This window comes from Eleutherodactylus coqui, chromosome 1 (assembly GCF_035609145.1).
Source record: "Eleutherodactylus coqui strain aEleCoq1 chromosome 1, aEleCoq1.hap1, whole genome shotgun sequence".
In the NCBI taxonomy this organism is placed as follows: Eukaryota; Metazoa; Chordata; class Amphibia; order Anura; family Eleutherodactylidae; genus Eleutherodactylus; species Eleutherodactylus coqui.
This window is the reverse complement of record NC_089837.1, coordinates 44,582,023-44,654,111: the sequence shown is the minus strand read 5'-3', so window position 1 is coordinate 44,654,111 and position 72,089 is coordinate 44,582,023. Positions and strand designations below refer to the sequence as shown.

Below are 72,089 nucleotides of genomic sequence, written 5' to 3'. Positions count from 1 at the left end.
TTAAGTTGATTAATCTCCTGACCCTGTCTATCGCTTCCGGATCGCGCACTCCTCGCCAACTCCTTCTGGCCACTATATCTGACCAAACCAAAATTCCTTCTTGGAAGCAATCCCGGAACCTTAGCAAGTCTTGCTTCATGATGACCAGTAAGTCTCTCATTTTCATCCTTCCTAGGTCATTCCCCCCGGCATGAACAACCAGTACGACTCTTCGGGGGGTCCACCTGCTGATGTCCATAACAATCCGTAACAAACTAGGCCATTGAAGCCCTCGGACTCCGTGCCAATTTACGGCAGTTCCGGTTAAATTCAGACTCCGACCTGTCGGCCGTACGGCTGCCCTCTTTTCAGCCCAGTAAATGTAGGAATGTCCTATGATCCACACCTTCCACGGCTCCGCAGCTGGAAGTAAGCACAGAAAAAACACAAGAAAAACCTCGAAATGGCTAGGAAAAAACCTAACAAGCAAAAGAAAAAAATTCACGGCCGACGAAAAATTCATATAACCATCAGATCTGGCCTCACATATGATTTATATGCCTGAGACCTCCATCTTCCCAACCTTTTTACTTCTACTTCGTTCATCCCGCCTAACTCGGCCATCGTTGCCGCACCTATTCTGAAAGAATGAGTGCCAAACTCCGAAGCCTCTAGGCCTACCTCGCGCAAAGACGCGCGTAACACCGACGAAAATTGGAAACGAGTAAGCGGTAGACCTGACGCATGAACCAAAAATTGCCCGCTTGTGACTCTTGAAGCCAAATAACGCCTAACCGTGTCCACCGGACACCAACGTGCACCCAGGCTGCCAATTGACAGCCATTCGCCTCTGCCATAGATGTCCGTTTTTGACCGACTGACGCGCACACGTAAAGTATCGTTTAAAAGTAGCACGTCGTTAAAGAGGAGGCCTCCCTCTTTTTTCTTACTTGCGGGAACTAGCTCGCTGATCCTCAATGCTGCGAAAAAAGCTAACAGGAATGCTGCTCTAAATAACAACGCTTCCTCTGCATTAACGCACGTGGTTTCCAAAACGTCCAGCAGCTTGCATAATAAATTGTATGTAATGGGCCGGCGGGCATCCACCCGCCGCTTGTCCTTTTTCCACCCGCGCAATATTTGCCGGATGGCAAAGTCCTTTGTAACGTCCTCTATCCCGTGCAACTTCAACAAAAAGGCGACACCCGCCAAATGTTTCTTGGCGACGTCAAAAGACGCTCGACGAGATCGTAGCGCGGATAACATATCCATTACTGCCCCGCGCGCAACGGAGCCCCCCGCAACGCGGCCACCTGTGAATGCCAACCATGCAGACCAGACCGTATTATAACTTCTCCATGTTCCCTTTGAAACCGACGCTTCCACCAGCTTCAACAACTCCTCTCGACTAGGCTCCATAAGAAAAGCGGGCAACGTAACCCCACGGTCTCCGCCCGCGGGTGCCGTTCCCTGAACAAGTCCATCTGAAAACGAGAGAGTGCGTCAGCTGCTCCGTTCAAAAACCCCAGCACGTGCTTCGCGCGTAAATATATATTCCGTTGCAAACAAATCAGCACGACGTGCCTCAATAAAGCCAACACCGGCTGAGACCCCGAAGACTGTTTGTTGATAATTCGTACAACTGCCGCGTTGTCTGACCAAAAACAAATCTTGCTGTCCTGGAGCTCCGCTCCCCACAGCTCCAGGGCCACCACAACCGGGAAGAATTCCAGTAACGTAATATTTTTTACCAGCTGATGCTGTATCCACGACCTTGGCCAGGACTCCCTGCACCAGTGGTCTTTAAATATCACTCCGAAACCGTCCGAACCGGCCGCATCCGCAAACAGGTTGACGGCGTCCCCCGACCATTCCTCCTTTGGCACAACACTTGCCCGTTGAAAGTTTCCAAAAAAAACCCTCCACATATGCAAATCATCTCTAATCCAGCGCGTGACCCGGATAAAATGGTGGGGCTCGCTGACCCCCGCCGTAGCTAAAGACAACCGTCTAGAAAACGCGCGGCCCATGGGGATGACCTTGCATGCAAAGTTGAGCAGCCCCATGAGAACCTGAAACTGGCGCAGCGTGGCTTTTTTACACCGTTCCACGTCCGCTACTGCTTGTCGCAGCCGCGCTATTTTTTTCGTTGGTAACCGAAAAACCATTTCAGCCGTGTCAATTTCAATACCCAAAAAGGTTAAACAAGTCACGGGGCCCATTGTCTTTTCCGCCGACAACGGGACCCCCAACCGCTGCATGAGCTCCTGGAAAGTATTCAACAAAAACCCGCAAACACCGGACGCTTCTGTACCGATAAACAGAAAATCGTCTAAATAATGCGTCACCGACGTGATACCCGTTTCATACCTAAGGATCCATTCCAGGAAGGAACTAAACAGCTCGAAAAAATAACACGAAATCGAGCAACCCATGGGTAGGCACATGTCATAAAAGAAAAAATTATCGATCATGCAACCCAAAAGGTGAAAACAATCCGGGTGAACCGGCAATAAGCGGATTCGATATCCGTTTTTGCCAATTGCGCCCGCTTGCCTGCCTTGGTAACCAAACGAACCGCGTGATCAAAAGACGTATAAACCACTGAGGCTTGCTCTTTTGAAATACCATCATTCACCGACTCCCCTTTTGGGAAGGACAAATGATGAATCAGACGGAACTTGCCCGTCTCCTTTTTTCCCAGCGGAGACACACGTAAATTGGGAAAAGGCGGTTCAGGGAAAGGGCCTGCCATGCGCCCCATTTCTACCTCTTTAAACAATTTTTCAATTACGAGCTCTCGATTTTCAACCGCGGACTTTAAATTGCGAGATAACGTGACGGCTGACTGCTCAACAAAAGGAATAACAAAACCAGTAGAAAAACCTTGCTCAAGGATTTTTGCTTCCTGCCTCCTGTGGTACTTGTCTAAGCACGGAAGCAGGCGCTTGCTTCTCACCGGTGTTCGTTGTGCCGCTGGCACCCGCCACTGCTTTCGGAAACAGCGAATCGCCGCGTGTTGCCCTCCGCAGACAGAGCACTCGTGCCTGTACCTGCAGGAGGCATGAAATCTGCAGTGGCCCTCGTTGAAGAGCCAACATGAGCCGTTAGGTCGGGTTGCGGCCGCAGCGGGCTGTTGATTTCCCCCCGCGGCTCCCCCTTGAAAAGGCGCTTTTTGCGGACGCTGTGACAAGATCAACTGGATCCACACGTCAGTCGCTTTTGACGCTCAGCTAACATGACTCACACCCGATACACGGCGCCGAAAATCCTCATCATACCGCCACCACGCTGTCCCGCCGTGTAATTTGTAAGCACTGAAAATCGTATTCAAATAAACCATTAATTCAGGGCCTTTGTTCGGCTGATGTTGACAAACAACATAAGCCAACACGGAAAAGGCCTGTAACCAATTACCGAACGTTTTAGCAACCTTTTGTTTCTTTTCCGTGTTGCGTTCGGCTAATCTTTCTTTATCAACAGTAACATGATCCGCGGATAACAACGACCAAATATCAACGTATACACCTTTGCGGATTTTCTCCAACACATCCTCAGTTAAACCGACCCCTAATGGGGCAACACCACAAAATAGCGAATCCGCATATCTCAAACCTTCCAACGGATCTGTTTCAGAAACCATCTCAACCGCAGCTGGGCCCTCGCCCCCTGCTGCGCTTGAATCAACCTTGGTCAATAATGACTTTAAAACTGTAACCAAATCTTTTTTGTCCGCTGCTCTCGCGGGATCCATCACATTAAACCAAGCTTTTTTATAGTCACACTCACCGGCTCGACCGACCTCCGGCATCGCCAAGGGCGTGGTCCCCGCCAGTCGACTCCCGGTCCTGCTGTCCTGTCTGTTTGATGGCTGCCGATCCCTCGAACGTGTAGCCCTCTGCGCCGCTCCTGCTTGTGTAGCTCCGGGATAGCCCCCATATGGCCGCTCCTGCTCGTCCTCGTGCCTCCTGCGGCGTATGTAATCCCCGCTCGGGATGGTTGATGATGCCGCCACCGGCTGACGTTGGCTCTCTTGCTGGTAAAACGCCTGACGCGCCCTACGCCTATCGCCTCTGTGCGCCTCACGCTCTCTGAAAGCTTCCCTACCGCGCTCTGGGCCTACCCTACCTAGCTCGCTCTCACCTTCCCTACCTAGCTCGCTCTCACAGTCGCGCGCGAAGCCCTCTCTACCACTCCTTTCCTTCTGCCTGCGCCTAGCATTTTGCCCCGGGCGTCTGTTACCGGTGTGGCTTGCGGGGCTATGGGAAGAGTAACCAGAAGGGTCAGCGGCCGTGAACACATACTTGGGGTTCACATAACAAAGTCTATGGGACCTACTGGAGGCGGGCTCACCTCTCGATGGCCGGAGGTCACCTTGCCTATGGCGCTGTGAAACCTCGTGGGTACGGTCGTGGGATGCTGGCCGTGGGCGGGTTTGCTGCTCATAAACGGACCCCTCAGAACTAGAGGTATACAAAGGGTTAATTACCCTATGGCCCGATGCCTGAATGGGGCTGCGGCGATACCGCGGGCTCTCACTGCACTCCCGCGGGCTGACCCCCCCCTCTACGTGCTGCTAACGCGCTGCGTGCTGTGCTGCTTGCGCTGCTAAACTCGCTATGCGATGGGCTACTTGGCTCCCTCCCCTCTGTGCCCCCCCTGGCGACTAACCCCCTACGCCTTGTCTCCCTCCAAGCTGAGGTGCCCCCTCCCCCTTGCGCTCCTACCTGCTCTACTCTACACGCGGCGCCGCCATCTTGCCTGAGCCTGCGGCCATACCGCGCGCTCCCCGACGCTTCCTCTGCTCTGCTCCGCTCCTCACCTCCTCCGGTCCGCGTCGTCCTGCGCCCGACAGCGCGCTGCTCAGTCGCTCCGGATCCCGCTGCCGCTGACAGACCCATCCTCCGCTCCATGCTCCCGACCGTTGGTGACCGCTGGCTCCTTGCACGCGCTACTTCCGGTGCGCGGTTTGAATTTGGCGCCTTCTTCCTGCCGACCGCTCCAGACTCCTTCGCTCTCTCGTCGCCCCTGCTCGTTCTGTCGCTGCGCTGTTTTGCCGCCGGGCTCAGGCTGAGCCTCGCTGGGGGATTTCTTCGCCTCTTCGGACGGCCACGCTCCTCTTCGCGCTCTTGGGCTGCGCTCCTCTCCGCTTCCTTCTCCGGTGCCTCTGACGCCGCAGGGATTCCAGACTCCGACTCGGCTCTGCAGGATCGCAGTAAGTCTTCCAGCCATGCTGTGCCGTCTTCCCGCACCACCTGCTTTATTTGTGTTCTCAGCTCCTCCATCTTCTGTTCTTCCCCCGCTGCCGCTCACGCTGTCTCCGACTCCCGATTTCTTTCCTTCTTCCACTCGACTGGACTTCTTTCCCCGGTCTCCTCTTCTGCTTGCTTGTAGAAAAACAGTCTTTTGTGCTTATGAAAAATTCCTTCTTCCTTCTTTTTCCTCAATCTGGCTGCTCGTTCCTTCTGCTTCTCTTCTTAGCTCCTTCTTCCACGCTGTTCACCGCTGCACTGAGCTCCACTTCCTTCTTCTCCCCTTTTCCCTTTCCTGTCCTAGCTCCGCCCACCTTCGCTCGCTTCTCCTTTAACCCATTCCTATCCCCCTTGTCGCTCGTCCCATGCCGTCTCATTAATTCATTTCACGGCATAAGAGGAATTGAGGAGGCTGACTCCCACTGCGCCGCCCATGTTGGAGTTGGTATTCGACTATAGCTCTACGCTGTTCATAGAGCCTGGCCAACATGTGGAGCGTAGAGTTCCACCGTGTGGGCACGTCGCACAGCAGTCGGTGCACTGGCAGCTTAAAGTGATGTTGCAGGGTGCGCAGGGTGGCAGCGTCCGTGTGGGAAATGCGGAAATGTGCGCAGAGCCGGCGCGCCTTTACGAGCAGGTCTGACAAGCGTGGGTAGCTTTTCAGAAAGCGCTGAACCACCAGATTAAAGACGTGGGCCAGGCATGGCACGTGCGTGAGGCTGCCGAGCTGCAGAGCCGCCACCAGGTTACGGCCGTTGTCACACACAACCATGCCCGGTTGGAGGCTCAGCGGCGCAAGCCAGCGGTCGGTCTGCTCTGTTAGACCCTGCAGCAGTTCGTGGGCCGTGTGCCTCTTATCGCCTAAGCTGAGTAGTTTCAGCACGGCCTGCTGACGCTTGCCCACCGCTGTGCTGCCACACCGCGCGACACCGACTGCTGGCGACATGCTGCTGCTAACACATCTTGATTGCGAGACAGAGGAGGAGGAGGGTGCTTTAGTGGAGGAAGCATACACCTCCGCAGATACCACCACCGAGCTGGGGCCCGCAATTCTGGGGGTGGGTAGGACGTGAGCGGTCCCAGGCTCTGACTCTGTCCCAGCCTCCACTAAATTCACCCAATGTGCCGTCAGGGAGATGTAGTGGCCCTGCCCGCCTGTGCTTGTCTACGTGTCCGTTGTTAAGTGGACCGTGGCAGTAACCGCGTTGGTGAGGGCGCGTACAATGTTGCGGGAGACGTGGTCGTGCAGGGCTGGGACGGCACATCGGGAAAAGTAGTGGCGACTGGGAACTGAGTAGCGCGGGGCCGCTGCCTCCATGATACTTTTGAAGGACTCCGTTTCCACAACCCTATACGGCAGCATCTCAAGGCTGATGAATTTTCCTATGCGGACGGTTAACGTTTGAGCGTGCGGGTGCGTGGCGGCGTACTTGCGCTTGCGCTCCAACAGTTGCGCAAGCGACGGCTGGACGGTGCGCTGAACTACACTGCTGGATGGGGCCGAGGACAGCGGAGATGAGGGTGTGGGTGCAGGCCATGAGGCGGTAGTGCCTGTGTCCTGAGAAGGGGGTTGCATCTCAGTGGCAGGTTGGGGCACAGGGGGAGAGGCAGGGGTGCAAACCGGAGGCGGTGAACGGCCTTCGTCCCACCTTGTGGGGTGCTTGGCCATCATATGTCTGGCTCATATGACCTGCTCACACTGCTCATTTTCTAATAACCGTCTCCCGCGTGGACCCATTAATTGGGCGATGAATGTGGGGACGCCAGAAACGTGCCTCTCTCCTAATCGCGCAGCAGTCAGCTGCGACACACCTGGATCAGGAGCTCGGCCTGTGCCCACACCCTGACTTGGCCCTCCGCGTCCTCGGCCGCGTCCACGTCCTCTAGGCCTACCCCTACCCCTCAGCATACTGTATTACCAGTGATTTGATTTCACAGGCAGGAAATAAATTGGCGCAAGACTGCAGGCCAAATATAATTTTTTCCCTTTTTTGAAAACGAAAGGCCCCACTGCCTCTAGTGAATGAATAATCTAAGTTTAATAACTGTGCTGTGGCCCTGCTAATGTGTCACAGAACGTGAGGGTAGCAGAGTTATTATAACTCTGGCAGAGCAGGTATTTTTTTCCCAATTAAGGAAAGCAAATGGCGAAGCCAGGAGTAAACCGTAGCTGGGTGCGTCTGATTTTTAAACGTTGCACATGCAGCCGACACGTGTCCACCGCCCTTAGGACGGACACAGGCAGGACAAATAGAATTTTTTTCACTTGTTTTACAAGCAAAAGGCCGCACTGCGTATATTCAATGAATAATAACTGTGTTGTGGCCCTGCCTACACAATTCTTTCCCTGCAGTATCAATGGAGGGTGCAATGCTCTGCAGAGGCGATTTTGAGAAGAAAAAAAATATGCAGCACAGCTAACAGCAGCCAGCACAGTACTGCACACGGTTAAATATGGCCCTAGAAAGGACCGTTGAGGTTCTTGAAGGCTACACTCACTCCTAACACTCTCCCTGCCTATGCAGCACTTCTGTCCCTAATGCCGGGTGCAACGCTCTGCAGAGCCGATTTTGAGAAGAAAAAAAAATTGCCACTGCTAACAGCAGCCAACACACAGCTATCAGTGGCCCTAATAAGGACCTTTGGGGGTCTTGAAGCCTACACTAACTACCAATTCTTTCCCTACAGCAGCTCCGGTACAAACAGCACTGTCCCTCATCTAACTCACAAGGCATCTGAGGCGAGCCGCGGGAGGGGCCGACTTTTATATTAGGCGAACACCTGATCTCGCCAGCCACTCACAGCAGGGGGGTGGTATAGGGCTTGAACGACGCAGGGGGAAGTTGTAATGCCTTCCCTGTCTTTCAATTGGCCAGAAAAGCGCGCTAAGGTCTCAGGGAAGGAAGTGAAAGTAACCCGAACACCGCATGGTGTTCGTTACGAATAACGAACATCCCGAACACCCTAATATCCGCACGGATATCAAGTTCGGACGAACACGTTCGCTCATCTCTAGTTATGTGTATTATGGAAAATTATGCAATTTCCAGTATAGATTCTGTTCCTCACAGATGTCGATCTCTCTGCTTGCTGCCATTCAATTGGTTCCTTCAATGATGCTTCCAGTCACGTGTCCATCACATAGTAACATAGTATGTAAGGTGGTACGGACACATCCAGCCAGTTCAGCCAATTACCCCCAACGTAGATCCAGAGGAAGGTAAAACGCCCAATGAGGTAGAAGCCAATTTTCCTCAATTTGAGGGGAACAAATTCTTTCCTGACCCCGATCTGTAGCCCCTTAGGCCACTTTCACACGGCCGTGAAAAACGCGCAAGATTTGGGTGGTGTGAGATGCACGAATATGAACCTCGTTCCTTTGAATGGGGTCATACACTTGTGCGATTTTGTTTCCTGCATCGTGCGAAAATATTGTAGCTTGTCCTATCTTTGGGCATTGCCTTGGAATGCCTCTCATCGTCCATTGCTTTTAGTGAGGCCGACACATTACCGCACGGCGTACAAGGTGCACGTGAGTGTGAGGCGATGCAAGGTTTACACGCTGCGATCCACCGCCGCGGCTAAAAGTACCACTACTTCCCTGATTTGGTGCGAACTGGTTTTAACACAAAAGCCTCTCTCATTCGTGGGGACATCGCACATTGGTGAGCGTGATGCAGGGCTGAGTTTCACGGCCCAATATCAGACTCACCTGTGTGTAATTAGCCTAATGCTGGATTTGCATTTCGGAATCTGCAGCGGGTGTCCGCCTCTGGATTCCACAGGAAATACCGCTCATAGCATGCTACGAAAAAGCTAAATATTTTTAATTTATTTATTTTTTTCCCCTGTACATGAGCAGAAATCAATTGCGATTTTCCACTCGTAGAGAAAAAAAAAAACGCAGCATGCTCTATTTTAGTGCAGATTCCACACAGACAGCTTCCATTGAACTCAATGAACGCCGCCTGACCCGCTGCCCTTACGCAATTACATTGCGGTAAGGTCTGGGGTTCCCGCATCATTGCCTAGCAACGGCGCGGGAAAAGCCGTACAGAAAAGACAGGTATGTGCGGACGCTGGCTGGGCACAGGGTCCGACTCCGCTGCGGGCTTCCGCATGCAGAGTCCGACCTGGTCATGTGCAGCTGACCTAACGCTGTGTTCATGGTTTTTGTTGCATTTTTGAATCACAATTAAAACAGCATTAAAAAAAACGCATGTGGATTCAAACAATACATGCGTGGTGTTTTTTTTTGTTTTTTTATACTGCACGTCGGTTTCTGAAGCTGTTTTTAGTTGTGTGTAAAGTATGCAATCATATATAATCATATGCAGTGTATATACTCAGCTTATACCAGCTGTACATATATAATCATATGCAGTATATACCCCACCATACATCGCCTCCCTACTGTCAGTATACCACCCAGCCCGCTCACTTGGATCGGCTAACACACTCAGACTAAACACCCCTGTAATACGAACCTCTCATGCTCGCCTACAGGACTTCACCAGAGCAGCACCCATCCTCTGGAACGCTCTACCCCAAGGCATCCGGACAATTCCCGATGCACGAAATTTCAGACGTGCCTTAAAAATGCACCTCTCCAGGGTAGCATACCAAATCTCCTGACCTAGTCCCCCTGCCCCTCCCTATGGTGCTCCACCCTGTTTGCCTTCTGATAAATGATCTGTACATAAAATTTCCTATTGCCTGTGTTCCCCACCTCCTGTACCACCCCCACCCCATTTCTGTCTAACCCAATGTATCTCACATTGTAATTGTTGTATTGTTTTGCATTTATCCATGCCTGAAAGCGCTGCGGAATAAGTTGGCGCTATACAAATAAAGATTATTATTATATTATTATTAGCTTATACCAGCTTTACATATATAATCATATGCAGTGTATATACTCAGCTTATAGCAACTGTATGTGTATATATATATATATATATATATATATATATATATATATATATATATATATATATCCAGCTTATGCCAGCTGTACATATATAATCATAGGCAGTATATAACCATCTTATACCAGCTGTACATATATAATCATATACAGTATATGCCCAGGTTATACCAGCTGTACATATATAATCATATGCAGTATATACCCAGGTTATACCAGCTGTACATATATAATCATATGCAGTGTATATAGGGAGCTTATACCAGCTGTACATATATAATCATATGCTGTATATATCCAGCTAATACCAGCTGTACATATATAATATATATCCAGATTATGCCAGCTGTACATATATAATCATATGCTGTATATATCCAGCTGTACATATATAATCATATGCAGTATATACCCAGGTTATACCAGCTGTACATATATAATCATAGGCAGTGTATATACTGAGCTTATACCAGCTGTACATATATAATCATATGCAGTATATACCCAGGTTATACCACCTGTACATATATAATCATATGCAGTATATACCCAGGTTATACCAGCTTTACATATATAATCATATGCAGTGTATATACTCAGCTTATACCAGCTTTACATATATAATCATATGCAGTGTATATACTCAGTTTATAGCAACTGTATATATATAATCATATACAGTATATATCCAGCTTATGCCAGCTGTACATATATAATCATAGGCAGTGTATATACTGAGCTTATACCAGCTGTACATATATAATCATATGCAGTATATATCCAGCTTATGCCAGCTGTACATATATAATCATATGCAGTATATACCCAGGTTATACCAGCTGTACATATATAATCATATGCAGTGTATATACTGAGCTTATACCAGCTGTACATATATAATCATATGCAGTGTATATACTGAGCTTATACCAGCTGTACATATATAATCATATGCAGTGTATATACTGAGCTTATACCAGCTGTACATATATAATCATATGCAGTGTATATACTGAGCTTATACCAGCTGTACATATATAATCATATGCAGTATATACCCAGCTTATACCAGCTGTACATATATAATCATATGCAGTGTATATACTGAGCCTATACCAGCTGTACATATATAATCATAGGCAGTATATACCCAGCTTATACCAGCTGTACATATATAATCATATGCAGTATATACCCAGGTTATACCAGCTGTACATATATAATCATATGCAGTGTATATACTCAGCTTATACCAGCTGTACATATATAATCATATGCAGTGTATATACTGAGCTTATACCAGCTGTACATATATAATCATATGCAGTATATACCCAGCTTATACCAGCTTTACATATATAATCATATGTAGTGTATATACTCAGCTTATAGCAACTGTATATATATATATATATATATATATATATATATATAATATCATATACAGTATATATCCAGCTTATACCAGCTGTACATATATAATCATATGCAGTATATATCCAGCTTATGCCAGCTGTACATATATAATCATATGCAGTAAATACCCAGGTTATACCAGCTGTACATGTATAATCATATGCAGTGTATATAGTGAGCTTATACCAGCTGTACATATATAATCATATGCTGTATATATCCAGCTAATACCAGCTGTACATATACAGTATATATCCAGCTTATGCCAGCTGTACATATATAATCATATGCAGTATATACCCAGGTTATACCAGCTGTACATATATAATCATATGCAGTATATACCCAGGTTATACCAGCTGTACATATATAATCATATGCAGTGTATATATTGAGCTTATACCAGCTGTACATATATAATCATATGCTGTATATATCCAGCTAATACCAGCTGTACATATACAGTATATATCCAGCTTATGCCAGCTGTACATATATAATCATATGCAGTATATACCCAGGTTATACCAGCTGTACATATATAATCATATGCAGTATATACCCAGCTTATACCAGCTGTACATATATAATCATATGCAGTATATACCCAGGTTATACCAGCTGTACATATATAATCATATGCAGTGTATATACTGAGCTTATACCAGCTGTACATATATAATCATATGCAGTATATACCCAGCTTATACCAGCTGTACATATATAATCATATGCAGTGTATATACTGAGCCTATACCAGCTGTACATATATAATCATAGGCAGTATATACCCAGCTTATACCAGCTGTACATATATAATCATATGCAGTATATACCCAGGTTATACCAGCTGTACATATATAATCATATGCAGTGTATATACTCAGCTTATACCAGCTGTACATATATAATCATATGCAGTGTATATACTGAGCTTATACCAGCTGTACATATATAATCATATGCAGTATATACCCAGCTTATACCAGCTTTACATATATAATCATATGCAGTGTATATACTCAGCTTATAGCAACTGTATGTATATATATATATATATATATAATATCATATGCAGTATATATCCAGCTTATACCAGCTGTACATATATAATCATATGCAGTATATACCCAGGTTATACCAGCTGTACATATATAATCATATGCAGTATATACCCAGGTTATACCAGCTGTACATATATAATCATATGCAGTATATACCCAGGTTATACCAGCTGTACATATATAATCATATGCAGTGTATATAGTGAGCTTATACCAGCTGTACATATATAATCATATGCAGTGTATATAGTGAGCTTATACCAGCTGTACATATATAATCATATGCTGTATATACCCAGGTTATACCAGCTGTACATATATAACCATATGCAGTATATACCCAGGTTATACCAGCTGTACATATATAACCATATGCAGTATATACCCAGGTTATACCAGCTGTACATGTATAATCATATGCAGTATATACCCAGGTTATACCAGCTGTACATATATAATCATAGGCAGTATATACCCAGCTTCTACCAGCTGTACATATATAATCATGGGCAGTGTATATACTCAGCTTATACCAGCTGTACATATATAATCACATGCAGTATATATCCGGCTTATGCCAGCTGTACATATTGTGACAACACGGGGGTTACATATCACGCCAAACGGTCACTTCCTTCTTTCCTTTCACTTTATTCACATAACTTTAACCAACACAAACGACTGGGTCTCCAGATAAATAATGAATGATTGCAACAACGACAAAAGTCTCTTATAGCTTTAACCCTTTACAGTCCGTGGGCAAAGCAGGTAAATCCTCAACTGAGGAGACCATATATGTCCATAGGTTCTGCACAGACCTGTGGGTATCCAGGGCGCAGCTGGTCCTCTGTCTTTGGTGCCTTCAGTCTCTTTAGACTCTAGTCCAAGGCAAGCGGTCACCAGGGATCCTGTTGGAACCATGTAGCGCCTCGTCCACAGCACCTCTCTGCTCACTCGGGAAGTCACAGATTACTGCAGCCTGAATCTCCCAGGCATACACACACCTCTCCTAGGTGTGGAGGTGAGGGCGTCTCCCTGTCCACCTCTGGGTTTCTTAGCCGCACACTGGGCCTGGCAGCCCCAGCTCCACTGAGCTGTCACACTGTCTCTGGTGTTGAGGTGAGGGGCGTCTTCCTGTCCACCTCTGGCCTTCTTAGCCACGCACAGGGCCTGGCGGCCCTGCGCACTCTTTCTGGCTCTCTCAGCCAGACACTGACTCTTACTGCAGTGGGAACAACCCTTTTTTATAGCCCTGACCACACCTGTGGGTGTTTTCCCTCTTGTTTCAGGCATCAGACTGTCTGTGTCCCGCTACAGGCCATCCTCTGTAGCGCACCCCTACAATATAGGCTGCATTCCCACGAACGTATATCGGCTTGGTTTTCACGCCGAGCCGATATACGTTGTCCTTGTGTGCAGGGGGTAGGGGATGGAAGAGCCAGGAGCAGGAACTGAGCTCCCGCCCCCTGTCTGCCTCCTCTCCACCCCTCTGCACTATTTGCATTGGGGAGAGGTGGAACAGGGGCGGGGCTAATTCTCAGAACTTAGCCCCGCCCCACCTCCTTTCATTGCATATGTTTTTTCTCCCTGCTATCATAAAAAAATTAATAAAAGTTTTACAATACAGTCTATGGACCCAAAACCGGCACCAATAAAAACTACAGTTCGCCACGCAAAAAAAAGCCCTTATACGTTTAGGTCGATGAAAAAATAAAAAAGATATAGCTTTTGAAAAATCAGGATGAAAATCCACCAATAATCGTTGCATCCTTATGCCCAAAATAGGCCGTGCCCTTAAGGGGTTAATACTATCAAATAGTTCAAGTCAATCAGTTTACAATACAATAATCTTCAATTTATCGTCATAATCATCAGTACAATTATTTATTTATAACGTGTTATCAAACACTGCAAAGCAAGTTAATTCAAATTCATAACACAATAATTTTAGATTTGTCATAATCAGTACAGTAACTTATTTATCACATCCCATTCCTAGATTTGTCAAAACACTTTTTCACAAGTACATTATTAAGCAATATATATATATATACTGGCTGATATACCCGGGCTCACCTGAGGTAATTTGATACAGGTGTTTCTGTTTTGTTTGCATGGAAAATGTTATGAAGTCAAGGTTACTTTAGAGTAACTGTGGAATAAAATATGTATACACATAGAGGAGCGTTAGATTGTCCTCAGGCTGCATGCACTGATGTCCCTCTGCAGAATGTGCCACTCTCCCACTTTCCTCATTTAGAACCTAAAGAATGCTTGCGCCACATTTCATGCTTGTATGATCAAGGTTCTGCTCTTGTATTCAAAATAGTTGTTGGCATCCCATCCCCCAAACAGTCTTGAGTTCTATTCTGTAAAACAAAACACATTAGAAAAAGGAAAAACATTTATTTTTCAAAATATTTCTCATCACATTACTTTGAAGAGAAAAAGGAAAACCAAAAACATAGTGAGACAAATAGCAGATCAACCAAAAGATTATTATGATCATTACAATCCCACATTGGATCATTTGGAGCTCTATCAGGTACTCCCCTTCCCCCCCAATTCTACCCCCAGGTCATATAATTCCCTTTTCTTATAAATTCTCCACATCTCATCTGTATTGATCCCATCTATTTTCTCCAATGGGACACCAGCTTTCAATAAAGCTACAAACACATCTGTTCTGCTTACTCCATTTTGATTCATCTTAGTTCTTCTTTTACGATTGGGATTTTGATCTTGCTGTGGTCGGTTCTCATTATGGACCCAATCCAAATTTCCCAACTGACTTACTGCTTCCAGAACCCCCGCCACTGGATGACCAGTCTGATTTATTAGTACAGGCATTATACGCTGCGGGGAGCAGTTTTGATCATTTTATTCCTATCACTTGAGGTCAACACTCTTCTCATTAACTTACTTTGCTCATTCACTCAATTAACCCTTTCCAATCCACTGTCTGACGTCTAAAGACATTCTGATTGAAGGCTGTACAGCTCCGATGTCAGAAGATGACCAGCAGGGTATTCTTACTGTAGATTACTGGCCGCTCTGTTGTCGGGGGGGGGGGGGGGGGGGGCTCTCCAGTATGTCCCATACTGCAGTACTGGCTCTACCCAGCAGATGGCACCATTGTATAAAGGCAGAAAGAGAAAGCCACCTAGGAAAACCCTGAATCCAAAATTGGATTGCAAAGGGTTAATCCTTAATTCTCTGCATATAATCAGACAAAGTATTCCAGGGCTTCTTTGTATGCGGCCAATCAGAATCAGTAGGATATTTATATCTTATACCATTCCCCACCACATCTAGTAGAGTTGATCAACCCTGCTGGACTTGTAAAGTCCTGAATGCTTCAGCTACCACTGGGTCACTTGACAAGTTAACAAATTTTGGTGCGTCTACACAAACGCCCTCGGCTCCTCCATCGAATATTCTCACTATCCAGGTTATCAATGGTTCATCTGGTTTCTGTGCAAATCTGTCATGAAGGTCATTTAATTCCTGCTGTGAAAAATCCTGCACTACATCTCTTCATCAGTCCTTGTGGAATACTCACCGTTTTTGAGTTTCCTTAGTTTTTTATAGTTGTTTTTTATAGAAGGCGGATCAATTTTTCTATGCTCAATAACTTCCTTAGCAGAATTCGAGAAATGCTCCGATTCATCCGAGATATCTCCATCCCCCTTATTAGGGTCCCAATCAACTCCTGCCTTGGTCACTACAGTATGAACCTTTTTCTTATTTACTCTCCCTCTGCATTTTTCGTTATTTGTATTGTGCGACCCTAACAACTGCCTTTTTTGCTACTGTAAGGTACTGATCTGCCTTATCTATAAGCAAGCTGTTCTGACATTGGGCCATCACCAGGGAACTACACACATCACACACCTCCTTTTCCAGTTGTTGCACTTTCTGCCCCGCACTCTGATATTTATCGTGCCTCTTCCGATACGCACTCAATATCCATCCTCTCCGGCACACAGAAGCAAGTTCTTTGCCTTTTTCCGCCTTTTACTTTCTGCAGACATCTCACAACATTCTCAGGCTCTCCACCCTCCAACATCTCATCCCAGGACTCACATAATTCGATACACTGTGACCACTCAGTGGCCAATACATTTATAGAGTGCTTCCTCCCACCCTGGGATAACTGACATTTCATCAGACACTTCTTTGCTAAATGCGTCCTGCCGTCATCGGAAGTGCGCCCACAGAGAGGGGTGGTGCAGGGCATTGTGGGATTGCAGCAAAACGGCGCCGTCTTTGAAATCAGTTTACAAAGTAAGAAAGAGACAGGACAGGTAATATGCCTGGCGGTTTGAACCCATGTATGCTATGTTTTAAGTAGTTAGTGAAAAGAACATTATTATTATTAAAAAAAATGTCACCCTGCTCGGCCGGACAACTCCTTTAACTAAAAGGTTACAGATCACATATTGCCATCATCAAAGGTGGCCCTCATGTCTAGGTATTCAACAGATGACATCCTCATTCTGTCTTGGAAGCATCCATACTACTCAGAGCTTCCAAAAACCTCTAACTTGAGACAATAGGACCTTTTATATTATTCTAATACAGCTGACCAAGTCCTCTAACAGGTGGCCATATGTCTGCATCCCAAAGCCTTCTAAACAAAAGTTACAAGCACAGTCCTGTTTGACGTGAACATCAAACAGCTGCACATGGTCATAAATGTTGACTCCTCTTTGTCTGTTTACAAACTTAATTGCACCTTCCTAGACCAAGATCTAATCTTAAATGTCCATCATGCTGACTTCACCTGTGTGTCCAAGTCTGTCGCATCTGCACATCAACAGAGGGGACATCTCTTCTGGTATACACATGGAACTGGTTTGGCCACCTATATTCCAATCAAAGATTCCAAATCGGAAGTAAATGACTGAATAAAATCTAAATAATCATACATTCATTATTTTCCTAACAATTGATTTTTCTTCCATCCCAAAGTCGGAGGGAAAACGAATGGACCCCACTATAGTCAATGGAGTCCGTCCGGCCCTGTTCAACTCTGTCCAGAGACAGATCTGTTCGGCCGCGGGGATTCCCCCTTTCCGGCTCCCCAAACGGAACAGGAAAGTGAAATCCCCCAGTGCAGGTGTGAAACCACCCAAAACTGGGAATTTTCTGTATAAAATTATGTATGTACAGCTGATATAAGCTATACATATCATTATGTAGTGATATCAACCATGCTGATATAAACTGGGCCAGATCATGGTCTATAACACTATCTAAAGGCTGTACATATATAATTATATACAGGAACTCTCAAGGTTACACGAGCATGGTCTATATTACTATATACAGTAGATGTATATTTCCCTGTATCCCTGTATATAGTGATATGAAGCATACGCGTATAACCTGGAAATCTGTATATAATTATAGATGTACAGCTAATATAATGTATACCAGCTATACATATTTAAGTACACTCCCCGCTCTACCCACCTCTGGAGCGATGTCTGGGGAGCCTGTAAATGAAAGTCCAGGACTTGGTCGGCAGAGCAATGTGGATCACATTGCAACACCCCAGAGGGATGACCCCGGATACTTGACTACTGTGCTGAGCTGGGAGGGATAAGTATTGGCTTGTCACGGTGGCACTTACCAGGCTCTGGTCCCAGAGGGATATCGCGTAGCCAAGGCCAGAGCAGGATTGCAAGCCACCTTCGATGCCTCTAGGATAGGGAATGCCAATAAACGGGTTGATGGGGGTAGTAGTACTTATCACTCGTGACGCCACCGTTCCCACACACCAGTATGCTACGCGGCGGATAAGAGAATACAGAGACTTGTGTATAGTACCTCGGGTCCCCAGGAACGGTTGAGGTCCGGTATAACTTTACTTAAAGATTCAACTTTACAAACAGGTATTCAAAGCAAGGCAGATACAATTCACTTTCAACGCCAACAGGCAACAGCTCAGAGGTCAGGGAGGATACACAGGATGGATACAGTCTTACAGTCTGCATTATCTGTACCGTACCACTCCTGGACTGGGAGCAATCCGAGGAGAAAGGGGGTAGGGGTCACTCCGCAGACTCTCTGGCAGGCAATTATTGACAGGAAGGCTTAAACAAATATCACCCTGCACGGCAGGTACGTGGGTGTGTCAGTAGAGTACCTCTGTGTGGTAATCCGGACTTTGGACGGCTGCGCAGGAAAAACCTGACATGTGAACTGGTACCTGAACAATGGGTTCCTCTATACAGAACTAGCTTTGATTGCTCTCTCTCTCTAATGGTGGGACTCAATCTATTCACATCCAGACTTCACTCGCTACGGGATATCTCTCCTCTTCCTCCATCTTCACCTACATGGAAGCTGAAGGTGCTTCCATGTGGCTCTGCGTTAGCACTCTCTTGGGTCCCTGAACAAGATGGTACTCACAGATTTAAGACAGACTTATCTTACCGCTCTCAAACACTCACATTTATAACCTCATTTGTACCATGTGACATGACAGACTGTCACATTTATATGCAGGCAATGATTTTATTAGAGTTAACCTCTGAAGCGCCGCAGCAGTGCAACACACACACTGGATATAACAGGACAAGCTTTGCACAGTGCATCTACATAAGACAAAACATGACATTTATGGAGGGGACCAGGATGGTGTTCTGGGCCACTACAACATGACCGGTACAGCTTGAAGTCAATTTGCTGACACTGTGGATGGACTGCAGATTTCACGGGAAAGCAGGAGATTTAAAATAAAAAATCTGTACTGCGCATGTCCGACGGCGAGCCGTTTGGACAATACAGATGTCCCGGATGAAGAGAGGATGCTGCCGCCTGCCCGCACAGGTATGCAGTGTTCTCGCACACGAAGTTCGACCCATCTGTGGATATGAGGCCATAGGTCACAGCATAAAATAGTACATATATCACAATGAGAGATCCATAATGTTCAAGTAAAGGTTTACATCAAATAGTTGAAATACATATACATATCAAAATGATGGTGGGCTCAGACGAAAATAATCATAAACATCACTTTACCGCATGAAACCACACTCGGTCACACGATGCACGTTTCGCGTATACCCCAGAGGAAGCTACTGCGAAACGTGCATTGGGATGCTGGTGACCGAGTGTGATATTATGTGGGAAAGTGAAGTGTATGATTATTTTTGTACTTCAGTATTAAGGGTGACCCAGACATGACCACCCTTAGTAAGGTGAAGGTAAAGTCCCATGATGCAAGCAACAAGTCATTATTGACTCCAAGGATTGCCCTCCACAGTCATCTTTACCCTCCAGCAAGCTGGGTACTCATTTTACTGACCTCGGAAGGATGGAAAGAGTCAAACTTGAACCGGCTACCTGAACCATGTGAGAATTAAACCAGCAGGGCTTCAGGGCTACACAGTGCACCCTTAGTACTTGTCCTAATATTAAGGAGACCCAGACATGGCTACAGAGTGCACCCTTAGTACTTATCCTAATATATAGGAGACCCAAACATGGCTACACAGTGCACCCTTAGTACTTGTCCTAATATATAAGGGGCACACACATGGCTACACAGTGCACCCTTAGTACTGGTCCTAATATATAGGGGACCAGACATGACTACACAGTGTAACCTTAGTACTTGTCCTAATGTATAGGGGACCCAGACATGGCTACACAGTGCACCCTAGTACTTGTCCTAATATATAGGGATCCAGACATGACTACACAGGGCACCCTTAGTACTTGTCCTAATATATAGGGATCCAGACATGGCTACACGGTGCAGCCTTAGTACTTGTCCTAATATATAGGGACCCAGACATGGCTACACAGTGCACCCTTAATACTTGTCCTAATATATAGGGATCCAGACATGACTACACAGTGCAGCCTTAGTACTTGTCCTAATATAGGGGACCAGACATGGCTACACAGTGCACTCTTAGTACTAGAGCCTACTACTGTTACTAAACATCTGAAAACATACAAAGAGCCCATTATTGTCATTTAACATCTAAGCCTCATTATAAGGTTTACTTTCTTATAAAGAAAGGGAACATACAGCAAGCTCACTCTCGTATGAGAAAGAAAGACACAAAGAACCTATCGTTATCAACAAGTATCTGAAGCTTTATTATAAGGTTCACTCCTTGACTGGGAGAAAAAATGCATGAAATAAACCTAGTAAACACCACTGATCATCCGTTTTGTATCAGAAAGCAAAATATACTAATTCCCGAATTACGTATATTGGTTTTGCGCTATCGGTATGCGAAGTAGTTCGAATCTATATACTTGCCTTCTTCAGCAACAAGATAAGCTATTGTCCATCATTTTCAAATCTGAAAGTCACTGTATTTAACTGAACTGCGGCATCAGGTGGTAAAAATCTCCACCTTCACAATCAGAGACAATATGGTCTGTGTGAATTAATTTTCTACTTGGAGCACCACCTCCGTATATTAGTGCAAACCATAGTATCTGTCTTATGTGTATAAAATGTGTGTTTGTCAGTTTTTCTAACATCACGGTGTTCACTTTAATAACTATGTCTATTTCTTGTGCCCATGAGATATTATTAATTAAAAATTAAATTAAAATGTATGATATACTTGAAAATTGACCTTAAACACAGTCCATTCAATAGCGATTATGAAGTCTATATTGCAGGCTCCTTTATTATTTATGAGTACTGTGTCAGCAGGCGCAGTGAGTTGATGACATCATTTGCACGTGACTCCTCATGTGATCAACATGTGACTCCTCATGTGATCAACATGTGACTCCGTTCATTTCCGGACATGCGCAATACGATCGTGTTGCGCATGCGCAGTGTCTGTTGGATGACGCGGTATTGCTTCACATATCGGATGTGATTTGATATACTTCTGGAAGCAAGTGACACGCATGCGCAGACTTCTCTAGGGACGCGGCACCGGACCGGATGTATGGGACGGCCATGAACAGCGGATTGGACTGGATGTATGTGAAACATGTAACACCTGATTTAAAATCTATGCATCATCTATTTTAAATGTATAATTAAATTAGAAGTGGAGATTGGTGATTGGTGCTTTTGTATGTCCATTTTCTATTTAAAGTTCCTCCTCGAACATCTCATTCCAAAGGTGCACCACCTTGAATCCAGCCACCTTACTTTTATTAGGTGACGTAGATTCAAATGGGGGAGTAAGTACAGGAGATCAGTTGTTTTACAATTCTCTGACTGACGAGCAGGAGGCATTTGACGCCGAACACCAGCATGACTGTGTGGCCCTCATGGCCCAGGAAACGGCTGGGTTCGCGCATGTCACAGACAAGCCCCTGCAGAACCCCCAGTTTGAGCTGTTTGTGGACGGATCCAGATACCTAAATGACGAGGAAAAGTTTGTAACTGGATTTGTGGTAGTCACACTGAATGAGATACTTGTACAAAAACCACTGCCGCCACACGTCAGCGCAGGAGGCTGAGCTCCGTGCTCTAACTGAGGCCTGTACGATTGCAAAGGGTGCCCCTGCCAACATCTACACTGATTCTAGGTACGCGTTCGGCATCGCACATGATTATGGACCCATCTGGCGGTCCAGGAGCTTCCTCACGGCACAAGGTAAACCTATTAAGAATGGTGTTGCGGTAGGTAGACTGATGCAGTCCATCATGTTGCCAGAACAGGTGGCCATTATAAAGGTGAAGGCACACACCCAGGGGCAGTCACTAGAGGTTAAAGGTAAGGACCAAGCAGACAGAGCCGCCAAGGCTGCTGCGCTTCTAGACCGGACACAAGACCCCGAGGGTCCCATGTGCTATAAGGTAGACTCTGGTATCCCGTCCTCCTCCGACCTGGAGCTTCTGCAAGCTACAGGAAGTGAGGTTGAACAATGGACCAAGGCAGGTGCTAAGTATGTTGATGGAATGTGGAGAATGGGAAGTAGAATGTGTTTGCCGGCAGCCGCCTTCCCGCAGGTGGCGGACTTAGCTCACGGTAAGGTCCATGCCTCCAGGAATGCTATGGTTTCGGTGGTAGACAAGGTATGGTATGCTCCAGGGTTCAACAGGTTGGCAAAGGCATATGTGAAGGCATGTGAAGTGTGCGCCCTGCACAACCCAGGTCAAGTGGTGAAGACCCCCCGGAAGTGCACCCCCAGACCACTGTATCCTTTTCAGAGATTGCAAATCGATTACATTCAACTTCCCAAATCAGGCAGGTATGAGTACGTCCTTGTGTGCACAATGCACGGCAAAGAAGCTCCTGTCAGAACTTGTATGTAGATTTGGGGTGCCAGAGACAATTGAGAGTGACAGAGGTACACATTTTACAGGTGAAGTGATGCAAGAGGTGATGTCAGCCCTTGGGGTGGAACAAGCATTTCACACTCCATACCACCCGCAGAGTTCAGGCAAGGTAGAAAGACTAAATGGTACGCTTAAGTTAAAAACCCAGAAAGCCATGGCTGAGACAAAGAAACCATGGCCAGAGTGCTTGACTGTATTCAGTCCGTACCACACCCAACAGAAAGACAGGTCTGTCCCCTTATGAAGTTTTGTTTGGCTCTGTGCTAAGATTGGGGCTGTATCATCCACAGGCCCTACAGCAGGGCTATGACACAGTATCTGGATACGTAAAGCACCTGTGTGACCAACTGAAAGTAACACACAATCTAGTGTTCTCTTCCATTTGAGATCCAGACAACCTAGAGGGATCTCACTCCCTGCAGCCTGGAGACTGGGTGGGTCATAAAGAGGCATGTCCGGAAATCCCTAGAGCCCAGATTTGAGGGGCCCTATCAAGTCCTGTTGACCACACTCACTTCGGTGAAAGTTGAAGGAAAAGGCACCTGGATCCACGCTTCACACTGCAAGAAGGTCCAGGCACCTGACAAGACAAAATGAAGGAACTGTTGCTCGTTTTGGGACTAATGGGGCTTTTCACACCCTGCTTCGCCCCCTATGAGAGGGTGCAAAATGACAATGCCCAGAACCACTTTGTTAGACACCACCAAATACTGGTAGATGGACTGAACACTTTACAGGTTAAGGACTGTTGGATTTGCACACACGCACCAGTAACTGCCACTAGTCTTCCAATCCTGGCTGTTTCTGTTCCGCCGGAAGAATTGCTTGCATGGACAAATGAAACAAAGGGCGTCTCTACCGCCAAGGAGACCAGGGATAGCTGGTAGGGTAACACATTTAGTTTTTTTTTTTGAACCCTGCCAATTGGTTCTTTGGTTTAGGAGGTTGGTTTATGGGAATCTTCCAAAGTATACTCCAAGTTCTAATGATTGTGCTTGTAATATATGTCGCCATAAAGGTAATAATTTCCTGCATAACTCATTGTAGTGAAAAAGCTTTTGCTAAACTTTAACCCAGGTGGACTTTGGGACCACCACATGGCACAGGGAATCTGGCAGAAGCCGGCACCACTCGGGTGAAGTACCTGGCATGATGGTGGACCCTATGTCCAAATGGGTGAAATGTGAAGGGTTAATTCTGGATTGTCAAAGCTTTAATAGAAAAATAAGTTGTATTTCACAAAATAATTATGCTTTGTAATTTGCATCCCGTCCTGGGAAGACATTCAAGGTTATGTTCCCAGGTAAGTTTTAATCACCATATGTGGGATGTACGTTTTTGTAACTTGTTGAAGAACACATTAATAATGAGTTGTTCTTTTTCTCATGTATTCCACTGACCTTGGCCGTATGCTGAGCTGTTACTTATCTTATCCTGCATGAACAAATTCCTATATATATCCTCTGTGCTTCACTAATAAACCAGGCATTCATTTGGTTTACTACATACGGTGTGATTTATCCATTGACTCCTCCGAGTATTCGCGTATCTAAACTGATTGGGAAGCAGACAGCATCAGCTGAAGGGTCCCCTTGAGACCCCCGACAAAGACCTACTCAGAGGTTGAAACGTCGTGTCTCCTCTGTTATGGGGGAATAAAGATATATTTTTTTCGCATCGAATGACGCTGCCACTCATCTTTAGCCTCTCCTGTGTCAGATGTGATCTCTGTTGTATGGGATGAAGAATCTATGTAGCAGAGCTGTGTGTGTGTGCTGTGCATGTAGCAGAGCTGTGCGTGTGTGACATGCATGCAGCAGAGCTGTGTGTGTGATGTGCATGTAGCAGAGCTGTGCGTGTGTGACATGCATGTAGCAGAGCTGTGTGTGTGATGTGCATGTAGCTGAGCTGTGTGTGTGCGACATGCATGTACCAGAGCTGTGTGTGTGTGATGTGTGTGTACCAGAGCAACAACAGGGATAAAAAGCAACACAGCGCAGTCCTGTGTAGTGGCCCGAAACACCTACTCCTGGCCCCTTCATAAGTGTCACACATGTCATGTCTTTTGTGGATATGCTGTGCAAAATGTCTAGAAATTTGTTATGTGTATTGCATAGCTGCAGCGAATGAAAGGTTAATTTCTGCATGTGGCTGGGATCTGTCTGCAAAAGTATCAAATTATGTCTCAGCATGTGGTATGTAAAGCCGCCTGCAGACGGCCGGTTTGGATCCCGCTGCGAGAATTCTCGCAGCAGGATGCGGTCCCGTGCCCCTGCAGAGGCCTGTGGCTTACCCGCTCCCTGCGTCTCCTCTCTGAGCTGCGTGCCAGCTGCCGCCCAGGCGGCGCATTTGCAGAGAGGATCCGGCCCATCACCACTGACATTTCTGTGCGGGCCTCTGCGAGACCCGCACAGAAATAGTACATGCCGCGATTTGTTTTCCGCGTGTATTTTCATGCGGACAAATCACGTCCGTCTGCATAGGATTGTGTTATCTGATGCAATCCTATGCAGGCAGGCACTGGTGTCGAAATTCTGCGGGAAATCCTGACGCGGAATTTCCGCCTGTGTGCAGGGGGCCTTAGAGGGCATAAATGTGAGTGCTTGAGAGCAGGAAAGAGCTCCGTACTTCTAGGTTCCTGAGTGAGAGTGCCAGCCACATGGGGGTACCTTCAACCCTCATCTGCTGAAGAATGAAAGTGGAAGAGCGGTTCCCTGAAGCCCGAGATGTCAAGAGCGTTTAAAGAGTGAGGACGTGAGAGAGAGAGGAGTCCTGTAAGCACACGGCTGCTGTTGGTGCTCGTTAGTATTCCATCACCTACAAACCTCCGTGTCCTCAATTGCTATGGAGTACTAACGAACACCTAGCCGGACAGCAGCCGTGTGCTTACCGATCCTGTGACGTCACCATCATGTGATAGGGGGTGGAGCATGTAACTCACTTGGGATAAAGGGCTTTTGATGACATCACCATCATGTGATCAGATGTGGAGCATCTAACTCACTTACTCTTGCTCCACCCCTGATCATCCGGAGTGAGTTACATGCTCTACCCCTAATCACATGACGGTGACGTCATCACAAGTCTTTCATCTGGGGGTCATCCCGAGTGAGTTATGCATTCCTTACAAACCCCTGCTGCATCAGTTGCTATGGAATAAGACCTGTGATGACATCAAAATCATGTGATCAGGGGCGGAACATATAACTCACTGACTCAGGGTGATGGACCTTTAAAGACGTCACTGTCATATGATCAGTGGCGGAGCATGTAACTCACTCACGGACAGACTCACGTTAAAGCGCAGCAAGCAGAGATCTTGAAAAGCTTGGAGAATTGTAACAGAAATCAGTGTGCAGCAGACTTCTGGCTCGGCTGGTGAGAGGCCTGTGATGCGGGGCAGGAGGGGGATCACCTCTCCTTAGGGAGACACCTAGAAGGTGGGAGGAGACTTATAAAGCCACCCATGCTCCTCTGGGAAATATGCAAATAAGAAAGATGGAACAATACCTCTGCAGCGCCACCTATTGGCAGGCAGCTTTCCTGCAGTGAATGTCAGACTCTTTATAGAATCCTTATAACAATGACCATGAATTGAAGGGATAAAACCCCGGCAGCAGCGGTCTATGCGGCTCGGTTTACAATTCCCGGTCATTGTTATAAGGCTTCTATAAAGAGTCTGACATTCACTGCAGGAATGCTGCCTGCCAATAGGTGGCGCTGCAAAGGTATTGCTTCATCTTCCTTATTGGTATATATATGGCACACGGCGTGTCGTATTACCAGCAGACGCCGAAGAAGTATCATAACTTCTGCAGAGTGAAGGGGAGCGTTGCCCATAGCAACCAGAACAGCCCTGAGGAATGAGGTGGAAGCTGATTGGTCATCGTGGGACACTTTACCACTTAGCGCCAGTTTTGATACATCCGAGCCGTTATGCTAATGACTAGCGGCAGTAAATACTTGTGTTAACCCCTTAACGACCAGCCCATAGTGTTTTTACGTCCCGCCCAAGTAGGCATTATTCTCTGAGGACGTAAAAACATGCTTCCTGCAGAGAATAATGCTACGTGGGCTCTGGACATGACAGCTCCATGCTGTCGGTGCCCGCAGGTAGCCGACAGCATGGAGCTGTCATCCCGGGCTGCGGGGACCCCCCTCCCCCGGCATTGCGATCGGTGCTATCCAATGGATAGCGCCGATCGCAAAAAACTAAATAAAGCAGTGGAAAAAAATAGATATTCAGCTGCCCTGATGGATCGGATCCATCAGAGCAGCTGAAAATTCTCACCTGGCTTGTCGGCGGTGTCCCCCGGAGATCTGGTCCTCCCAGACCCACCGGCAGCCTTCTGCGCATGCGCGCCAGACGATTACGTCAGGCGCATGCGCAGAAGCCCGGGAGCCCCCGGCAAATTCAAAACCTCCTGGCTCCCGGCTCCTGAAGGTAGCCGGGAACCAGGAGGTGTTACCGGGGACCACGGTGAGCGGTCCCCAGGCCCCCGATCGCCGCTATCCATTGGATAGCGGCGATTGCGAAAAACTTTAAAAAGTAAAAAAAAAGTGCTAGTTTCACCTCCCCTCATGGATCGGATCCATGAGGGGAGGTGAAAATACTCACCTAAGTCCTCCCCGATGTCCCGATGGTCCGGGACCCGAAGTCCACCTCTGCGCATCGCGCCCGATGATTGACATCGGGCGCGTGCACAGAGGGACTCGAGCCACGGGAAATTCAAAATCCCTCAGCTCCTGGTTGCCATATGTAGCCAAGAGCAGAGGGATGTCACTGGGGACATTATCACTGTCATCCAATGGATGACAGTGATCATGTAAAGTTTAAAAAAAAGTGTGAAAAAGTTAAAAAAAAAAAAATTAAAAAAGTTTTAAAAAGTAAAAAAAAAGTTTAAAAAGCGTACGTTTCATCTCCCTTCACGGATCATATCCGTGAGGCAGGATGAAAGTACGCACATAAGGCCCCCAGATTTATCCGCGGACCTTACCCCAGCTTCTGCGCACACGCCCGTCACCAAAATGGCGGACGCATGCGCAAAAGCTGTGGATTGCCAGGATAATTGAAAATCTCCCTGCTCCTGGCTACAAAACTGAGCCAAGAGCCTGGAGATTTCACGGGGAGCCGCAGTGAGCGGTTCCTGATCACGTGTTCGCCGTTATACAATGGATAATGGCGATCACGTAAAAGTTTTTAAAAAAAATTGAAGTTTCATCTCCCCTCACCGATGCGATCGGTGAGAGGAGATGAAACTTTTTACCGGAGGCCTCCATATTTGCACCCCGACGGGATCCTCATCCGTGAACTTACCCGGATTCTGCACATGCGACCGCCGGCAAAACACCGGACACATGCGCAGGAGTCGGGGAGCCCAGGAAACTTAAAATTTCCTTGCTCCCAGCGACCAACGGTGGCCGAGAGCCTGGAGCAGTGACCGGTGGCCTCATTGAGCGGTCCCCGGTCACGTGATAAAAAGGTAGAGATCTACCTTTGGCCGGTCTCACATGACCGGATAGGAATTACGGATTCCGCATGCGTCTGATCCGCGGTAATACGCAGATCAATCGCATTGGATTACACAATTCCGCTCACATTAGTGGGTCGGAATTGTGTAATCCACTCGCAGAAAAGAGAACGCAGCAGGTTCTATTTTACCGCGGATATCCGCAACATAGAGCCCATTGTGCTCCATGGTCGCGGATATACCCGCAGCCCATACGCAACTACGTTGTATACGGGCTGCGGGTACCCGCGTCATCGCTAAGCAACGGTGCGGGAAATACAAACAAAAAAAAGGTACTGCGCATGACCGCCTGTGTGAGTAGACAGTTATGCGCAGTACATTACGCGGCCGTACGCAGGGTCACAGCCGGGCTCACAGCTGGGATCCGCTGCGGGCCTCCGCAAGCAGATTCCACCTACGGCCGTGTGAGCCCGGCGTTATTCAGACCGCTACCTGTGATACGTATTTTACAAGAAGCCCCAGGAATGGGGCTTCTATATGAGACCGCAGCGCCTCATCAAGCTTACGGAGACTCACGGAACGCCACTTTTTAGACCCCATACCCGCTACTGAGGTCAAGAAATGACCCCCAAAAAGCATGAGAGGAGGGGGATACCGGTTTTATTGCCCCATGGGCCCATTCCAACCAGCCTTCCTAATTACCCCTGTCTTCGGAAATACCACACAGTTCACATTATTACTTTTATCTAAGATTTGCGAACGCCAAAAAGGGCGCGGAGGGGGGGGGGGGAATTTTTAGGGAGTCAATTTTTATTCCATACAAATGAACAATGGGGCCTGGGATATATTCAGTTGTGCCCTGAAATCCAACGGTTGTTCCCTCCTTTTTAGGCCTTGCCATGTGTCCTGTAAGTAGATTAGGGCCACAATGGGTATGTTTCTGAACTCGGGACAAACGGGGGTATCCATTTTGGGGTGAAGGTCTTCATTCTTATGTGCACTGTACAAAAAAACTGTTTTTAAATTTAAAAAATTGCCAAAAAAATTGAAAATCGTTACTTTTTCCTTCTGCTTTGCTTAGATTCATTCAAATACTGTGGGGTCAAAATACGCAGTACACCCCTAGATGAATTTGTTAAGGGGTCTAGTTTTCAAAATGGGGTCATTTGAGGGGGTTGTTTATAGTTTTGGCCACTCAATGGCTCTATGTGGGCAATGGGGCCTGACATTTATTCAGTTCTACCCTGAAATCCAACGGGTATTCCTTTCATTGTAGGCCTAGCCATGTGTGCTGTAAGTCTATTAGGGCCACAATGGGTATGTTTCTGAACACGGGACAAACAGGGGTATCCGTTTTGGGGTGAAAGTCTTCATTTATACATGTGCTGTACAAAAAAAACTGTTTTTAAATTGACGCAATAGCCCAAAAAATGAAACTTTTAATTTTTTCTTACTGCTTTGCTTAGATCTATTCAAAAAATGTAGGGTTAAAATACACAGTACACCCCTAGATAAATTCGTTAAGGGGTCTAGTTTTCAAAATGGGGTCATTTGTGGGGGTTCTCTATGGTTTTGGGCGCTCAAAAACTCTACAAGTGGGCAATGGGGCCTAAAAGGACTTCAAGCAAAATCTATGTTCTGAAAGCCACTGATTACTCCTTTCATTTTGGGCCCCGTTGTGCATGCGGACATAAGATTAGGGCCATAATGGGTATATTTCTGAAAATAGCACAAATAGGGGTATCTATTTTGGGGTGCAAGTCTTCCTTCATATGTGTGCTGTACAGAAAAAGCTGTTTTTAAAATGACAGAATTGCCAAAAAAACGAAAATCCTAATTTTTTCCTTTTGCTTTGCTTGAATTTATTCAAAAACTGTGGGGTCAAAATACACAGTACACCCCTAGATAAATTCGTTAAGGGGTCTAGTTTTCAAAATGGGGTCATTTGTGGGGGTTCTCTATGGTTTTGGGCGCTCAAAAACTCTACAAGTGGGCAATGGGGCCTAAAAGGACTTCAAGCAAAATCTATGTTCTGAAAGCCACTGATTACTCCTTTCATTTTGGGCCCCGTTGTGCATGCGGACATAAGATTAGGGCCATAATGGGTATATTTCTGAAAATAGCACAAATAGGGGTATCTATTTTGGGGTGCAAGTCTTCCTTCATATGTGTGCTGTACAGAAAAAGCTGTTTTTAAAATGACAGAATTGCCAAAAAAACGAAAATCCTAATTTTTTCCTTTTGCTTTGCTTGAATTTATTCAAGAACTGTGGGGTCAAAATACACAGTACACCCCTAGATAAATTCGTTAAGGGGTCTAGTTTTCAAAATGCGGTCATTTGTGGGGGTTCTCTATGGTTTTGGGCGCTCAAGAACTCTACAAGTGGGCAATGGGGCCTAAAAGGACTTCAAGCAAAATCTATGTTCTGAAAGCCACTGACTACTCCTTTCATTTTTGGTCCTGTTGTGCATCCAGACATAAGATTAGGGCCACAATGGGTATGTCTCTGAACACGGGACAAACAGGGGTATCCATTTTTGGGTGCAAGTCTTTATTCAAATGTGTGCTGTACAAAAAAAGCTGTTTTTAAAATGACAGAATTGCCAAAAAAAACGAAAATCCTAATTTTTTCCTTTTGCTTGGCTTAAATTCATTCAAAAACTGTGGGGTCAAAATGGGCAGTACACCCTTAGATGAATTCCTTAAGGGGTCTAGTTTTCAAAATGGTGTCATTTGTGGGTTTTTCTATGGTTTTGGGCGCTCAAGAACTCTACAAGTGTGCTATGGGGTCTAAAAGGACATCAAGCAAAATTTCTGTTCTGAAAGACACTGACTACTCCTTTCGTTTTGGGCCCCGTTGTGGACTCAGATATAACAATAGGGCCACAATGGGTATATTTCTGAACACGGGAGAAACAGGGGTATCCATTTTGGGGTGTAAATCCTCATTTTCATGTAAACTATAGGAAAAAAATATGTCTATAAAATGATAGAATTGCAAAAATATGAAATTTTACTTTTTCTCCTCTAAATTGAATGAATTCTTGAAAAAAAACTGTGGGGTCAAAATACTCATGACACCCCTCAGTGAATACACTAAGGGGTGTAGTTTTTAAAATGGGGTCATTTGGGGGGGTATCTATTATTCTGACACTCATGAGCCTTTCCAATCTTGTCTTGGTGCAGGAAAACAAAGTGTTTCTCAAAATGCTAAAAAGTAATGTTAAATTTGTACGTCTCCCAAATGGTTAAAAAAAACCCGAAAGTTTTTCCAATGTGCGGCCAAGATAAAGTAAACAGGTGGACATATAAATCTTAGCAAAAATTTCTATATTATGTTTGCACATATTTGAGATATTGCAGTTGGAAATGTGAAAAAATGACGATTTTTTCAAAATTTTCCCCAATTTTAAATAAACACAAATTCTATCGGTCTATTTTTTCCGCCTAAATGAAGTAAAACATGTGGCGAAAAAACAATGTCAGAATCGCTTGGATATGCAAAACCTTTCTGGTGTTTTTCCATGTTAAAGTGACACATGTCAGATTTGGAAAATTTGGCCTGGTCATTAAGGCGCAAACAGGCTTGGTCACTAAGGGGTTAAACTCCTAATGTGTGGCAGACGCCACCGTGTTTCATCTTGGTCTGTGACATGGCAGACAATATTGGAAATAAGGCATTGATAAGTGAGCGGTTCCACAAACCTCAATGACTGCGTTGAATTCTGTGCTCCAATGGCTCCTGCACCGCAGTGATGACGCCATGTGTGTGTAATCCGCCATAACTATATTCTCTGTCTGCGACATTTTAATAAACTGGTAATTATTTGCACTAAATAACTCCTTTCTGCTCTGTCCGGATGCATATTTGGTATTTCAGCCGCACTTAAGCAGCGCTGCTGATTAGAGCCACCTGATTGGCTCTTCGGCACCATGTGACTTCCCATCGTGCACGCGGATTGCCTTCAGCAGCCGTGCACTACACACTGCACTTAAGCAGCACGGGGTTAGGTTTAGGGTTAACTAAACCTAACCCTAACCCCAACCCTAAACCCTAACCCTAAACCCTAACCCTATACCTAAACCTAAACCCTAACCCTAAACCCTAACCCCGTGCTGCTTAACTGTAGTGTGTAGTGCACGGCTGCTGAAGGCAATCCGCGTGCACGCTGTGTAGTCACGTGGTGCCGAAGAGCCAATCAGGTGGCTCTAAATCAGCAGCGCTGCCTAAAGGGGTTGTCTCGCGAAAGCAAGTGGGTCTATACACTTCTGTATGGCCATATTAATGCACTTTGTAATATACATTGTGTATTAAATATGAGCCATACAGAAGTTATACACTTACCCCCTCCGGTGCTGGCGTCCCCGTCGCCATGGCGCCGACTAAAGCTGCCTTCTCTTTCCATTAGACATGCTTGCGCTGTCCGGTCTTCTGCCCTGTTGAATGGGGCCGCTCCGGCGTGCTCGCGCCGCACATGTCTTCTGCGCATGCGCATACCAGCTCTACGGCGCGAGCACGCCGGAACGGCCCCATTCAACAGAGCAGAAGACCGGACAGCGCAAGCGCGTCTAATGGAAGGAGAAGGCATCTTTAGTCGGCGCCATGGAGACGGGGACGCCAGCACCGGAGGGGGTAAGTGTATAACTTCTGTATGGCTCATATTTAATGCACGATGTATATTAAAAAAGTGCATTAATATGGCCAAACAGAAGTGTATACCCCCACTTGCTGCCGCGGGACAACCCCTTTAAATGCGGCTGAAATTCCAAATATGCTGTCCGGACTCTACTGATAATATTACCGCAGTGGCTGCTGGGACTTGTAGTTTCAGAACAACGCCTGCAGGGTTTACTGGGGCTTGTAGTTCATCAGCAGCCAGACAAGGTGCAGCTAGCGGATGAGAAACTACCTTTCCCAGCATGCCGCAATATTCAGTGACGCAATCACAGCACGAATCGTTCGCCTGTATCACCCACTCAGCCAATCACCTTCCAGCGCGTCCCGTTACCCCAGCAACAGGTCCTCTCTATAGTAAGTGGGCCGTCCGTCCAGTCAGACTTGTCAGTCGGCTACGGAGCTGCGCAGCTATTGGCTGGGAGTGACAGCGGAGGCGGAGCTAACAGCCGGCAGGTGAATATATAAGTGATGCTGCGGGTGAGGATCGCGCATCGCTCCCCGCCGTCATGGACTTCCTGAGGTCTCTGGGACACCCGGAGGAGATCTACAACCTGCTCAGGTTCAAGATGGGCTGTCGGACTGTCCTGTCCCAGCAGGAGCGGGTTAGGCCTCCTTCCCACGAACGGATTTCCGCCGCGTAATTCGCGGCGAAAATCCGCTGCGTTGCACGCAGCTATTAGGTTCTATTGAACCTAATAGCTCCATGCTCACGATGCGTAATTCCACCGCGGAATTACGCACCGCGATTTCTCCCGTCCTCACCCGCAGCATGCTCTATTTTCTGCGGGTGAGGACGGGCTGTACGCACTGACGGCTTCCATTGCAGTCAATGGAAGCCGTCCATTCACGCTATCTCCCGCTGTAACCAGCGGGAGATAGCGTGAAAAAACGCTTTCCCGCCCACCGCCGAGCGTCATATGACGCCAAATGACGCGGTCCGGCCGCGTCACGTGACGCGGCCGGCCGCGTCACGTGACACGCTCGGTGACGCGGCGGTGGTGGGCGGTGACGGGCGGTGACGCGCGGCGGTGGGCGGGGAAGCGATTTCACGCTATCTCCCGCAGGTAAGTATAGGGGCTCTGGGGGGCGCCGTGACGGGCTTCACAGCGGAATATTACGCTGCGGAGCCCGTCACGCTCGTGGGAAGGAGGCCTAAGGGAGAAGCCCCGGAGGAGGACACAAGTTTCCTAGAAGTGTCCGCAGGGTCCTCGCTGTCCTGCAGGTTATTCTGGCGGTGCAGCAGCTGCGGTATTGGTGCGGTTTATAGCGCTGTGTGACAACAGCCCGAGCGCTCACTATGGCGCAGCGGCTGCCGGGACGAACTTTATTATCAAACTTTCTTCGCTTATGGCTGTTCCGAGTGCCGCTCCTCTACGGGCCGTCCGGCACAGATCGGTGTCTGTAGGGGGTAAATGGGGAGAGGGGACTTCTGCCCCTTGTAGTGTTCAGGATAGTTCATCACTAGGTGACTGGTGGGAGTCGACGTACAGGCCCCACCCAGATCAGCTGCTCACACTGACTGCAGCCCAGCTGGAAGGAAAGCTCTTTATTTCTCTAACTAGTTACAGAAGGAAAGGGAGGGGGATATGATGGAAACTTTTATATAGGTTACAGGGGAAGGGAAGGGAGACTGGGGGGCGTGATGGAAACCTTAATACTAAACCATCCCACAAGGTTATTCAGGCGGTGCAGCAGCTGCGGTATTGGTGCGGTTTATAGCGCTGTGTGATAACAGCCCGAGTATCTGCTGCCTCTTCCTGCAGGCTATCCCATATTGTAGGCTGTGACTATAAACCGGCTTGTAGTGCTGAGAATTAAGGCTGTGTCTGTAGGAGGTAAATGGGTAGATGGATCAGTAATGTATGTACACAATGACTCCACCAGCAGAATAGTGAGTGCAGCTCTGGAGTATAATACAGGATGTAACTCAGGAGCAGTGCAGGATCAGTAATGTGTGTGTACACAGTGACTTCACCAGCAGAATAGTGAGTGCAGCTCTGTAGTATAATACAGGATGTAACTCAGGATCAGTACAGGATAAGTAATGTATGTACACAGTGACTCCACCAGCAGAATAGTGAGTGCAGCTCTGCAGTATAATACAGGATATAACTCAGGAGCAGTGCAGGATAAGTAATGTATGTACACAGTAATAAAAGATATGGCGTGTGGGACCAGTGTAAATGGTAACTATAGGTTGATTTGTGGTTTCTTGATGTGAACAGTAAGGTATGGAACTACTTATGTGGCTCCCACGAGGCTCTGATCATGTATAGCGTTATAAAACATCCGTGTGAAACTGCCCTCAGCATCTGTCATATGAAGAAGTTACAGATCACACTAGAGCCGTATCATCAGTCTGTCATCATTGTCTGATCTGTACTCTGTCATTTGTCTTACTTCTACTGGGAAATGAGTAAAGGGTTAACATGGGGGTCGGTCCAGCCTGCTGAACTAGGGTGTGTTCACACAGAGTGGGTTGGATGCCTTGCCAAACCATCCCATGTGAAGCCACCCCTTAGCTGATGAAAACACTGCAGGAGTGGGAGGGGTGCAGGTGGGAAGGGGGTGCTGGTCACTTGTTAGGACTAGTGTTGCTTGGAATGATTGTTGGAACAATAAAATTAAAGGCTTTTTTTTTCTTTTTAATATTAGATCAGATCATTTCAATTTAATTATCAAAAATTACCAAAGTATTATTTTTCTGCTTGGAGCGGGAGGGACACGCGTGGTAGATCAATCGTTGCGCACTACTGGAGTTCTAGGGTTGCATCTGACCAAGGACCACATCTGGAGTTTTTAGCCCCTGGGCCACCACTGCTGCCGAGGGACACTTTTGAGGCCAAATTAGCAAACCCGATTTTATATTTTTTCATGGCAGTAGGGGTTGTGGGTCCGCAATTCCTGATCGAGTCAGTGACTCCAACCTCAGTGTTTGAATAATCCTTGACCGCTAGTCAGGACCACTCGTGCAGTGCTGGGATGTCAGGGCCCACGGGCACTATATATTGCCTCCGATGCCAGCTTGGGAAGTGTCCTTGGGCACTAGAGATGATAGGCCTCAGCTTAGGAGAAAGTTTCCACAAAGTATAAGCTGTAAGTGGCCGTCTCCCTGTTCAAGTGGAGGCTGCAAACCTCACTCTAGCACTCTTACCCCTACAGAACTCCATGAGCGATAGTCTTCAGACCTGCTACAAGTACCTGGATGAGACATGCAGAAGCTTCGCAGCCATAATCCAGGCCCTGGATGGGGAGCTCCGGTGGGTGAGACCTCCACTACTGTATAATACAGACTGATATGGCGAGGGGGAGGGTGAAGGAATTCCCACCCTTTTGCATTAAGGGCTCTAACCCACTGGCGATAAGGGGGGCTATCACAGTTATCCCTCTAGACCTGCTCCTCTCAGGCCTTGCCCCTGCTCTTAGGAAAGCCCACTACCCCCGCGCTCTATCTAAATATGGGGATGTCAGGGAAATTCAATGTTCCGTCAATATGCTGTGAGACTCCAAATCAGAGGTGGTTATGGCGGCCGCCGTGAGAAAGCAATGGACACAGACATCATGACCGTGTCTTAAAGCAATCTCCCTTTATTACAAAACATCTTTCTTTATATAGTATTTTAAAGGAGTGGTCTATTGTCAATATGTGTACATTTCAGCCAGTCATGTGCTTTTACATAGATAGCAGTTACTCATTAAGGCCTTGTCTTTACTGGACACTATTGCACACTGACCTTTGATCAGTGTAACAGAAGATAAAGAATGTAAGTTATATATACGTTTGAGTACTACTCTCCATTTCTTGTGCATGTTACAATGCAATCTTGCCGTGCAAACACATGAATGTACAAGCGTACATCAAAGATGTTCATAGGAGACAGGATGAATTACACCCACACACTTACTTTATGCTCATAGCCTTCACAGAGAGATGTCAGAGATCCCTTGTAGATCCGCGCTCCTCCTTTCTCTGTAGGATTCCTAGCCTGCTTCGTGATCTTCTCGTATTTATGGGGCCCCATTTAAAACAATGGACAATAATGCAGATTTTTCTCAAAACTCCTTTAATCTGGTGCTGGAATATCTGATATTTGGGAATATTATAGGGTTAAATAGTTTCAACTATTGCCATCCTGTAATGGGGCGCACCATTAGTAATCCTTTAATACGACATATTGGACAATCATAGAATGGTAGAGTTAGAAGGGACCTCCAGGGTCATCAGGTCCAACCCCCTGCTCAGTGCAGGATTCACTAAATTATTGCAGATAGATATTTGTCCAGCCTTTGTTTGAACACTTCCACCTCCCATGGTAACCTGTTCCACTTATTGGTCACCCTCAGTCAGTGTTTTCTAATATCTTATCTGTTTCATCCCACTGCTTCCAGTCTTTCTTTGTGCAAATGAGAATAGGGTTGATCCCTCTGCACTGCGACAACCCTTTAGATATTTGTAGACAGCTTTTAAGTCTCCTTTCAGCCTTCTTTTTTTTTATTTTTTTTTTTCCAAGCTAAACCTTCCCAGATCCTTTAACTGTTCCTCATACTGGTAGGGCATTATTTGTAGACCGCTCACCAGCTTGGTAACTCTTCTCTGAAGAGAGACAGAACTTGCTCCAGTTTGTCAATGTCGTTTTTTTTTTTTTTTTAAAGTGGGGTGCCCAGAACTCTACACAGTATTCTAGATGAGGTCTGACCAAGGAAGAGTAGAGGGGGATAATTGCCTCACGTGATGTAGACTCTATGCTTCTCTTAATGCATCCTAGAGTTGTGCTTGCCTTTTTGCCTGCTGCATCACATTGTTGACTCATGTTCATTCTATGATCTATTGGTATACCCATGTCCTTTTCACATGTGCTGCTGCTTAGCCCAATATACCCCATTCTGTGTTTTTCTTTTTGTGTTTTTTTTTTTTTTGTTTTTTTTCCCCCAGATGTAGGACTTTGCATTTCTCCTTGTTAAATACCATTTTGTTAGTCGCCACCCACTGTTCAAGCTCTTCTAGATCTTTTTGAATACTCTTTCTTCCCTAGTGTTGGCTATCCCTCCTAGCTTTGTGTCGTCGCAAATTTGATCAGTTTCCTATCAATTCCCCCCTCTAGATCATTTATAAAAATGTTGAACAACACTGGGCCTAGGACAGAGCCTTGTGGTACCCCACTTGATACATTCTTCCACTTGGATGTGCAGCTATTTATGACTACTCTTTCAGTCCGATCACTTAGCCAGTTGTGAATCCATCTAACAGTTGCCTTGTCCATCCCATATTCGGTCACTTTTTTTCAATACGTATGATATGAGGTACTTTGTCGAATGCTTTAATAAGGTCAAAATAAACTATATCCACTGCATTTCCCTGATCAACCTAGTCGGTGATTCTGTCATAGAAGGAAATTAGATTCGTCTGGCATGACTTGTTTGTTACAAACTAGAGATGAGCGAGCATACTCGCTAAGGCAAACTACTTGAGCGATTAGTGCCTTATTCGAGTACCTGCCCGCTCATCTCTAAAGATTCGGGTGCCGGCGGGGGAGAGCATGGGGGGGGGGGGAGGTAGAGAGAGAGATTTCTTGGTTTTCTTGGTCTTGGTTCCTTTGTTCTCCTATAAAAGTAGTACAGACGGCACATGAGCCATAGTGATGGACTACTAAAACATTATTCAAAGTTTTATTTGTAACTTGCAAAACTTTATATGCCTACTGGCTGCTATACCTGGCTTCATCCGACTTAATTTGGTACAGGTGTCTACCTGTTTTTCGTAAGGAAAACCTTATGAAGTCAAGGTTACTTCAGAGGAACCGAAGAATTAAATATGTATACACATAGAGCAGCATTAGATTCTCCTCAGACTGCACATACCAATGTTCCTCTGCAGAATATGCCACCCCCTCCAACTCTCCTCACTTTCTACCCTTAAAGGCAACTCCCCTTCATATTTACCCTCAGACTGGAGGTTGCAGTTCTTTCTTAGTCTTAGGCCTGTTTCACACAGGTGATGTGAAAATTGCATTGATATTGCGTCGGTGGTATGTGCAATATTGCTGCATTTTCTCACGCAATATTGAGATTTGGTCTTGCTACAAAGTCGCACCACTTGCGAGGATTTTTGGGGAATAGGCTTGAAATTTATGTCATACCCCAAAAATTAACCCTTGATGCTTAAAAAAAATTACCACAGCTCAACCAATCACAGCCAGCGCTTTCTGGAGGCGGGAAATTTAAGCCTCCAATCCAGGAAGCGCTGACAGAAGACATCAAGCAAGTGTCAGGTCCGCCGCATCTTCTCTGCAGGTTCCCTATCAGCATTTTCATGCGATGCAACAGAAAGGAAGGCTCCATAGGGAAACATGGGCTACAAGACATTGCAAGTCGCTGGCATATCTAGCAACTTTTTATTTTATTTTTTTGACTCTCAATGTCACATGCTACAAAACCTCACTAATGTGAAGGAAGCCATAGGAACGCATGTTTTTCACTTGAATGCAAACTGTCACATCACGATAAAATTGGGCCGTTTTGTCTCCCGTGTGAAACAGACCTTAACCCCTTAACGACCAGCCCATAGTGTTTTTACGTCCTCCCGAAGTGGGCTCTATTCTCTGAGGACGTAAAAACATGCTTCCTGCAGAGAATAGTGCCCCTCGGGCTGTGGACGTGACAGCTCCATGCTGTCGGTGTCCGCAGGTAGCTGACAGCATGGAGCTGTCATCCCGGGCTGTTCGGAGCCCCCCCCCCGGCATTGCGATCGGCGCTATGCAATGGATAGCGCCGATCGCAAAAAAAGTAAATAAAAGGACATAAAAGTTAAAGATTCAGCTGCTCTGATGGATCGGATCCATCGGAGCAGCTGAAATTACTCACCGAGGTCTGGCACGCTGCTCCCCGCTCTCCTGCCGCTCCGGGGCCCGAAGCCGGTCTTCTGCGCATGCGCGCCAGGCGGCATTACGTCAGCAGCATGCGCAGAAGGCCCGGCGGCGCGGGAGATTTAAAATCTCCTGGCTCCCGGCTCCTGTAGGTAGCCGGGAGGCAGGAGATGTCAGCGGGGACTGCGGTGAGCGGTCCCCGGTACCGTGATCGCCGTTATCCAATGGTTAGCGGCGATCGCGAAAAAGTTAAAAAAAAGTTTTAAAAAAGTCAGTTTCACCTCCCCTCATGGATCGGATCCATGAGGGGAGGTGAAAATACTCACCCCCAGTCCTCAGCGGTGTCCCAATGTCCCGGGACCCGAATCCCCGTCTGCGCATGCGCGCCCGATGATTCACATCGGGCGCGTGAACAGACGGGCTCGAGCCCCGGGAAATTTAAAATCCCTCTGCTTCTGGCTGCCATGTGTAGCTAGGAGCAGAGAGATTATACCGGGGACATGATCACTGTCATCCATGTAAAGTGAGAAAAAAGTGTAAAAAAGTAAAAAAAAAAAAAAGTAAAAAAAAGTTTTTAAAAGTTTAAAAAGCGTACATTTCATCTCCCCTCACGGATCATATCCATGAGGGAGGATGAAAGTACGTACCTAAGGCCCCCAGATTTATCCGCGGACCTTACCACAGCTTCTGCACACGCGCCCGTCGCCAAAATGGCGGGCGCATGCGCAAAAGCTGTGGATTGCCAGGATAATTTAAATTCTCCCTGCTCCTGGCTACAAAACGTAGCCAAGAGCATGGAGATTTAATGGGGGTCCGCGGTGAGCGGTTCCTGGTCACGTGTTCGCAGTTATCCAATAATGGCGATCACGTAAAAGTAAAAAAAAAAATTTGAAGTTTCATCTCCCCTCACTGATGCGATCGGTGAGAGGAGATGAATCTTTTTACCGGAGGCCTGCGTATTTGAATCCCGACGCGATCTTCCTCCGTGGACCTTCCAGGATTCTGCACATGCGATTGCCGGCAAAAAGCCGGACACATGCGCAGGAGTCAGGGAGCCCAGGAAATTTAAAATCTCCTTGCTCCCAGCGACCAACGGTCGCCGAGAGCCTGGAGCAGTGACGGGTGGCCTCGTTGAGCCGTCCCCGGTCACGTGATAAAAAGGTAGCGATCTACCTTAGGCCGGTCTCACATGACCGGATAGGAATGACGGATTCCGCATGCGTCTGATCCGTGGTAATACGCAGATCAATCGCATTGGATTACATAATTCCGCTCACATTAGCGGGTCAGAATTGCGTAATCCACTCGCAGAAAAGAGAACGCAGCAGGTTCTATTTTACTGCGGATATCGGCAACATAGAGCCCATTGTGCTCCGTGGTCGTGGATATACCCGCTGCCCATACGCAACTACATTGTATACGGGCTGCGGGTACCCGCGTCATCGCTAAGCGATGGTGCGGGAAATACAAACAAAGGTGTACTGTGCATGACCGCCTGTGTGAGTAGGCAGTTATGCGCAGTACATTACGCAGCCGTACGCAGGGTCACAGCCGGGCTCACAGATGGGATCCGCTGTGGGCCTCCGCAAGCGGATTCCGCCTGCACCCGCGTGAGCCCGGCGTTATTCAGACCGCTACCTGTGATACGTATTTTACAAGAAGCCCCGGGAACGCTCGCTTTCCTGCAGTTCCAGGAGCAACTTGTTGAGCGCCTTCTGTGTGAGACCGCCGCACCTCATCAAGCTTACGGAGACTCACGGAACGCCACTTTTTACACCCCATACCCGCCACTGAGGTCATGAAATACCCCCAAAAAGCATGAGAGGAGGGGGGGGGGGATACCCGGTTTTATTGCCCCATGGGCCCATTCCAACCAGCCTCCGTAATTACCCCTGTCTTCGGAAATACTACACAGTTCACATTTTTACTTTTATCTAAGATTTGCGAACGCCAAAAAGGGCGCGGAGGGGGAGGGGGGGAATTTTTAGGGAGTCAATCTTTATTCTGTACAAATAAGCAATGGGGCCTGGAATTTATTCAGTTGTGCCCTAAAATCCAACAGGTGTTCCGTCCTTTATAGGCCTTGCCATGCGTCCTGTAAGTAGATTAGGGCCACAATGGGTATGTTTCTGAACTCAGGACAAACGGGGGTATCCATTTTGGGGTGAACGTCTTCATTCCTATGTGCACTGTACAAAAAAACTGTTTTTAAATTGAAAAAATTGCCAAAAAAAATTGAAAATCGTAACTTTTTCCTTCTGCTTTGCTTAGATTCATTCAAATACTGTGGGGTCAAAATACGCAGCACACCCCTAGATGAATTCGTTAAGGGGTCTAGTTTTCAAAATGGGGTCATTTGAGGGGGTTCTTTATAGTTTTGGCCGCTCAATGGCTCTATAAGTGGGCAATGGGGCCTGAAATTTATTCAGTGGTACCCTGAAATCCAACGGGTATTCCTTTAATTGTAGGCCTAGCCATGGGTCCTGTAAGTCTATTAGGGCCACAATGGGTATGTTTCTGAACACGGGACAAACAGGGGTATCCATTTTGGGGTGAAAGCCTTCATTTATATGCGTGCTGTACAAAAAAAACTGTTTTTAAATTGACACAATAGCCCAAAAAATGAAAATCCTATTTTTTTCCTTTTGCTTTGCTTAAATTTATTCAAAAACTGTGGGGTCAAAATATGCAGTACATCCCTAGATAAATTCGTTAAGGGGTCTAGTTTTCAAAATGGGGTCATTTGTGGGGGTTCTATATGGTTTTGGGCGCTCAAGAACTCTACAAGTGGGCAATGGGGCCTAAAAGGACTTCAAGCAAAATCTATGTTCTGAAAGCCACCAATTACTCCTTTTATTTTGGGCCCCGTTGTGCATGTGGACATAAGATTAGGGCCACAATGGATATATTTCTGAAAACAGCACAAACAGGGGTATCCATTTTGGGGTGCAAGTCTTCCTTCATATGTGTGCTGTACAAAAAAAGCTTTTTTTAAAATGACAGAATTGCCAAAAAAACAAAAATCCAAATTTTTTCCTTTTGCTTTGCTTGAATTTATTCAAAAACTGTGGGGTCAAAATGCGCAGTACACCCCTAGATAAATTCGTTAAGGAGTCTAGTTTTCAAAATGGGGTCATTTGTGGGGGTTCTCTATGGTTTTGGCGCTCAAGAACTCTACAAGTGGGCAATGGGGCCTAAAAGGACTTCAAGCAAAATTTGTGTTCCGAAAGCCACCGGTCGCTCCTTTCATTTTGGGCTCCGTTGTGTATCCAGACATAAGATTAGGGCTACAATGGGTATGTCTCTGAACACGGGACAAACAGGGGTATCCATTTTTTGGTGCAAGTCTTCCTTCATATGTGTTCTGTACAAAAAAAGCTGTTTTTAAAATGACAGAATTGCCGAAAAAACGAAAATCACAATTTTTTTCCTTTTGCTTGGTTTGAATTCATTCTCAAAACTGTGGGGTCAAAATATGCAGTACACCCCTAGATAAATTCCTTAAGGGGTCTAGTTTTCAAAATGGGGTCATTTGTGGGGGTTTTCTATGGTTTTGGGCGCTCAAGAACTCTACATGTGTGCTATGGGGCCTAAAAGGACTTCAAGCAAAATTTCTGTTTTGAAAGACACTGACTACTCCTTTCATTTTGGGCCCCGTTGTGGACTCAGATATAACAATAGGGCCACAATGGGTATATTTCTGAACACGGGAGAAATAGGGGTATCCATTTTGGGGTGTAAATCCTGATTTTCATGTAAACTATAGGAAAAAAATATGTCTTTAAAATGACAGATTTGCAAAAATATGAAATTTTACTTTTTCTCCTCTAAATTGAATTAATTCCTGAAAAAAAACTGTGGGGTCAAAATACTCATGACACCCCTCAGTGAATACATTAAGGGGTGTAGTTTTTAAAATGAGGTCATTTGGGGGGGGTATCTATTATTCTGACACTCATGAGCCTTTCCAATCTCGGCTTGGTATAGGAAAACAAAGTGTTCCTCAAAATGCTAAAAAGTAATGTTAAATTTGTACGTCTCCTAAATAGTTTAAAAAAAAACGAAAGTTTTTCCAATGTGCGCCCAAAATAAAGTAAACGGGTGGAAATATAAATCTTAGCAAAAATTTCTATATTATGTTTGCACATATTTAAGATATTGCAGTTGGAAATGTGAAAAAATGACGATTTTTTCAAAATTTTCCCAATTTTGGCGCTTTTAATAAATAAACACAATTTCTATCGGTCTATTTTTTCCGCCTAAATGAAGCACAACATGTGGCGAAAAAACAATGTCAGAATCGCTTGGATATGCAAAACCTTTCTGGTGTTTTTCCATGTTAAATTGACACGTGTCAGATTTGCAAAATTTGGCCTGGTCATTAAGGCGCAAACAGGCTTGGTCACTAAGGGGTTAAAGGCATGCTCCATCTCTGCAGTCCATGGCCGCTTCTTCTTTACTTTATAGCCTCTTAGTGTATACACAGAGGTGAGGTAGCTTCTCCTCTCCGTATACCCCACAGAGGTGGTGCTCAATTGAGGGAATAGCTAGGCTGGCATCTGTGCCGTACATTGTGTAGCGGCCGTACCTCTTTACTTGAAGGGTTCTAAGCTACAGAAGGGTCATGTGACCGATGACCGCAGCATCACAGGCTGAGGAAGAGGCTGTAGACCTTGCCCAAGCATCGTGGGGCTGTCAAGCAGTAGTTTGACCGGGGTGCTGGGAGTTGGACAACCACCACTCTGATATTAATGATATCCTAAATGTAGGTAATCAATATTTGGCCCAGGAAACTCCTTAAGTTAAATTACAGTATTGACTAGTCTTACTGGAGTCACCATAAAGGTGGCCATGAAGTTCTAATTACTTATATTGCAGAGATGCCGTGTGTATCTTCTGTCTGGTGATACGAGCTGTAGATACTGTGGAGGACGACATGACCATCAGTCTGGAGACCAAAATTCCCATGCTGCACAACTTCCACACGTACCTGTACCAGGCGGACTGGAGGTTCACAGAGAGCAAGGATAAGCATCGCCAAGTCCTGGAGGACTTCCCAATGGTAAGGCAGACTAGGATGTGGGCTGCAGGGTCAGAGGCTTGTTGGCATGTAGAACTCGTGCTGATACTTGGAGGTGTTTGCAATCTTACATCTGCATGTAGGGCTAGATAAGATAAGAAAAAACATGGCTGCTATCTTCCAAAATGGCGCCCCATCTGTCTACAGTTTTATTGGCATTGCAGAGCAACCCCATTCACTTCAGTGGAGCTGCAATACCAGACACAACCCTTAGACAGTTGTGGTGTTGTCTTAGGATGAAAGTGATCATGTTTCTCTAATCCTGGACAACTAAACGTGATACTAGCTGGTTTACATAATACATATATATGTGAACGCACATGCGGGATTAGTTAAATAATCACTTGAGGGGTGGGTGGATGGGGGACAATTCACTTGAGTGGCCCTATAAATATTGTAGAGCTACCTGGGAAAGGATGTAAAGAGGGCGAGAAACAGACAATGTATTCTAGTGTCATTGAAAAACTTTGACAGTGCTAAAACTATATTGCCAGATACCTACATTATACTACCATATCATACCTATATGATGATGGGTCATGGTGCCTAAATATACAGTATAGTGATTATATAATGGTGACCTACCATATTTATACAATGGGTAAATACTGAGCCTACTCAAAGCTATTAGACTATATATAATGGTGCCATATACCGCTATACTTTGCCTACATTGTGGTGTCATACAGTGTCTACATAATACTACCGTACAGGGCTTGTAAAATGGTGCAGTACTGTGCCTGCCTAACATCACTATACACTACCTATATAGTGGGGTCATATACTGTTATTGCCTACATAGTGGTGCCATGACCTGGTATAACAGTCGTCTGCTTAAAAACCTTAAAAACCCCCCATCTTATCTAAAATGACCACGACAACTTCTTTTTGGATTAATTTTGGCCACAGCAGCCAATTTTATTACAAACCTAACAAACATAAATATACTTTCAACCCGATTTTGAAACTATTTTGGGAGAGATCCTTGGAGCCCCAAGAGAAACTGTCGCCTCACCAACCAGGAAAAATAGGTGTAACTGCCTCCCATCTCCTACCGCCTGACTCGGGAGACTCTACTTCCTAAAACCACGCCTCCCGTCTCTAATCACCTGACTCGGGAGACTCACCACTTAGCCTCTAGTTGCCTACCTCCCGACCCCCCCCCTCCCGAGGCTATCTAGCCATACCCAGGCTAGCCACAGCAACCATCTTTGCAGGGCACCCCCTGTCAAAGCCAAGAGAGACAGACTCACCTACTACTTAATCAGAATTGGGGATAGGTAACTATCCTGCGCCCCCCCCCCCCCACACACTTTTATGCTGACTCCAAGGACCCCTCCCTAACCGCCACAGCCAGCACGGCTTGACCACCTCACGCCTGCGCCGCCCTCCACAGAACTAAAGCGTGCTCTATGCCCTCCTGTATCACCTCCAACCACAAGTCCAACGCAATCTCATTTAGGTGGACTCCATCTGGTCCCCAGAGATTACCCCAAGCGTGTATAACAAGGATGTGCGGCACCCTGTCTAAACTCACCACTCGCTCAAATTCATGCATTACTTTACACCATAACATCCCCCTTATTCTCATCCATCGCAACACTGCCTCACACCTTGGGAACCTCAACTGTCTCCCATCCCGCCTAACACTAGCTCTATCCACCCCCCCCCAGTAAACATGAGTGCCCCATAATCCACACTAACACCGATTGTAGATCTGCAATAAAAGAGAAACTGAACACCTCCACTAACAATTTAACACCCTTCCTAAAGTAGCTGAGGTCGCACATATCATTTGTACCGCCCGACTGCCATTTCCCTATCTTCCTAACCGACTCACCGAACATCCCTTGCACCGCCACTTCTGTAGCAGCCCCAAACCTAAAAGAATGCGTACCAAACCGTGAACAATGCAAGCCCAACTCTTTCAGTGCCTTCTTAAGGACCACTGAAATCTGGATAAAAACTGCCCATTCGCATGCTGGAGCAGAGGCCCTGTTCTCACAATCGTTACCCTTTTTTATAATTTTCTCATGTCAGCAAAGGGCACATTACTGCCCCTTGTACCCCACCCAACCTATTTGTCCCCGACTTGCCTGATCAGTTTTTGATCCGCAGATCAACAACTCCAGCTCCACCCCAACCTTTTTAACATCCTCCACCTGTAACTCTCCCCCAACTCCTCTACTGGGCGAAACCAACTCCCCCCACCCACAAAGCCCCAAAGAAAGCTAGTGAAAAAGCCAACTCAAATAACAACTTCTCAAATACCTCTCAATAAATCTGCTTTAACACCAAACCCATTTTTTCCAAATGACCAAATGATATTGGTCTACATGAATCAATCCTCCCCTTCCTAAAACCTTTTAACGCTTGCTTCACTAAATTTTTGGTTATATCTCCTAACCCTCTTAATTTGCAGGCAAATGCCACCCCTGCCATGAAACAGTTAACCTGCGCTACTGAAGTCTGCTCCTGCTCTAGCTTTCCCAACCAGCTCAACAGCTCCCCCGCTTTATCCTCTTCTGACTCGCCTATTCCACAATTACCCAACCAATCCTTCCACTCCTGCGATGCTGCAACATAAGCAGCCCTAGTTCCCTGAGCCAGTGACCTATTAATAGGGTGCCCCACTGCTCGCTTACCGCACTCCAAAGCCCAGACGGGCACGTTACCCCCTTGTTCCGCCTCCGGGGGCCAATGTCCTGAACCACTCCCACTGAAACCGAGAGCATCCGCAATTGAGTTTTCGACCCCTGGAACGTGCACCGCCACCAACCATATATTTAACGACAATCCCTCCAATACCAAGTACCGTAACAGGTTCACCACTGGGGGGGGGGGGGGGGGAAGATGCCGTAAAGGAATTAATGACCTGCACCACCATATTGTCGCAATGGAACCTCACCTTCTTGTTTTGAAAACGAGTGCCCCATAGTGCAATAGCCACTACTATTGGAAAAAGTTCCAGTAGCATCAGATTTTTAGTTAACCCCTCTGTCTTCTAACTCTCAGGCCACTCCCCAGCACACCATTTCCCTTGGCAATAGGTGCCAAAACCTCTGCTTCCAGCCGCATCTGTAAAAAGCTCCCAGTCTATGTTCTCACTCACCTCTGCTATGATAACCAACCTCCAATTGTACTTTTTCAGAAATTCCAACCATACCACCAAGTCTCCCTTATGACCTTCTCTAACTCATATAAAATGATGCGGGGCCTGAATCCCCGCTGTAGCTGATGTCATTCATTGACAAAAACTCACCCCATAGGCATTATCCTGCAAGTAAAGTTTAACTTGCCCAATAATGACTGGAGCCCCTGCAGCATTTTATTTTATTTTTTTTTTGCAAACCACGGGCTTTCTCCACCTCATTTTTGTTAAATCCTGCAACTTATCTTCTGGTAACTGACACCATTGCCTTAGTGTCAATGGTGATTCCCAAAAACTGTAAACAAGTCGTGGGTCCCTCAGTTTTATCGGGAACCAATGGCATCCCAAAACAATGAACAACCAACTGCAACGTTCCCAGCAAAGTCGCACATATTGGCGACTCCCTAGGTCCAACATGCAAAAAATCGTCAAGGTAATGAATGACCGACTGCACATTTGCAGTGTCCCTCACTACCCATTCCAAAAATGTGCTGAAGGCTTCGAGATAGAACATCCCATAGGCAGGCAGCTGTAAGCAAAATACTTCCGACCCCAAAAAACAACCCAATAACCGTATGCTATCTGGAGCCACTGGCAATAGGCAAAATGCTGATTCAATATCAGTGGGGATACCACAAATTCCGGCAAAAGGAGGCTCCTGAAAAGGAGCTGCCATGCAACCCAAAATAACTTCCTTAACCTGCTTTTCCGATACCACCTTCGGACTCCGTAGAGCTGAAAGCAAGTTTTTTGTTTTTATATTTTTTTTATTTTTTTTTTTTGTTGAAAACAGAACTCTATGCGGAATGTGAAAACCGTCCCGTAAATCCTCCAATAATAACTTGGCCTTTTCCTGATCATGGTACATATTTAGGAATGGCACCATCTCTGCCAGTCTCACTGGTGTCGTCCTTTTTTCCAACGCCCCCTGGAGCTTTTCCTTTTCCTCTACTTGAAGCATTTAGATGCTCCATGCGACCCTGCACTACAATGGGAGCAGATATGTTTGAATCTGCAGCCTGCCTCAAACTTGCATTGGCCCTTGTTGAATTGCCAACACAAACCAATTCTATTGCTCGCTGACTGGCCACTCTGGCTTCCTCCTACAGAGGTAGAGGCTGGGCCAGATGGCCCAGCTCCCCCATGAAAGGACTGCCCGACCTGCACTGGCGCCATGACCTTTAACCATAAGCCTATGTCCTTCTGAAGGCCTTATCGCTTTCCGTTGCCTGAACTGCTCGTCATATTGCAGCCAGGTTTGCCCTCCATACACCCAATACACCTCGCCTATCGAGTCCAAATAACAAAAAAGCCGGAACAGTTTTTTTTGGTGCTCTTTCCCCAATTATGCTCGGCAGAATGGCAAATGCTTGCAACCAGTTTGCAAACGTCTGAGAAATCAGACACCATCTACACTTTCCTCCTTTTTCTTTCTTGTACTCCGTTCTCTTTCCTTTATCTAAACTGAACTTCTCCAGTGGTAGGAGGGGGAATATCTCCACATATTCATCCCTCCATATTTTTTCCCCTAACCTCCTTCTTCAAGTGGGCCCCCAAGGGCCCTCAAAGCAAACATAAACTTCACCTTTTGCCCTGTCACTTAATCGAAACCCATCCCCGTCCCCATCCTTTTCCGTTTGAACTGCTACCGTTACTCCTGTTGTCTACTTCCCACGAGCCAAGCTTCCGCCCAGAGTACTAACCCTGCTGGATGAAGCTGGCAGCAACCTGGTTCAAGCCAATAACGGTGATGCGCCTGGTCCCACACCCGCTACCCCCATTGCCTGTTCTACTCCAGTCCCCCCAGCTAAGCTTCCTAGCACTGAGCTCTCTCGACCGGATGACGCACTCAACATCAGGCAAAAATTCTAACATGCAACCTAGCAGTGCCCTCACGTCGCTACCCCCCCCCCCCCCTGTATAGGTGCTTTGGGCCCACCAGCCGCCAATCGGTCTTCTCCTGTGCTTGTGCCCGACGTGGCCTCTGCTCTCTCACCGGACCAACCGCCATCAGTTCTCCTTCCAGCACCTCTCTGGAAGTCTCTCCAGCCATCCGATGCCTTTCCCCTCAGCCACCTCCCGGATCCTTTTCATCAATGCCTCCATCTTCTCCAGGTCGGTACTCCTCTTTGCGCTCTTCCTTGTTTTCTGTGGTTCTTTTTTTTTTCCTCCCTCTAGTCTTCTTTCCTCATTTACCGCCTTCCTAGCGCTCTTCTCCCGTGAGCTTTTTTTCTTCTCCTGTCTTCCCTCAGTTCTTCACTCTTCTCTGTTCAGCTCCGGGTGCTTCTTCCTCCGCTGCTGAACTGGCTCCTCCCCTTGTTTTCGCTCACTTTTTCCTTAGAATCCTCCCTTCCCTCCCCCCTCATTTTCTAAGCATGCCTTTCAGATTTTTAAACCCTATGCCTCCCTGTTAACCCCGTCATGTCTGCCTTCCCTTAAAGCCCTGCGGGCTTCCGTTCAGGCATTTCCTACTAGGCTTATAATACTGCCATACATTGCCTAAATAATGCTACCATACTGTGCCTTTGTCACTGTGTAACCCCTGTAGTATGATTTGTCGGACAGCTTCTACCTGAACTGCATTACCCAGAAGTCCATTTTTCTCTACAACATACAGACTGTAATCTGAGCTAATTATCCCTTCTAGATATCACAGGAGTTCAGGAAGCTGCCAGCGGTGTGCCAAGAAGTGACTGCTGACATCTGCCACAAGGTGGGAGCGGGCATGGCAGAGTTCTTGGGGAAGCCGGTGGAATCTCTCCTGGACTGGGATCAGGTAGGAGAAGCTTGTTGTAAGGTGTCAGTACATTCAAAATGAAGCAACTTTCCAAGAGGCCACTAATTACAAATCCCCTATTTCCCCAGTCGTCTCCACAACAGCACCACCTGAGATAGACTCCTGGTTGGACAGGAATACACCGAGAGGTTAAAAAGCACCCCCCCCCCCCCCCCCCTCTCCCACCTTCCTCAATGTCTTCCTGATCCCCGAGAGGTGCTGGTGGAGACGCCAGCATGAGGATACTTACAGTGGATCGGAGGGCAGTGGGTCTGCCTGTCCTCCCTTCCTGTTGAGCGGCTCCTGGGACGCCACATGGGGTGGTTCCCCCAGGCCAGGTTCCTCCCGTGGCGGCCCATGGGGGGTACAAAGTGGAGGCCTCAGCGCTTCTCCTCTGCCGTGTATAGGGCCGTCCGCGGCGCTCCAGGAGTCCCTTTTACACACGACGGAGGTGGTGGGGTGCCGCATCGTGTGTCCAACGCGATGTCATAGCGTAGGCGTCAACGGATGCGAGGAGGGGATGGGGCTTGGCGCGGAGGCACCAAATTTGAAAATTTAAAAGGAACCTGAGAGAAGACAGAACTCAGACACAAGCCATTGCTACTAGGCTGGCTTATACTGCTCCAAGGTGTCAGCAGCACTGTTTATAGATGAGTGCTCCAGCACTGGACACCGCTATGTCTTCAGCCACAGCGGGGGGGGGGGGGGGGGCGTAAGTAGCCAGTGCGGCAAAAATCCAATGTGTGATGTTTGGAATATTGCATCCTTATTCGCAAAAAAACTGTCTGCCAGGGGGATAAAAATATATTGCGCTTAGAATATATATTTCCCCAGTCGACTCCACGACAGCACCAATTGAGATTGCCTCCTCCTGATAGGACAGGAACATACTGAGAGGTTAAAAGCTTCCCCACTTTTCTCAGTGTCTTCCTGTTTTGCCAGGAGGCAGGATCTGAAAGGGCTGGTGGAGGAGCCATTATTCCAGGCTCTTCCTAGTAAGAAAACCCTTCGGGGAAACAGCGGATGATAGTGAACCTGAAGCCTCTGAATGCCTTCGTCAAATACAGGAAATTCAAAATGGAGTCCATCTCCTCAACAATAAAGTTGATTCCCAGAGGGGCCTACATGGCATCCATCAATCTAAAAGACGCTTATTTCCACAAGGAGTCCCAGAAATGCCTAAGGCTCGCAGTGGATATGGGCAAAGGAATAAAGCACCATCAGTTCAGATGCCTGCCTTTCGGGATCTCCTCAGCACCCAGAATTTTCACCCAAATTATGGCAGAGGTAGCCGCCTACCTGAGGAAGAAATCGGTCCTAATACCCTAACTGGATGATATTTTGATAATAGCAGAGTCCAGAGAACTCCTAACGAAACACCTGGAGATGTTGCTAGAACTTCTCCAGTCCCTAGGATGGATCGTAAACTGGGAAAAATCCATCTTAGACCCCAGCAAGGAGAAAACGTTTCTGGGTATAACACTCAACACAGAATCTCAATGCTCCTGCCTGCCCGAGGAAAAAATTCAAAAAATCCAACGGCTGGTCAAAACCTTCCTACGGAGACTATCATGCACAATTCGGGAAGCCATGTCTCTCCTGGGAAGCCTGACGTCATGCATTCCAGGAGTAGCATGGGCCCAGGCTCACACCAGAGCTCTGAAAACTTCAGTCCTGTCCATGTGGGACAAAAGACAGTCCTCTCTAGGGGCAAAAATATACATCCCAAACACAGTAAAAACATCCCTGCATTGGTGAACATCTCCCCCAGCGACCCTGCGGAGAGGGGTCCACTGGATACAGAACCCAGCCACGCACATCACAATGGATGCAAGCGCCTGGGGATGGGGAGCGCATGTGGGGGACCAGTTCCTTCAGGGCCCATGGCCACAAAGGATAAGAGACCAATCCTCGAACTACAGGCCGTATGGCGGGTCCTACAGCAGTTAGGAAACTCGCTACAGAACCAGCATATAAGGATGCTGTCGGACAATACCACCACGGTCACCCATATTCGGCACCAGGGGGGACATGGTCTCCCGCCCTGCAAAACATCATGCAGAAAATTTTCCGCTGGGCCGAGGGCCGGATCCTTTCGATCACGGCAACACACTTGAAGGGGACACTAAACCAAAAAGCGGATTTTCTCAGCAGGAGGCAAATAGACCCAGGAGAATGGTCTCTCTCCGAGGAAGCATTCAGAATCCTGACCAACCGGTGGGGGACCCCACAATTTGACCTATTCGCAACCAGGGAGAACTCCAAAGTAAGCAACTTCTCCCTCCGGCCAGGAGATCATCCTACAGCAATAGACGCCCTAGGCCAGGACTGGTGAGGGGCTGACATACGCCTTTTCCCCCGATACCGCTGATTCCCAGAGTCTTACAACATTTCAGAACCCAGGTATGCACACTAATCCTGGTGACCCCCCCCCCCCCCCCTTCTGGCCCAAGAGAGGTTGGTTCGATCTTCTGACAACGTTGAGCGTCCAGGACCCAGTCATCTTTCCTACCTGGACAGATCTGCTATCACGGGTCACTGAACCACCCGGGCATAGACAGACTCCACTTAACTGCATGGCTCTCGAGGAATCCTCACTGAGGGAAGGGGTTCTCAAAGTGGTCGAAACGTTAATGTCCAGCTGGAAAAAGACGACCCACCTTATATACCAGAAGGTTTGGAGAAGGTTTTCCTCATGGAGACAAGGAAGGGATTCCTGGGATTCCATCCCAGATATACCTTTGATCTTAGAGTTCTTGCAGGGGGGTCTAGAGATGGGCCTCTCCAAGTACCCTGAGGGTCCAGGTCACAGCCCTTTAGCGCTATATGTGACGCGGAGAACAGATGGGTCAGCCGGTTCCTGACAGCAGCAGCTAGACTACGACCCAGGCCCATAAACATTTGTCCAGACTGGAACCTTAATTGGGCTCTAAGGGCCATGACAGCAGAACCATTCAAGCCGATCAAAGCATTACCGATAAAAATGCTTACGATCAAGACTATTTTCCTAGTAGCCATCACCTCCGCAAGGCGGGTTAGCGAATTGCAGGCCCTGTCCATTCGCCACCCGTTCCTGAAAATCTCGGACACCAAATTAGTATTTAAAACGGACCCTGCCTTCATGCCAAAAGTAGTATTACATTTTCATAGGTCCCAAGACATAATTCCCTCATTTTTTAGTAAGCCTAAAAACAAGGAAGAAAAAGCCCTAAGCTGCCTGGACGTTAGGAGAGCAGTCCTAGGCTACATGGATGCGACAAGCCACTGGAGACGGGATGACAACCTGTTCGTCCAGTTCAGTGGCCCAAATAAAGGGAGCAAAGCAGCAAAAAGCTCCATAGCCAGGTGGATCCGCCTGGCCATCATAGAGTCCTATAAGGCCCTCGGGAAGGAAATCCTCTTAGCTCTTAAAGCCCATTCTACAAGGGCAGTAGCATCCTCATGGGCCGAACATAGCTCGGCTTCGGTCGAGCAGATATGCAAAGCCGCAGTCTGGAAGAAGCCCCACACATTCATTAAACACTATAGGGTAAAAGTGCAGCAGGACAAGGACATGGCCTTCGGCCGCAAAGTCCTCTCGGCGGCAATCCCACCCTAGAAAGACTTTAGTTGGTACATCTCAATTGAAGTTGTCGTGGAGACGACTGGGGAAAAAATAGATTATACCTACCCGATCGGGTTTCCAGGAGTCTCAACGACGGCACCTGTATCTCCCCCTCCCCCTTCCCTAAGAAGATAGAAAAGAAATTATAGAATGTAATTTCCCCCCCAAAAAACCCCAGTTGGGTAAAGATTTAAGTTAAGCTCTTACCCCAGCAATTCGTTAGAATCCACTGAGGAAAGGGGGGGAGCTTTTAACCTTTCAGTGCCTCCTCCTGATAGGACAGGAACATAATCGGGTTTCCAGGAGTCTCCACGACAGCACCAATTGAGATTATCGGGTAGGTATAATCTATTTTTTCTTTGCTGGGGAAGGACTTAACTTTATTTTTAAATTCACGCAGTGTAGGAGGAGCCTCGGCCAACCAATGTTGCGCTATCGTCTTTTTCACAAGGTATAGTAACCTAGCTACTGCAGGTTTTTCATGCTCATCCAGTACCAAGTTGCGTATATAGCCCAGAATACACACGAATGGCATGAAATCTATAGCTATTCCAAACACTGTTAATCAAATCACATACCTCCATCCAATATCGATGTAATTTCGGCCAACGCCACATCATGTGAATTAAGTCCGCCGTATGGGTCTTGCAGCGCATGCACAAGGGTGAGCTCCTTACTCCAATACTATGCAGAAAGGCCAGCGTGCGGTACACCCTGTGCACCAAGTATAGCTGTGAGTCTGAGACTCACTCAGGGATAATCTGGGTGTCATCTGTAGGATTTCCTCCCAGTGTAACTCAATAGGCCCAATGTCTGCTTCCCATTTTGCTTTAGTCGAGATCAGGTTGCGCGCATTCACCACATCTTGGACATGGGAATATATCTGAGATTTTCCCCACCGTGGTATTTGCCTATTATATCTGCCACTATATAGTGATACTGTCCCTTCCGCCGTGTTCATTTCTGCTCGGAGGGCATGTCTATAAAATTCACAGCTCGGTGTGTCAGTTCAAAGGTTTTTATTCCCCCCCCCCCCCTCTCCTAATATCTGGGACACTCTCCTAATACCTTTTTGTCCTCCCATTCCTGAAAACCCCGTAATTTGTAGATTTGCGGTAAACATGGGCTATGCAATATTGGATTACATTCCCATTATACTCCTGGCCTTTCACCATATTTTATCCATGAGTAGCATTGTGGAGAGGATCTGGCCATTTCTCTTAAAGCCATGTCTCTCTAGGACATCGACTAGGTGTGACCCGGCAAAGCGTCCCTTCAGCATCCTAAAACTTGAGTCACGATCATATGACCGGGAACCACATACATCGGTCCCTGGTGACCTCTCCATGGACTCGACTATCTTTCTGCGCATGTACACCACATCGCCACATGCGCAAAAGCCTGTGTGAGGTCACGGTCAATGTGGGACATCACGGACGACTGGGGTGAATATTTTCAGTTGCCCCTATGGATCTGATCCATGGGGGCAGCTGAAACTTAATTTTTTTAAATTTTTTTTTAGCTTTTCTTCACTTTTCCGGCCCGGGACTGCTCACCGCGGTCCCTGGTGACATCTTCTGCCTCTTGGCTACCTTCAGGAGCCAGGAGATTTCAAATATGTGCAGAAGGCAGGGAGCCCTGGCAAGACGTCATCCATCTGGTGTGCATGTGCAGAGAGTCGTCTGGTCCCGGAGGACCAGTTCACCGCTGGACATCAGGGAGGACCGGGGTTAGTAATCTCAGCTGCCCTGATGGATCCAATCCATCAGGGCAGCTAAATCTTTAACTTTTCAAAATTTGCTTTATTGCATTCCATTCAATAGCACCAATCACAGTCCAGGGAGGGTGGGGGGGCTCCTCACAGCCTGGAATGACGGGTTTATGTTGTCGGCTACCTCAGGTACCAACAGCATGGAGCTGTCACGTCCATAGCCTGCAGGGCTTTAATTCTAAGAGGAAGTATGTTTTTATGTCCTCGGATTAAAGCCCAGTTAGCTAGGAAGTAAAAACACTAAAGGGTTAAGCTATGCAAGATCTGAGGTTGGGAGGGTTATATTCAGAATTTCAGATTTTTGAATTCCTGTAGGATGGCAGGTAGGGTCTTATGTGGGTTTGTAATAAAAAATAAATTTTATATATAATATATTACACAGGTCATCGGCAAACAAGGGTATCTTGTACTTTGTGTGAGATGCCCTGTAAGCCCAAAATTCTGAATTCCCCCTACTAGCCCTAGTGAGGGATTTCATGACCAGGACATGCAGGGTCAGGGATAATGGGCAGCCTTGTCGTGTTCCATTCTTAATATTAATCAGCTGGGAGAGTCTCCCGTTTACTCGCACCTAAGCCATGTGGTTATTGTATAGTGCTAAGATCCAGTTCCATGTCTTGTCACTCAAGCCTATCTGCAACAGAGTAGCCTCCATAAATGTCCAATGTGTCTTCTCAGCATCAACCAAGAGAAGACATAGTGAACTCTTAGTTGCTCATGCTCTGCCTAGTAGGGATAGTGTCCTGATCGTGTGCCTCTAGCCTCTCGTCCAAGGACAAACCCCACCTGGTCCCTGTGTATAAGTTTCATACAGTTGTAATCGAGTGACTATAGTTTTCTCGAAAAACTTTGTGTCTACATTTAATAAGGAAATTGGTCGGTAATCCCTGCACGACAGCAAGGGGTCCCTTCCAGGTTTCGGGATAACTGTGATTGCCTGTAGTGCTTGGCTTGGAAATGGGCAGCTTAAAGGCCTCACAGAGAATCTGGCCTATGAGGTCCCCACAAATCCTATAGAACCTGTGAGTGAAGCCGTCAGGGCCTAGGCTTTTGCTTATTTTTAACCTCTTTATTTTGTCCAGTATCTCCTGATCCTGAAAATCATGTTCAAGCACTCCTGCATCTTTTCTGGGGATAGGCTCTGGAACATGCTTAAGAAGATGTGCATCTACGGTGTTTGGGGCATTGGTGGAGGCATGGGTTGTGGGGGCACTAATATTGTATAATTCATCATAGTATTTCCTGAAACACTCGAGTCATTGTTGGTGTATAACTTCCCGCCATCTGAGTTCATCGCAAAAACATATGACTGGTTCTCGCGTGGGTTCAGGCCTCTTGCTAACCACCTGCTGCATTTATTTCCATATTTGTAGAACCCTCCGTTAATTCTGTCTCTTATACGAGGCATACCTCGTACATAGGTATGCCTGATCTAAGATTGCTAAAATCTTTTGATGGAGGGATGAGATCTTAATAGTCAGGTGAGGGAAAGTATTGGATTTGTTGGCCTGCTCTAGCTTGTCTAACTGATTAAAAAAAAAAGCTAAATGTGGTAGACTGATGGAACTATTTGAAGTCTTGCCCTGTGTGAGATAAATGTGCCCCATGCAATGCATTTAAAAGCCTCCCACTTGATAGGCGGTGGTGTCATGTCTGACTGGTGTGTTTCTACATTTCCTTTGTGTGCATGCGCTCTATGGAGTATTGGATGCCGTAGTTGTGCGATACCTGTAACATCTGCTTGTCATGGAGGATTAAAGTGCTTCTGAGGACGTATATTTGCACCAAAGGCCTTTTCTTTTATTTTTGGGTCTAACTTGGATCATCCGTTCATGGTCCTGAGGGCTCTACATATTTTACCGCCTCACTGTAAACAGTATTGGGTTTGTGTGGCTGTTTTTCATTTGCACCCAGTCTGATTCTGTCATAAAGGGGAATTAGATTTGTCTGGCATGACTTGCATACATGCAGTTTAATAATTTGCTCAAAGAGCTTTCCTGGTATAGAAGTCAGGCTCACAGGCCTGTAGTTACCCAAGTTCCCCTTCATCCCTCCCTTCAAGATGGGTACAATATTTGCCCTTCTCCAATATTCTGAGACTTCCTCTGTTCTCCAGGAGTTTTCCAAGATTACAGTGAGTGGTTCAGCAATGACCTCTGCCGCTTCCTTCAGTAGCCTAGGATGTAATTCATCTGGTGTAACTGTTTACCGGCGCTGGCTAGGAGCCATGGGTGTAGTAGTCATGCAGGACTGGAGTTGTTAGGATGACCAATAAACTACAGCTCCCCCCTCACACAGCCCCATGGACAGAAATAGGTGTCAGAAGGCATATAAAAGTTTTAGCACCATATTCTATTTGCAGTAAACCTAAATAAAAAATTGTTATAAGCATAATCACCTGCAAAATAAAGAAACCCTGTTCTTTTAACTGCACCATACATGCTATAAAGGCAAAACCTAAATCACAACTATAATTTCTTTTTCCGCTTTTACACCACTTGTTTGACATTTTCCAATACATTATTTGGTACATTAAATAGCACTATTGAAAATTACAAGACATCTCTCAAAAAACAAGCCCTCATACGGCTATGTCGACATACAAAAACAAGAAAACTACGCCTCTTGAAAGGCAGGAAGGGGGGGGGGGGGAAACAAAATGTCAGGTCTTTATGGGGTTTAGCGAATGCTAATGGCACGTTGACTTACACTGATATCTGATCCTTCTGCCTTCCAGTACTGTCACTATGCGACTGCATTAGCAATGATCGGTCTATCTCGGCTGTTCTCTTCTGCACAACTGGAAGACATCCCTGTTAAGGACACAAGACTCTTAAACTCAGTAGGACTCTTCCTGCAGAAAACCAACCTCATCCGAGATTACCTGGAGGACCAGCTGGAAGGACGAGAGTTCTGGCCTAGAGAGGTGAGTATGGACTGATGTTCCGTGAGTTCTACGGGTGATTAGTGATCACCTCTCAGTAAGCACAACATTGTCCTCATTTTGCTGCCATCAGGTATGGAGCAAATACAGCAAAAAATTGTCGGACTTGGCCAAGCCGGAGAACATCGTGCCGGCGGTTCAGTGCTTGAATGACCTGGTGACTAATGTGCTTCAGCACATTCCTGATGTCCTGCTCTACCTGTCCCAGCTGAGAAACCAGAGCGAATTTAATTTCTTTGCCGTCCTACAGGTAAGTGTAGAAAATTACAACGCAATTAGGGCAGTGTCTTGATACTAATATACAAGATGCAATGTAGCAGAACTCCAGATAAGTCCTTTCTCTATTTAGGAGTTACATGGAGGGAACCCACCAGCTGGCACCTGGAGTCCTTTTTTTTTAAAATTATTTTTAAGTTTTGTGGAAACAAAATTGTCCCCCTGGTCCCCCTCCATAAATGCCATAAATATGTCTTATGTTAATGCACTGTGCAAAGCTTTCTTGTCATTTCCAATGTGTTGCTGCATGTGTCCCTTCAGGATGGAGCATGGTAAGTGCTGCCGTGACAAGCCAGCACTGTATCGTCCTAGCTCCCAAGCATGTGTCAGGGGTCTCCCTATGAGACGCTGCACAGATAGGTCATAAGGGTAGTCCACCTTACTCTGGAGATCCACATTTGCCACATCACTGTCCTTCTTTTTTTTTTTTCTCAAATATGTGCAAACATACTGTACAGATTTTTGATGAAATATGTATTTCCATCTATTTACTTTATTCAGGAAGCACATTGTAAAAACTTATTTAACAAATTTAACATTTTGAGGAACATTTTTATTTTTATTTATTTTTTTTTAATCTCCACCAAAGCTGAGATTACAAAGGCTCATAGGTATCAGAATGATATATACCCCCACAAATGACCCCATTTTAAAAACTCATGACACCCCTTAATATATTCATTGAGGGGTGTCTTGAGTATTTTTATCCCACAGTTTATTTTCATGAGTCAATACAACTTAGAGGAGGAAAAATACAATGTCATTTTTTTTTTGTAAATGTTATTTTAAAGGCACCATTTTTTGGTTCTATAGTGCACATAAAATGAGGATTTGCACCCCAAAATGGATACCCCTGTTTGTCTTGTGTTTAGAGAGATACCCGTTGTGGCCCTAATCTAATGTCTGTATGCATAACGGGGGCCAAACCGAAAGAAGCAGCCGGTGGCTTTCAGAACAGAGATTTTGCTTGAAGGTGCTTCAGGCCCAATTGCCCACTTGTAGAGCCCTTGAGCAGCCAAAACGATTGAGGACCCCCCCCCCCCCCAAAAAAAAAAAATAACCCCATTTTGAAAACTAGACTCAACAAATTCATATAGGGGTGAACTGTATATTGACCCCACAGTTTTTGAATGAATCTAAGCAAAACAGAAGGAGAAAAATTACAATTTTCATTTTTTGGCAATTGTCATTTTAAAAACTGTTTAGTAAAGCACACAAATGAATGATGACTTTCACCCCAAAATGGATCCCCCGGTTTGTCCTGTGTTCAGAAACCCACCCATTGTAGCCCCAATCTACTTACTGGACACATGGCTAGGCCTGTAATGGACGGAATGGCTATTGGATTTCCAGGCACAACTGAACAAATTCCAGGCCCCACTGCTTACTTGTGCAGAAAAAAAGGACTCCCTGCGCATAGGCCATCACTTTGCCGGAGGGCGCATGAGCAGAAACCGTGGTAGGTCCATAGAGGGTTCAAATCCCTCCTCTCATTGATCGCATCAGAGAGGAGTGATTGACATTCAACTTTTTTGTCACTTTTACGTGATTGCCATTGTCCACTGGATAAGAACTGCGATGGTAGGTGATAGTTTTTTTTTTGTTTTTTTTTTTGTTGTTTTTTTTTTATGGGTTGTCCTTATCCATTGGATAACAGCAATCTATCATGGGACCAGGGACCGAGTGAGATTTCCAGGCTCTCTGCTATGTTTGGTTTGACATGCGCAGCGGCCGGGGTAAAGTCTGTGAATAAATCCGGGGGCCTTGGGTACGTAATTTCATCTCCCCTCATGGATATGATCCGTGAGGTGACATGAAACTTTTTTACACTACTGCCGTCATCCATTGGCTGCTTGCACCGCTGCCTCCACCTTCGACCGTTCACTGCACTATACAGTACAATTTACACTCATCACTGTCGTCCATAACTCTCTACAGTTCTGTACCTCCCTATATCTCCACCCTCATGTCTACCTCCCTATCCATGCTATCCCTTCTGCTAATGACCTTACGCTAGGTGTTGCCTCCTTGTGCCTTCAGCTCATGGCTGTCGCCACATTGGCTGCCTGCTACAACAATCCGCAGGTATTTAAGAGGGCAGTGAAGATCCGTGAAGGACAGATGGTGACAGTAATGATGGATGCCACCAACATGCAGGCGGTCAGAGCCATCATGTACCAGTATGTGAATGAGGTAAGTGCTGTGTATTCAGCTTCTCTACCGCACCGCGTATGAGGAGCCACACAAGGGGCATTCACAATGAAGATTGATATCTGATTAGTGGAAATCAATGAACAATCAGCTGAATGAAGCAGCTGTGGCGCTCCAAGTACTGTGTTCCCTTCATTGTTTATCTGGGCACAGCGCCCCATATACAGATGTGGCTGTGCAAGGTACTTCTACTCTGTCTGATACAGGGGACTGAGTTGTAGTACCTGGCACGGCCACATTAGTATGAGGGGGTATCTGAAAAATGCAGGAATTCATTTATAAAAATCTATTTGAACAGATGTATTGCTTCAAAGGGAGAGTACTTTGAAAGAGACTGTTACTAAATGTACAAATGTTTTGGTTTTTTTTTTATCAGCAAAATGTTTTTTTTTCCTTTTGAGGCCTCTTTAATCCAAGGAAATAAAGTAAAAAAAGTCACACTAAGCAGCATCAGATGAATACAGGTGGTAACTAGAGATGAGCGATCGTACTCTGTAAGGACAGATACTCGAGCAAGCATCGTCCTTACCAAGTACCTGCCTGCTCGCCCACGAAGATTTTGGTGCAGGCGGGGAGCGGCGTGGGAGAGCGGGGAAGAAGGGGAGGGAGATCTCTCTCTCTTCCCTGCTCACTCCCGCAACACAGCACTCACCCCCGCCGGCACCCAAATCTTCGCGGGCGAGCAGGCAGGTACTCAGTAAGGACGATACTCGCTCGAGTATCTGTCCTTACCGGGTATGCTCACTCATCTCTAGTGGTAACCAAAGACCAACAGGACAGCGGGGGCTGCTGTTATGAATTGGGCATGAACGTTTATTAGAACACTGTCTGATCATCGGCCACATAGAGCTGAACCTGATAAGCCAACGAATGAGGAAAAGCTTGTTTGTTGGATGATTGCATATTTGTGGAGCCAAAAACAGTTTTTTTGTTAGTACATGTGAAAGGGAGTTTGACTGATCATACTCTGGTTGGGTAGAATCAGATCTAAGGCTTCGTGCCCACAGCTGTTGGTGGCGCTGCCAACCATTTTCTTCCGCATGGAGGAGAGCTACTAGTAATTTGACAAATGAATACAATAAGCATTGCTCATATTTATTTGATATTAAACAAGGTTTAAACTGGTTTTCCCCTAAAAACAATGAACTGGCTTCATGGCAAAAAACAAAACTAAATTAATGACCCATATTGGTTGATGTACTAGTGATATATAAGACCTGCTGGTCCATTGCTGCTTTACACTGATTGTCCATGTTAATAGAGCCCCTGGCCCTTTTTGACAGTTCAAGTTTCCCTGTATGCAAATTAGAGCCATGAGCCTGGAGTGCAGCATAAAATCATATTACAAGTTTTCTGTTAAAGCTTGCTGCTGGGATCTGTTCTACATCGTTTCCCAGCAGCTCACCATCACAAGTGCGATTGCTTGATTGTGCCGGCTTGTGAGACAATCCCCAAGGTCTGTGCTCATCTCTATATCTATCATCCTGAGGTTAGAGTAGAGGCCGTAAGACAATGGGAACCCTTGAAGTGGGCTTGTGGCTTAAGTGACATGGCCAATCCACAAACTAATTCCTCGTACTTTTATAGCAATTCAATCTGTTAAATCGTGCAGGTATGCTGGTGACTGGTTTGGGTGTTTGGCGTCTGTGATGCCTCTGTCCGTGATTATGTAGTCTGTCTCTCTGTCCTGAGTTCCTGAGTCTGTTCGGAGTTCTGTCTGCCTTCTCAGTTCTGGCTTTATCCCTATATCTGAGTTTGTTCTGAATACCTGGCTACAGTCCCTCTACCTGAGGAGTCAGCTGCCAACCACTACAGGACTGGTCTCGGCTTGGTTGGTCCATTGGATTCGCATTCCATAATGGTATTCTGAGACCATGGATCTCACTGATCTCCTTGCGTGTAAAAGACGTAACCTTTTCAAAGCGTAAAATTGCATTCCACTAACATGTTCCTTAGCACAGACGGGCTATGATAGCAGACTACCGTTTCCAGCATCGTTGCCATTTAGGAGAAACAAAGACAAGACTCCAGTGGAAAAAATGCTACAAAAAATGTTTTCGCTGATCAGTAGGAAAACATCACCTGGTCAGAAGAATCCAGATTTGTGTTGCACCGTGATGATGGGATGTCCGAATTTGGCACAAATGGCACAAATCAATGACTCCTTCCTGTCTAGTGTTGTGGAGGTGGAGTAATGGTGGGGGGAATGGTTTCTTGGCACACCCTGGATCCTCTGTTGTGGCATCTATCCACAAGTATCAAATTTCTGTGGTCCTAAAAGCCAAAGGGAACCTAATGTTCTACTTGATGGGGATCTCTAATAGAGTGATGCTTTAGTGTATGCTCCAGGTGAAGTACTGGATCCTCTGGTTTTGGCCTGAACACTACAGTTAATGTTCAAATCTTGAAGAATTTAAACAGACTGAAAATAAAACAATTATATTCAAGCCTCCTGTTTAAATGTAAAATGTACAAGCAATGTTCAGGTTATAGTGTAAGGCCTGAGCGGAGGCCGAGGGTTATGTGATTAAACTACATAGAAGCAGTTTATTGTCTACCCTTGGGTTAAAGGGAAGCTTAAACGTAATCTTCTATACCTGTCTGTCTTTGTTTTTCGCCCAGATCAATCAGAAGATCCCCGTGTCGGACCCCTCCGCTGGACGTACACGGAACATTGTCTCCACCATCCAGAAGTTGTGTCTGTCCGATGGCCCCCTGGTGTACCGCAACAGACTTTCACTCATTTATCTGCCATGTGCTGTGCTGTTGGCCGTCCTCAGCTGGCAGTACCTGAGCAGTTTATAGGCCTTGGAGTAGGTGCACACGTGCCAGTGACCTGCGACAACCTACGATACCATCATCCATCAATATTGTAGTAGTTATATTAGTGGGAATGGATATTTTGGTTTACTTGATCTCAGGGAAGGGAAAGAACCCATATGTATTTTCACATTTTGGCTGTCTGGGCTTTATTCTACAGGGCCGGGAAAATGTTGGCCCTGTAGAATAAAAGTTGTGGGGTCGGGGAGTGTGACAGCTGCCTGCTATCGGCTACAGGAGGTAGTAGACAGCGGGGAACGGTCACCGGGGGGCCATGGGATCACTGCAGTTTATCAAATAACAGCAATAACCTGAAAGTAAAAAGACTTTCAAAGGTTGAAAGTTTCATCTCTGCTCATGGATCGGATCTGTGAGGGAAGATGAAACTATGTAAGGCTTCCACGATGTCCCCTGACAATCTCTTCCTGTATGGACCCTTCCCTGACTTGTGCACATGCTTCCACAGAATGGCGGTGGCATGTGCAAAAGCCTGGGAGGGCCCAGGAAATTTAAAATATGTTTGCTTCCAAGAGCCTAAAGCTGTCACCGGGTTGAGCTGTTTCCGGTCACGTGATCGTTGTTAGATGGTGGATAATGGCAATTACGTAAAAGTAAAAAAAAACTTCTGACCGGAGGCCTCCTGATTTGTGATCATCCATGATGGCCCTTCCCCAGCTTCTGTGTACTTGCCCGCTGGTAAAATGGCAGACGCATGTGCAGAAGCAGGGGAGGGCTTGGGAAATTTACAGTCTTCTTGCTCCCAGCTACTAAAGGTAGCCAAGAGCCTGGAGCAGTGAGCGGTCCCTGGTCACGTGATCGTCGTTTATCAATGGTATAAAAAGGTAGAGATCCACCTTATTCAGAGCGCTACCTGTAATGTCTATGTAATTTACAAGAAGCCCCAGGAACTTTCACTACCATGCAGTTCCTGGAGCATCTTGTTGAGCGCCTTCTCTGCGAGACCTCCGTACCTCAGCAAGCTTACGAGTTTGAGGAGGTGAGAGCCTCACAGAGCGACACTTTTTGCACCCTATCCCTGCCCCTGAGGCTTAAGAAATTCCCCCAAAAGTGTCAGGTTTGCAGCAAGCATTGAAGGAGGAGGGATACCCGATTTTATTGCCCCATGTGCCCATTCCAACCAGGCCTCTGTAATTACCTTTTTTTTTTTTCCTTTGGTAGAATTACAGCAAGTAACAAGAATATGATAACAGTTGTACATACTAGACAGTAGTTGCGACAAATACATATCTTCTGTGCTTGTGTCCAGTTGTTGAGCCGAAATTTTTGAAAATTGTGAGAATGAAATGTTACATACATCAAATAAACATATTTATCTTCTGTGTATAATCAAAGCTTTATTTTTCAGTTTGTTTTTGTAAGAGGGCAATAAAGCGCCCCCCCATCTTGTTCCTTAGCCATCTAAAGGTGGGGTCAGCTGGTTGACTAGTGAAATGTAACAAGCCACTCCCAGCTGAAGTCCTATAGCCAGAACTTTAAAGTCAGTTCTACCCTCCATGCCTCCCCTGAGGCAGCCTCCCCTGATGTGTCCAGCACTAAGTGTCCAGCAACAAGTGTTGATGCTGTTGAATGATGCAGTTATACAGCGCAGTTGGACAGTGCAGGAGACAGGTAACATGCACAACTGCCCAAAGCCTGGAGGGAAATACTCTCCTCTTTGCACTAATCTCCTTCACTATCCTCTTTTCAAGCCTTCACACTTTCCTTCAACGTCCAGCCCCAACACACTCCATCCACATCAGCCCTTCCCTCCTCTCCTCACCTATGTATGGCTCCCATGCACTGTTCAATTTCCTAAGACGCCTTCAACCCCCTAATACTGCAAAGAAACACCTCAGCCACCCACACAAATCCCCTAGCCATGTGCTCACCCTTGCTACTCTGCTACTTCTAGCTGCAGGGGACATCTCCCCCAACCCAGGCCCACCCCGTACTGTTCTCTACCAAAATGGCCCCCCTGCCCCATTCAAATGCGCCCTATGGAACTCCCAATCTGCGTGTAACAAACTCCCAACTATCCATGACCTTTTCACCAGTAAACACTTGAACTTGCTCGCCCTCACGGAAACCTGGATACAGCAGTCCGATTCTACCTCCCCCGCTGCATTGTCCTATGATGGCCTGCAGTTCTCCCACACCCCCAGATCGGATGACAGACGCGGTGGAGGAGTAGGCATCATCCTCTCCCCAAACTGTACCTTCCAGGTCATTCCCTCAGCTCCCTCGCTTACTTTTCACTCCTTCGAAGTCCACACCCTGCGACTCTTCCGCCCACTGCCTCTGCGTGTCGCAGTTATTTACCGCCCCCCAGGTCCTACCCGCCTGTTTCTAGACCACTTTGCTGCCTGGCTCCCCCACTTCCTATCCTGTGAAATGCCAACCCTCATCCTTGGTGATTTCAACATTCCTACTAACGACTCTAGCTCCTCATCTGCCTCCCGGCTCTTAACACTTACCTCCTCCCTTGGCCTATCGCTAATCTCTGACTCCCCCACTCATAGAGATGGTAACACTCTCGATTTAGTTTTCCTCCATCTCTGCTCTGCTTCTCACTTTACTAACTCCCCACTTCCACTCTCGGATCACAACCTTCTCTCTTTCTCCATCAGGCACCCTAGCATCTCTCCTGACCCTCCTATCTATCGCACCTCTAGGAACCTCCAGTCTGTCCGCACTAAACAGTTTGCCGAAGCTATTCAGTCCTCCCTATCGCCCATCTCTCGCCTCCCCTGCCCTAACCTGGCAGCCGAATACTACCACACCACCCTCAGCCGTGCCTTGGATGAAGTGGCACCGCCCGTGACGCGAGCTGTCAAACGCAGACCACGGCAACCCTGGCTCACGTCCCAAACACGCTTCATCCGGCGGTGCTCTAGGTGCGCCGAGCGGCTGTGGAGAAAGTCAAAGCTGCCAGCAGACTTCCTCCACTTCAAATTCATGCTTAAAATGTATAACCTAGCCCTTCACCATGCCAAACAAGTTTATTTCACCTCCCTTGTCTCCTCACTATCCCACAACCCCAAACAACTCTTTGAGACCTTTCACTCCCTCCTCAGCCCCAAGGAACAGGCCCCTGCGACAGACCTGACTGCTGGAGAGCTAGCTGCCTATTTCAAAGAAAAAATTGACCACATTCGAAAAGAAATCTCTGAAAGCTGCGTGGTTAGCCCTGATCCCAGCTTCATCAGCACTGCACCCAGCACCTACTCACTATCTACGTTAGAACCAACGACAGAGGAAGAAGTCTCCAGGCTCCTTTCCACTGCCCGCCCTACCACCTGCGCCAGCGACCCTCTCCCCTCTCACCTCCTCCGCTCCCTTTCCCCAGCTCTCATTACTCACCTTACCACAATCTGCAACCTCTCCCTAACCTCTGGCACTTTTCCCTCCTCATTCAAACACTCCATTATATCCCCTCTGCTTAAAAAACCAACCCTGGACCCGACTAATGCTGCTAACTACCGACCCGTCTCAAACCTCCCCTTTATCTCCAAATTACTGGAACGCCTGGTCTACTCCCGGCTTACTCGCTTTCTCTCTGACAACTCACTCCTCGACCCCCTCCAGTCTGGTTTCCGCTCTCTACACTCGACTGAAACTGCCCTTACAAAAGTAACAAATGACCTGATGACTGCAAAGTCGAGAGGATATTACTCTCTACTAATCCTCCTTGACCTGTCTGCTGCATTTGACACGGTCGACCATAATCTCCTTCTCACTATGCTCCACTCTATTGGTCTAAAGGATACTGCTCTCTCCTGGTTCTCCTCCTACCTCTCTGACCGCTCTTTCAGTGTTTCCTTTGCTGGTTCTATCTCTGCTCCACTTCCTCTCGCTGTCGGGGTACCCCAGGGCTCGGTCCTTGGTCCCCTTCTTTTCTCTATCTATACTGCCCCAATTGGACAAACCATCCACAGATTCGGCCTCCAATACCATCTCTATGCTGACGACACCCAACTATACACCTCCTCTCGTGAAATCTCTGGACCATTCCTCCAAAATATCACCGACTGTCTGCTGTCTCTTACACTATGTCCTCCCTTTTTCTCAAACTAAACCTCTCTAAAACTGACCTCCTTGTCTTTCCACCTTCTAACCGACCTCCCCTCAACATCTCCATTCCAGTGTCTGGCACCATCATAACCCCCCGACGGCATGCCCGATGCCTTGGCGTCACACTGGACTCTGACCTCTCCTTTGCCCCCCATATCCAATCTCTGGCCCAAACATGCCACATGCACCTCAGAAATATTGCTAAAATACGTCCGTTCCTAACCACGGACACGCTAAAGACGCTCGTGGTTGCGCTCATCCACTACCGGCTTGACTACTGCAACTCGCTACTCATTGGCCTCCCCCGCACTAGACTCGCTCCGCTCCAATCCATACTAAATGCAGCAGCTAGACTCATTTTTCTATCCAGTCGTTATTCAGACGCCTCTGCATTATGCCAGTCGCTGCATTGGCTGCCCATCCACTGCAGAACTAAATTTAAACTCCTCTACCTCACTCACAAAGCTCTGCATGGCGCTGCACCACCATACATCGCCTCCCTACTGTCAGTACACCACCCAGCCCGCTCACTCCGATCGGCTAACACACTCAGACTAAACACCCCTGTAATACGAACCTCTCATGCTCGCCTACAGGACTTCACTAGAGCAGCACCCATCCTCTGGAATGCTCTACCCCAAGGCATCCGGACAATTCCCGATGCACGAAATTTCAGACGTGCCTTAAAAACGCACCTCTTCAGGGAAGCATACCAAATCTCCTGACCTAGTCCCCTGCCCCTCACTATGGTGCTCCACCCTGTTTGCCTTCTGATAAATGATCTGTACATAATATTTCCTATTGCCTGTGTTCCCCACCCCCTGCACCTCCTGTACCACCCTCAACCCATTTGTGTCTAACCCAATGTACCTTATATTGTAATTGTTGTATTGTTTTGCATTTATCCATGCCTGAAAGCGCTGCGGAATAAGTTGGCGCTATACAAATAAAGATTATTATTATTATTTATTTTCAACAAGTATAAAGCAAGGAAAAGAAAAAAGACAGAGAAAAGAAATTAAGAGAGAAACACTTAAATGAACTTTTTTACGGGGTTGAGGGAGAGGGGGGATGAAAAGTGGTTAGTTGGGAAACAGATGAAGCCAAGGGTTCCACTTATTTAGGTAAGCCGTAAAACCTCCTTTTTTGGGGGCGTATAGTTTTTCATATATACTGTGGTCTGATATTGTCTGGATTAAGTCATCCATGGTAGGAGACACCTCAGTCTTCCACTTTCTTGATATTAGTAATTTAGCAGCAAGAAGGATGTGACATGCAATCTTCCTCGATTGGGGCGGAAACCTCCTGTTATCTAGTAGAATTGCTAGTCTCGGGGATTTAATAGTAACTTTTTGTAATTTTTCCCTATGAGGGAAAAGACTTCATCCCAAAACCGCGTGAGTTTTGGGCAGCTCCAGAAGATGTGGTATATACTGCCCAGGAGGCCACACTGTCTCCAGCAGGTATCTCTTGTATTAGGAAAGGCTCTAGCTAGGGTCACCAGGGTTCTAGTCAGCACTGTTATATGAACCTCGAACATTTACATTGAGGGTTGACTTGTTAGCCCATTCAAATGCTGAGATCCATTGGTTTGGTGAATTTCCGCTTCCCATGTCTCTCGCCCAGTTGAGAAGATGGACTTTTTTTTGTTTCTCTCATTTCACCAGAGAGGGTGTCATAGCATGTTCTCACAAGGGATCTAGACAACACTAGGGAGTCATTAAGAATCCTTTTATTTTCATTTGGTATGTTCACCTTCCAGAGTTGGGAACTCTGGAAGAGGCAACGGATCTGGAGCTATTTAAAGATTTCTTCCGCTGGTATAGAGTAGTGTTTCATTAGGGTGTGGAAGGGAGTAATGTCATCTCCCTGTATCAAGTCTCCACCGAGGACTTCAGACACAGGTTGGGGATAAAAAATTCAAGGGCAGTAAGAGGAATATTGACGTTGTCTTTCCCCCTTTTTGGTCTCTGTTTTTTTTTTTTTTGTGCCAGCCAGTTCCATGAGTGAAGGGATGCACGCATTGGTGGGGATATTGAGGTCAGATATTGAATTTGTGGGAGTGAGGGTATTAGAGAGCTAAGAAGGGAGGCCATGAGGAGAGGTTTAAAAGGCTTATTGTCAAGAAGATGAGATTCAATTTGAAGCCATCCTGTTGATCGCATGTAGGTAAGACCACAAGCTGGGTACCCCCGGGCCTCCTTGTTTTCTGTTGAGGTATAGAATAGATGCGGCTACTCTAGGCCTCTTTCCTCCCCATATAAAGTTAGAGAGTTGCTTTTGAAATTTAGAAATTTCCATCCTAGAAATGGGAGTAGTAATACGTAGATATAACTCGTCAAACTGAAAAGTGACAGGTACCACGCCCCCTGTCACTTTCCGCCCCTTATGTTGCTGTGTCAGCTGTGCTCCTTCTGGTGTATAACAGTGTATAACTCGTCAAAATCAGCCTAAGTTATTATGCCGTCCCTTTCGTTCAGTGAAACTTAGATTTCTGTCCCTTATCTTAATGCGGTATCTGCTTCCCTTCTGGAAGCTGGGAGCTGAACTTTCGTTCAGTGAAACTTAGCATGGGATAGCAGAATTGTCAGTCCTATGACGTGTCAATCATGATATACTCTGCGGAGCAGAGTATATTCTGAATATGTCCGGATTTATCTACATCCGAAGCCTATTACGATTATGTCCGGCTTTACCTACAGCTGATATTGAGTATATTATGAGACTTTATCTACAGTCTCTTATTTCATGAAGTTATCTATCTCCATGAGAGTGTATTATAAATCCCCAGCCTTTTAGCCCCCCACCTTTTTTTTGTTTTCACAACAAGAGAGAGAACGCAGGAGACTGATGCAAAGTTTTAAAAATCTTTATTGCGTACACGTGCGAATACATAAATGAAAAAAAGTTATAGAAATAATATATATAATTATTACACAATGAACTTTAACACGGATATAGTCGCATTTTTACAGTGATTTACAAATTTAACCAAGCAGTTTGAAGCATTGGTAGACTCCTCTTTTTAGGCAGCAAGGTGGCCTGTGTCCCACTAGGCGGTGTGGAAGGATAAGGGAGGCTTTTCCTCTGCAGGGTAGCGTGTGGGGAATCGGCGTTCAGGTCCATTTTCAGCGCCTGGAGAATTTCTCTAGTGCCGTGGCTGCCAATGACCGTAGAAGGCATATTAATCTCGGCCATCGATCGCATAAAAGCGTCCCAACCCAGAGGGTAATTTTTCTTGGTAGCGCTATGGCTCTGCGTAGCATGACGGATCAGGTCCAATATGTTGGACCCTTGAGCGGGTTGCCCTTTGTATACGAACTCCTCTTTAGCATTCCACGCTGTAATATCGCCATTCTGCGATAACCTGTTTAGCAAAAGTTCTGCATTTTTTTCTGAAACGGGGATTGACATGATTTACAATTTCATGAACAGCATTTCTATTAACA

The 72,089-nt window shown here is 46.5% G+C and overlaps 1 protein-coding gene across 1 annotated transcript; it reads left to right on the top strand.

Annotated features, from left to right (window-relative positions):
- The first annotated feature begins 33,561 nt into the window (after positions 1-33,561).
- On the top strand, positions 33,562-65,861 carry LOC136620367 (squalene synthase-like). The gene is made up of 8 exons (XM_066595094.1): positions 33,562-33,675; positions 36,236-36,333; positions 44,815-44,998; positions 50,815-50,943; positions 59,056-59,244; positions 59,336-59,512; positions 61,579-61,731; positions 64,372-65,861. The coding sequence occupies exons 1-8, from the start codon at positions 33,580-33,582 to the stop codon at positions 64,552-64,554; spliced, it is 1,209 nt and encodes a 402-aa protein (XP_066451191.1). The 5' UTR covers positions 33,562-33,579; the 3' UTR covers positions 64,555-65,861.
- The last annotated feature ends 6,228 nt before the right edge of the window (positions 65,862-72,089 follow it).

Bases quoted from the DNA above. Each gene is read 5' to 3' on its own strand.
- LOC136620367 (XM_066595094.1), top strand. From the start codon at position 33,580: ATGGACTTCCTGAGGTCTCTGGGACACCCGGAGGAGATCTACAACCTG. The intron at 44,999-50,814 runs GTAAGGCAGACT...TATCCCTTCTAG, and splicing joins TCCTGGAGGACTTCCCAATG to ATATCACAGGAGTTCAGGAA. The intron at 50,944-59,055 runs GTAGGAGAAGCT...TCTGCCTTCCAG, and splicing joins CTCTCCTGGACTGGGATCAG to TACTGTCACTATGCGACTGC.